The sequence below is a fragment of the Mauremys reevesii genome, linkage group 24, assembly GCF_016161935.1.
Source record: "Mauremys reevesii isolate NIE-2019 linkage group 24, ASM1616193v1, whole genome shotgun sequence".
Taxonomy (NCBI): Eukaryota; Metazoa; Chordata; order Testudines; family Geoemydidae; genus Mauremys; species Mauremys reevesii.
The window spans coordinates 2,930,155-2,999,568 of NC_052646.1; the positions used below are offsets into that span (position 1 = coordinate 2,930,155).

The 69,414-nt window shown below is 49.9% G+C and overlaps 4 protein-coding genes across 8 annotated transcripts in view; all 4 read right to left on the bottom strand.

The window, feature by feature from the left end:
• LOC120390488 (SLAM family member 9-like) overlaps positions 1 to 9,039 on the bottom strand; it is an 11,904-nt gene extending 2,865 nt beyond the window's left edge. Inside the window, exons 1-2 of the mRNA XM_039513199.1 lie at positions 8,991 to 9,039; positions 2,261 to 2,587 (exon numbers count right to left, since the gene is read on the bottom strand). Of these exons, the coding sequence (XP_039369133.1) occupies positions 2,261 to 2,587; positions 8,991 to 9,039 (376 nt within the window). The remainder of the gene's footprint in view (positions 1 to 2,260; positions 2,588 to 8,990) is intronic.
• Positions 9,040 to 22,115: 13,076 nt separating this feature from the next.
• On the bottom strand, positions 22,116 to 41,517 carry SLAMF1 (signaling lymphocytic activation molecule family member 1). 4 transcript variants are annotated; one of them, XM_039513525.1, is made up of 8 exons: positions 41,421 to 41,517; positions 34,664 to 34,996; positions 33,676 to 33,960; positions 30,608 to 30,706; positions 28,032 to 28,105; positions 25,666 to 25,758; positions 24,792 to 24,875; positions 22,116 to 24,243 (listed from the first exon to the last, which is right to left on the bottom strand). In XM_039513525.1, exons 1-8 carry the CDS (start codon positions 41,470 to 41,472, stop codon positions 23,983 to 23,985), a joined length of 1,281 nt encoding a protein of 426 aa, XP_039369459.1. In that variant the 5' UTR covers positions 41,473 to 41,517; the 3' UTR covers positions 22,116 to 23,982. The 4 variants fall into 4 exon arrangements, with proteins under 4 accessions (XP_039369459.1, XP_039369458.1, XP_039369461.1 ...); XM_039513524.1 differs by having other exon boundaries at positions 25,666 to 25,761; XM_039513527.1 differs by lacking the exon at positions 24,792 to 24,875.
• A 5,360-nt stretch (positions 41,518 to 46,877) lies between these two features.
• Positions 46,878 to 53,866, bottom strand: LOC120390022 (SLAM family member 5-like). 2 transcript variants are annotated; one of them, XM_039512230.1, is made up of 5 exons: positions 53,830 to 53,866; positions 51,221 to 51,342; positions 49,934 to 50,260; positions 48,179 to 48,436; positions 46,878 to 47,319 (listed from the first exon to the last, which is right to left on the bottom strand). In XM_039512230.1, exons 2-5 carry the CDS (start codon positions 51,267 to 51,269, stop codon positions 47,222 to 47,224), a joined length of 732 nt encoding a protein of 243 aa, XP_039368164.1. In that variant the 5' UTR covers positions 51,270 to 51,342; positions 53,830 to 53,866; the 3' UTR covers positions 46,878 to 47,221. The 2 variants fall into 2 exon arrangements, with proteins under 2 accessions (XP_039368164.1, XP_039368165.1); XM_039512231.1 differs by lacking the exon at positions 53,830 to 53,866 and adding an exon at positions 53,806 to 53,824.
• A 4,730-nt stretch (positions 53,867 to 58,596) lies between these two features.
• CD48 (CD48 molecule) lies at positions 58,597 to 67,280 on the bottom strand. The gene is made up of 3 exons (XM_039513200.1): positions 67,132 to 67,280; positions 60,607 to 60,930; positions 58,597 to 58,769 (listed from the first exon to the last, which is right to left on the bottom strand). Exons 1-3 carry the CDS (start codon positions 67,196 to 67,198, stop codon positions 58,597 to 58,599), a joined length of 564 nt encoding a protein of 187 aa, XP_039369134.1. The 5' UTR covers positions 67,199 to 67,280.
• Between the last annotated feature and the right edge of the window lie 2,134 nt (positions 67,281 to 69,414).

Genomic DNA, 69,414 nt, shown 5'->3' on the forward strand with positions numbered 1-69,414 from the left:
TGATGGGAACCAAAACAACTGGAGATTCTTACAAGCACGTGTCTGAAATCACCAGAACAGGAGAAAGCCAGGATCCCCTATCAAATAATCCTAAAAGTTTTGGAAATATTAAGTCCATCCATTACAGTCCATCCCTAGACTAGCAGAAGTGTGTTCCCTAGAGTATATTTTCCAACGCTTTGTCTAGTAGAGTTTAGCTATGTCCCAAGCTATGGTGCTTCCAACATTTCCTTGGGGAGATTGTTTCTCAGCCTTATACATCTGTATTATTGCTTTTATATTCATCTTAAAATAGCCATTGGTCATTTCATCTTGTTCATTTTCATCCCAATGATGCCTTATTCTATCACCCTATACAATTCCCTGCCTTAGGTGATGTTTACACTCTTCAGATTCATGTAGATGGTCAGCATGCCCCTGCATTAATTTTTGTAGTGTTGTAGTCGTGTCTGTCCTGGGATATGAGAGAGACAAAGTGGGCCTTCGAGCTACACCGAGCTCTTCTTCAGGTCAGGGAAACGTACTCAGTGTGTCACAGCTAAATATAAGATGTGTGAGTGTGTGTATGTGAGGGGGTTAACAGATCGCTTCACCGTGAATGGTCCCTTGAAATACGTGTTAACTACTTACACTGAACAATCTGTTCCGTCTTGTATTTAGCTGTGACTTTCTGACGGCTTCTCTACAGTTAAAACGCTGAAGCGATGCATCATTGTAGCACTTTAGTGAAGACACTACCTATGTCAACAGGAAGGTGTCTCCCATCGTAAGTACGCCACCTCCCTAAACTCCACTAAATTTCAACAGCCCCTTTACATTTGCTTTAGATTGTAATAACATTTTCAACTCTTCACAAGCCCCCCAGTCACCTTTTGTAAACTCCTTGTGGGTTGTGACCCACTGCTGGAGAAACACTGACCTAGACTAATTTGTTCTCTCCTCCTGGCATTTCCATGGCTAGGTGCAATTAATTAACATTCTTCTTTCAACCTAATCACTTACTCCTGCTTCTCTTGAAATCAGCGAGATCTCTGCACTCTTCTTCAGTGCAAGCAGGATCAGGTCCTAAAATTGCCCTAATTTGTGATAAGAGCTCCCCAACTTCCATCCCCACTTTACTGAGCATCACTCTCTCGTCTCATGTTCTGGATATTCTAAGTGGTGCCTCAGACTACTAAATGTTGAGTTTCCCGACTTTCTGTGTTAAACGGCCCCAATTCAGAAAATTATCCCTATCTAGGAAAAAAGGTAAACACATGCTTAACTTTAAGTATGTGTGTAATTGTTCCACTGCACTGGCTTCTAAGTTTACAATCTTTACGTTGCATTAATATCGTTTTTTTGCACTGAGTATTTTACTGGACTAAATTTATGGAATTGGCCTCTAATATTGCAGGTGTTAGTTTGCCTGCAAAGATTGGCTTCCATAATTTTGTTCCTACAACAAATTGCAGATGTAAATGAGGTAATTGGTTGTCCAGTTGCTGCCATTTGTGTATGCAGTTTGGGGCAGATGCAAGTATTTGTGGGTATGAATTTGTTCCTGCAAAATTGGAGTCCAGGCTGAGGGATAACTGAAAAATGGGTCCACCAAATCCCAACTAAATTTAAAGATAATCAGTATTTTATATCATAAGTTTCAGCAAGTTATAGAACATTTAAAAAATCTTTTATATTTTGACCGAGACCCTTGGATCCAACAGAGCTCTCCTTGGTACAAGACTTGGAGGGGAGGGTTGATGGTGGCTCTATGCTACCTTTATGCGGCTCATATCTAGAGTTGTATTGTCCCCAGCTCCAAGTAGGAGCAGCCTTAGGGCTGCTCCAACTTGTGCCAGCTGCAATGTTTGTTGAGAGGCTGTTTTGACAGCCAGGGATTGCTGGAGCACAAGAAAGATCTGGTCATGCTCTCTTTCCCCAACCATATCTTCTATACTGGGACAACGGACTGGAGGGAAGTTGGGAACAGAGCCTGCATAACAACCTTAAGATTTTCCTACACCGGAAACCCCGCAATCAACCAGATGAGGCAACTTTCCAACAGCTTTTTGTCGCTGCAGCAGTGTAATGTAGACAGAATGGAGACCAGGCTCTGTCCCTGTATTTCTAATAACATTCCTCCAATGTGCTTCAAACATATTCAAAATATACGACACACATGTTCTCCTAGGTACAAGTGCTCCATAAAGGTCTCTGAGTAGCATGGATTTGTTTTGAAGAATTTAAGACAAAATGGCTTAAATCTCCACCCGCAACTTACTGTACACGTGCAGGGCGAATCTCTGTAAGGTGGGTTCAGCGATTCCCTGTATGGTTATTTGTGCTGTGTATGTGCCCGTGTCCTCCTGGCTTAAGTCAGTGAGTTCCAGTGAGTGGCTCCCGTCAGGGACTCTCAGTCGCTCTGTGTAACGCTGATCTATCACATTGAGGGGGGCTTGTGGTGCCACAATTGCTATAGTTGTTTTTGCATTCCAGGCTATGCTGGTAACCAGGGTTCCTGTTGGAACCACAGGAGAGAAAGTGACCGACTCTCCCTGAATCCCGTTTAGCCTCACGGGCCCCGACTCTCCTCCGGAGGCTCCTGCAGCTGGGAAGACAGAAGAAAAGGAAATGGTAAGAACTAGCCTGAACAAACCCCTCCCCCGCCTCCTATCACAGATGGACCAAGTCTGTCTCCCCCTTGTCATAAACAAATAGTTAAGGGTTAACAAGCTCAGTAACCTGATGAACACCTGACCAGAGGACCAATCAAGGGACAAGATCATTTCAAATCTCTGTGGAGGGAAGCCTTTGTTTGGGTTGTCGTTCTCTCTTTGGATTTAAGAAAGGCCAGACATATTTTCCAGGCTCTCCAAGTTTCCTGAAGTATTTTCTTCTATTCAGTATAGTGAGTATTAGAAAGGTGGTTTAGTCTTATAATTAATTTCTACATTTGCAATTGTGTGTCTGCTGAAGAAATATCTTTATTTCTGTTTGCTGTTACTTTGATTATTCTGAGAAAGGACGGGGGGGGGGAGGGGGAAGCCTCTCCAGGTTTATAGCTAGATCCTGTATATTTTCCATCTTGGTGTTACAGAGATAGTGTACTTTCTTTCTTTCTTTTAATAAAATATTTTCTTTTTAGAACTTGATTGATTTCTTCCCTTGTTTGGATTTTCAGGGGAAGGGGAGGGGGGAAAAGTGAATCCCTCTTTGTTTGATTCAATGAGTTTGAATCAAGGTATCTCTCCTAAGGACTAGGAGAGGGGAGGGGGGAAGGAGGTGGGGGAAATAGGTTATTTCCCTTTGTGTTGAGACTCAAGGAGTTTGGATCTGTGTTCCCCAGGGAAAGTTGGGGGAACAGGGAGTGTGCCAGACACTAACAAACTGGCTGGTGGCAGCGTACCAGATCTAAACTAGGATTTTAGTTTAGAGGAGTCCATGCAGGTCCCCATCTTGTGGACGCTAAAGTTCAAAGTGGGGAATAAACCTATGACACCCCTGTTAAAACTTTAACAGTCAAAACCTCAAAACCCAAACAATTTTCCGCAACCAAAACCAGCAGGGCCGCCCAGAGGCTTCAGGGGGCCTGGGGCAAAGCAATTTTGGGGGCCCCTTCCATAAAAAAAAGTTGCAATACTATAGAATACTGTATTCTTGTGGGGGCTCCTGTGGGACCCGGGGCCTGAGGAAAATTGCCCCACTTGCCCCCCCCCCCCCGGGCGGCCCTGAAAAATAGATACTAAAAACTACCAAAACCCAAAACATTTTTTTCTAAAAACTGAAAATGTGTTGCTTTTCAGGTTTCTGATACAAAATCAGACATTCCTGAGGAAAGTGGACACTCTCTGCAGACAGTTTTGTTTAGCTAAAAATCCAATTTTCAACCAGCCATAAGCAAAAGTAAAGTTCAGTCTATGACCCAGCTCTCCAGACTGTCTGTAGCACAGCCAGCACTCAAGTGCTACTGCCAGAAATGTACCATACACAGAAAGCCTGATTGAGGGAGGTGAGGTCTAGGAAAGAGTGTGCATTGTACACCCAGAGCCAGAGAGTTCGGCTCATGGTAGCAGGGTCTGGTTAGGAATTGTGTGTGGGAGACAAGGCCCCGGTACAGACGAAGGGACATCATTTATGACATGGCCTAGCAGGTAGGGAGGCAAAGGGGTGTTCATAATCCAGCTATCATCCCTTCAGGAGAGACTTTCAAGGTAGGTAGGGGTGTGTGTGTGCCCTTTCACCCAAGTGGTTCACTAATATCTGGGGGCCTTATGGAGTTGTTTCCATTAAGATGAGAAATCAATGAGACAAAACAGGTCTATTCTTGGTGTAATCTCATTTATTTACCAAAAAAAAAAAAATCCAGTTTCTCTGAACTCAGTAGGAACAAAGAACAGCACATACTTCCTTGCTCAGAAATCTCCACATCCTCCCCTCCAGTGAGCGCTGTGTCCAAGAAGTTCCGTCTCTCTGCTTCCTTGAAGGGTTGTGCTCACAGTGACTTTCCCTGGCTTCCCCCACCCCCAACACGCATAGGCTGCAAACAATATCCTAGACCCTGCGTTTATAACCAGGGAAAAGCCTTGGCCCAGACACCTTAACTCTGGCCCGCACCCACCAGGCTGCCTACTGCCTTGGGTGGTAGCCTTCCACCCATTTTCACCACCAAAAGGAGCTTGATTGTTCCTTCTGCTGAGCCTGAAAGAGCACCTGGTACCCGTTGGCTTTAACAGGGTCCCTGATTGTCTTTGGCTTCACGACTCACCTGCTGGCAGCCACAAGCACCTTTCAGCAAACAGGTCAAGCAAGACCACCAGCCAGTGCCAGGGGATGAAAGATGGAGCCAAGTTTCGGCCCCTGTGCCCCCAAACCAAAGACATTATCCTCGGAAAGCAACAGCCTCAAAAGAGCCTCTCCCAAGTGCTCAACCGAGGATAGGATGACGACTTGTCTCAGTTTATAGGGACTGTCCCTGCTCTGAGGGACAGATGTCACATGCAAGCTCATTCTAGTGGAACTGGAGTTTAGTTTCAGTTCTGTTAGAACTGGCAGGGCAGTCAGCCACCTTTCTGGCTCCTCGCTCCTCCTGTGAGCCCAGCTGTGCCTACACTAACACCCAGTGCCTGTCTAGATGCCAGTTACTTCCCCCCAAATTGGGTGTGGTGCCATGCTATAGATAATGGCATGAAGAACTGTGCAACAGCAGAGCTATGCCAGCGAGGAGTGGGCTGGCAGAGAGGCAGGCACGTTTACACTCAGGGCCAACACAGCTAGCAAAAGGGGTGGGAAGGAAGTCACAGCATAAGTGGGGTTCAACAGAGGCAGCTGGGCAATACAGTCCTTTAGGTATGAGTGAGGGAACATTAAAGGGTTGGGAGATATGACAATGTGGGAATGCTCTTAATGTTTTCTCTGAATACTTGGTGTGTGCCTCAGTTTCCCCTGTGTGTTACTCAAGTATCTAGGTGCTGAGATAAGGGTGTGTCATCGTTGCAGAGACCCCTGCAACGATGGGTCTCTGCAATGATGACACACCCTTATCTCAGCACCTAGATACTTGAGTAACACACAAGTAACACACAAGATACACACAAGATATAGAGAGCAGGTGTGACTGCTGATTGGCTGCCTGGGCACAGAGAATGGCCAACACCCTGTATCCCAAAAACTGATGGCTGGAGCCCATCCTCTTCGAGAGTCAGGCGGAGGTGTTGGAGAACAAAGCGAGAGGTAGAGACCAGGTGACCTGTTTGCCCAGGAAAAAGAGAAAGCACAGAGGATGGGTAGCTGGGTGTGATAGAGGCTGGGTGGCTGGAACAAGTCAGTCTCCTGGTTTGGACTTGGGATGGGAGGGGAGGAATCCTGGGCTCTGGATCCCGCCCAAGATAGAATTTTCTGAACGCTCCTAGAGTCCTGTGATTAGGTAAAAATCCCAGCTTTTGGTTGTTGTTGTTGTTGTAAGTTTCTTGCCCTGGTGTTTACAAAGGAAAGCTTGAAAACAAGACCTGAGCTTTCCCTAAAGGTTCAGTATTGAGAAGGCAAAGAAAAAGAACTCAAAATCTGTTACTTTTTTTTGAAAATCTCCTGCTTTTTAAGCCAACCTCCTGATTTCGGGGGAGCCTGCCTGATGATTTTTCAATGCTTGTGGTTGGTTATGCTGTCTGCATGAGTGGCTTTCCGGACCTGAAAATGGCAGGGTTCATCGATGGTGTCCCAGTAACTCCACTGACCTTCATAGTTATGTAATGCTATGCGTGTGTCAGAGCAATCTGTGTCCGATCCACAGAGGATGTGAGTCTGTTATAGCCCCAGCTAGGGAGGGTTAGCTGTTTGGCTCATGCTGTAACATCCTTTTAGCTCTCGAGGTCCCTGGTATGTCAGCCAAGATGATGGGCATAGCTGTTACACCACAAACAAACAGTCCCAGCTGTCTGCACTGATTGTCCCCAGGGTCATGGCACACTGGGATCAGTACCCAGAACCTACTGGAGTTTGGTGCATCAGGACACTCCCAGTAACTAACAGCAGAGCTAGTTACATCTCCTCTTTCTTCTTTCTCCAGCTTCTCCCTCTTCCTATCTTATCCTCCCTCCAGTTTCTGTCTGGCTCTCACTTCTGTCTCTTAGTTTCTGTCCCCTCCTCTTCCTCTTCCTTCAGCATTGATTGTAATGTTGCTCTTGAGTGGATAGGGGCCTGCTGGATGTTTTTGGTCTTTGGCTCATGGCCACCCCCATCCTATGAACATTCACCACACACTTAGATTTAAACCATGGTAAAACTGAATGACTTTGTACCAATGTCTACCAAAAATTACATTGTGGCATTGGGAGAACCCCACCGAGGCATCCTGGGAGGTGAGGAAGATCCAGTTTGCCCACTCCCACCACCCTTCATTGCTCAGGTTACTTTGGGTATTTGAAAGGGTCCCAATAGGGACTTTGAGTTGTGAATCATGGGAAATGTCTGAGTGTTTTTTCAATCCCCATCTGGTTCTATGCTCTTGGAGAGGCAGGCTCAAAAACTCCCTTGTTCTGGCTGCTGGGCACAACTCTGGTTGCACAATGCAGCTGTGGACCCAGACCCTCTGGAGCTCCCCAGTGTACAGAGAACCCCCAAGCAACAAAGAGCCACATTACTTGCCATAAGTCACCTGCTGTCAGGCTCATCAGGTGATTCTTTGGGGGTTCTGTCTCACCATTTTTGAACATTTGGGGTTAGCAGTACTGGAAATGTGATTTGAAAGTTGCCAATGTCCTTTAACATTAAGGAAGAGGGAGACTAAGGAGGAACTTTGAGCCCTTCTCTTTTGATCACATGTTCAGTGAGAGGAAGGAGAACATCACTGTGATGACAAGCCTGATGCTGACTGATACATCTTGTTCCTGTTGCAAACCAGATATTTTTGCCATTAGACATTATGACCAATTTCCAGGCCTTGTAAACCTCCTTAGTAAAGTATATTTCTCAAGATGTTGATTCTTGGTTGTGTTGGGTGAGTGTTAGGCCTGGTCTGGCACTTAAAACAATGGTCAACACAGCTATGGCACTCAGGGGAGTGACAAATCACACCCCCAAACGCCATAGTTAAGCTGGCCTAACCCCTGGTGTAGACTCAGCTAGAGGCTGACAGAGGAATGTTTCCATCAACCTAGCTACCCCCTGCTTAGGGAGGTGGATTAGCTACACTGATGGAAAACCCCCTTCCATTTCTCTAGGAAGTGTTTACACCATAGGGATATCATATGCCAACATAGGTATGGCACTCTAGCTATGCCACTGGAGTGTAGAGCAGAGGTTCTCCGCCAGGGGTACATGAACACCTGGGGGTACACAGAGTTCTTCCAGGGGTTCATCAGCTCATCTAGCTATTTGCCTAGTTTTACATCAGGCTACATAAAAAGCACTAGCGAAGTCAGTACCAACTAAAATTTCATAGAGACAGTGTTTTGTTTATACTGCTTTACATACTATACACTGAATTGTAAGCACCATATTTATATTCCAATTGATGTATTTTATAATTATATGGTAAAAAGGAGAAAGTCAGCAATTTATCAGTATCAGTGAGCTGTGATACTGCTGTGTTTTTATATCTGATTTCGTAAGCAAGTTGTTTCTAAGTGAAATGAAACTTGGGGGTACACAAGACAAATCACACTCCTGAAGGGGTACAGTAGTCTGGAAAGGTTGAGAGCCACCTGTGTAGAGTACATCTACACTGCAGCTGGAGATGTAATTTCCAGCTCCATCAAGCTAGAATGTTAAAAATACCAGTGCGGCCGTAACAGCACAAGCGGTGGTACAGGCTAGCTGGCTGAATACGCACCTAGGGTCTCAAATGGGATAGTACTCAGGTGGCTAGCCCATGCTTCTGCCCATGCTACTGTGGCTACACTGCTATTTTTAGAATGCCAGCTCCATCAAAGCTAGCATGGGTAAGTCTATCCAAGTTGTAAATTACCCCTCCAGCTGCTATGCAGCTGTATCCTTAGTAGGGAGAGCAGAATGTAGCTGTAGCTGTTTGACAGTTACTCATAGCTTAGCTGGAAGTTTCCACTCAACCCCATAGCCGACTCCAGCAAGGGTAGTAATTTAAGTAAGCATCTATGGATCCCAGATAGTAGAAATGTTTTTGTTTGTTTGTTTTTTTCATTTCAGAATTCTGGAAGAAGGTTGACAAAACATGAAATACCCTCCTCTGATAATTCTCTCCCCCACCCTCCCTTGACAAAACAGCCTGGTCAAAATTTCCCCAAATTTCCACTTTTTTATTTTTTAAGGGATTTTGAAAAAGTTTTCATTTACTGACCCTCCCCTTTTTATTTGGACCAGCTCTGATATGAATTATGCAGCAGGCACAAGGTCAATTACTGCTGCTCCTTGCAGCCTTCATGGTCATCTAGTACAATACAGGAAAAAAGATTGCAACTGGAAACCATGGGTTTGAACAGGCCAACTCATTTCCTTTCTGTTGTCATTTTAAAAACTTTAAGGAGTGGTGTCTTATTTACCTGCAACTCCCTTCCCACTCTGGTCTATGACTTTGGAGAGGTGATTCATTTTGTTATCTCCTTTCTGTAGCGGGCTGTCTGGTATACCCACTGAGGGGCACTGAAAATTGTCTTTACAATTTCAAGCTCTCTCTTTATGTACAAGGGTATTAAGGGATTTCCTAGTTGTGCTTGCAGACTTGGGGCTGAGTAGGGAAGTGTGGGATCTGGAGCTTGTGTAGTCAGTCTGCAAAGAGGCAGCCTAAAGCAAGGTGGGGTGAGTAGTTGTGCCTCTCTACCTTGGAAAACAGCCTGCTTTGTCTCTCTCTGTTTTGGGGTCTTGTTATCGTTTTGGATTCCAAGAAACAGGTTGTGTTACATTGCAATCTTCCAGGTAGAGTATTTTATAGTTTTATCTAACTTCTTCGTGTGTAGCTGTGAATATAACACCTACTGCCCCTCAGTTTCAGGAAAAGCTCTTCTGGGGGGAGGGGAGTGGTGGTGGTTTGGAAGCCACACAGCAACAGAGGAAGCAAATAATAGTGGTTTCTGTTGCTGCCGTTAGCTACTTTGGAGGCCTCTGGGGCTTTCAACATACCAAAATGCCGTGTGATGGGAACTAGGGACACTTCACCAGCAGGGGATTGTTTTGCACATCTGCAACATACAAATAGCCAAATACTGTTTGGGTTTCCCCACACATACTTCCTTCAGTTTTGCTTCCAGGCAAAGATTTCATCAGTCTATTTACTGCTGTGCTAGAACCTCATCTCATGTGGGGTCTGATTCTCAGTTATACTCAGGCCAGGAACTGAACGCAGGTCTCCTGAGACAAGTGCATAAAGATCAGCCTTATTCAACTGGTCTCAGCTCAGCTAGTGGAGCAGAGGTTTTCTCTCCTAAATGCCATCCCCTGTCCATGCAGCCCTGATGGTTTTCAAATTTCATCTGTAGACCATTATTGAGTCATTCGAATATTGATGGTTGTTTCTTTTTGACAGTGGCATGACCATTTTTGCAACCTTCTGAACTATGAGATTATTTAACCAAGTGTAGGGAACTCATTAACCATCTCTCAAAATCCAGACTGAATTTGAATGGCCAAAATCTTAGATTAGGAGAGTTTTGCCAGTGTAGTTATACTGGTATAGTTATACCGGCAAAACCCTCTAGTGTGGATAAAGTTATATGCTTACATCAGTGTAGCTTATTCCAGTTCCCCAAAATGGCAGAAGCTCTACCAGTATAAGGACAGTGGCACCAGTATAACTGCATCCACAAAGGGGGTTTTACCAGCATAGTTATCTTGGCAAAAAAAAAACCACAACTCTAACCGATATAGCTATGCTGGCAAAACTTTTAAATGTAGATCAGGCCTAAATTCACACTCTAACTTAAATCAGTATAACTTTCCCATGTAGACAAGCTAACGTATCAAAAGGCACCTGCAGTTCATAATACAGAACCCCCTAAAATACAACAGAACAGACTCCTCCTGAACCAACGTGCTAAAAATATAGCAAAGTCTTCTGTAGACTGAAAGGCCTGGCTTTAAGATGGACTTGGTGCAGAGAGAATATGGATCTCCACGCCCAACGCATCACGGGCCCTACCTCAACTCCTTCAGTCTAGCCCAGGTCCACCCTTTCACCTGCATGTACCCCAGCCCTTGCAGTGAAGGGTCCAGAGGGGGTGGAGATGGGGGCAGACAGCCAAGGGAAGAGTAGCTCCCTGAGGGTGCCATGTTCCAGGGCACAGATGAAAATTGAGCCCGGGCAGCTTTTGTGGTCAAACCCATCACCTTAAATTCCACCCAGCAGCCACTGCGGGTCACAGAATATTGTACTTCAGAATGATTCCACACACCTGCCCTCTGCCAAATTTCCAGCCTCCCACCACTGTCACCTCCCCTCTTTACGAAAACCACACTCTCTTCCTCTAGTGTCTCACCTCTCACTGAGACACCCCCCACACCCAATTTCCACCCCCCTACTTAAACTCATCCTCAAAGTGGAGCCAATCACTCCTTCCGGCTTGCGTGTCTCACACCCACACAGCAGCATCTCTTCCCCCCCCCCCCCCCACCACCACACACACCATTTCAGGGGACGCAAGGGGCTAAAACAATTCAATATGAAGGTCAGTTCTCCCCCTATTCAACCCCTCTCACCCTCATCATGGCAGGGAACTGCGACAATCCACACTCTCCTCCTAGCTCCCCCTTCCAGAGGGGCTGGCAATTGTTAAACTAAATCAGCGGCCAAGATTGGAGCAAACCAGGGCTGCCCAGAGGATTCAGGGGACCTGGGGAAAAGCAATTTTGGGGGCCCCTTCCGTAAAAAAAAGTTACGAAACTATAGAATACTAGATTCTCATGGGGGCCCCTGCTGGGCCTGGGGCAAATTGCCCCACTTGCCCCCCCCCCCCTCCAGGCAGCCCTGGAGCAAATTGCCCTCCTAACGAGCCTTTTAGCATTCTCTCCCCTCTGCCAAATACAAACTGGAATGTAGGCCAGTTAGGACTGGACCAGGAGCCCATCTACCCTAGTATCCCGTCTCCAACAGTGGCCACCACCTCCTGCTACAGAGGAAGGTGGAACAAACCCTCTAGTAGGGGACAATGAAATAACTTGCCCCACAGGGAAAATTCCCTCCTGACTCTGTTAGTTATTCTTTTGCTACTCTAACTCCAGAGGTTCTTGTTATCCATATAAATATCCAATCTTTTCTGACCGCAGCTAAGCTCTTTGCTTCAGTGATATCATGTGGCAATGGGCCCCACAGGCTAATTATGTGTTGTACAAAAAAGTTATTTCAAAATGTAGTCATCCAAGTATCAAAATGTCTCGGCAGTTCACAATATAGACTCATAACTGCTGCCCAGAATAACAAGTTACAAGCCGTGTCCCCTGTCCAAGCATAAATAATTCCTTCATTAATTCCCCCTTGGTTTCTATATTGCTATTGCTTCTATTTTAGAAAAAGAGACTAGACCATGTAACGGAGTGACATGACCAATCCAGGATCCTGACTATCATTTTTGCTGTTAGAGACAAAAAGGCAACCTTTAAAATTTGGAAGTGAAAACTTAGGGAGGATAATAGTAGCAACTGGACATCTAACGTAATGAACGCCAGTGAAAACGAGGTAGGATCTGAGGCTAAAATAGGGAAAGAACAAATTAAAAGTTACTTAGACAACTTAGATGTCTTCAAGTCACCAGGGCTTGGTGAAATACATCCTAGAATACTCAAGGAGCTGACCAAGGAAGTATCTGAGCCATTAGCGATTATCTTTGTAAAGTCATGGAAGACAGGGGAGATTCCAGAGGACTGGAAAAGGGCAAATCTAGTGCCAATCTATAAAAAGGGGAATAAGGACAACCCTGGGAATTACAGACCAGTCATCTTAACTTCTGTACCCGGAAAGGTAATGGAGCAAATAATCAAGCAATCAATTTGAGAACACCTAGGCCAGGGGTAGGCAACCTATGTCATGCATGCCGAAGGCAGCACGTGAGTTGATTTTCAGCGGCACTCACACTTCTCGGGTCTTGGCCACTGGTCTGGAGGGCTCTGCATTTTAATTTAATTTTAAATGAAGCTTCTTAAACGTTTTGAAACCTTATTTACTTTACATACAACAATAGTTTAGTTACATATTTTAGACTTATAGAAAGAGACCTTCTAAAAATGTTAAAATGTATTACTGGCACGTGAAACCTTAAATTAGAGTGAATAAATGAAGACTCAGCACACCACTTCTGAAAGTTTGCCGACCCCTGACCTAGACGATAATAAGGTGATAAGTAAAGTCAACATGGATTTGTCAAGAACAAATCATGTCAAACCTGGAAGCAGTAGGTGTGGTATATCTTGACTTTAGTAAGGCGTTTGATACTGTCTCACGTGAAAGCAGCAAAGAATCCTGTGGCACCTTATAGACTAACAGACGTTAGTCTCACGTGACCTTCTCAAAGCAAGCTCAGGAAATACAGCCTAGATGGAGCCACCATGAGGTGAGTGCACAACTAGTTGGAAACCCGTTCCCAGAGTAATTATCAGTGGTTCACACTCAAGCTGGAAGGACATATAAAATGGGTTCCCACAGGGGATTGGTCCTGGGTCTCATTCTGTTCAATAATTTCATCAATGATTTAGATAAAGGCATAGAGAGAACACTTATAAAGTTTGCGGATGATACCCAGCTGGGAGGGATTGAAAGTGGTTTGGAGGATAGGATTAAAATTGAAAATGATCTGGAGAAATGGTCTGAAGTAAATACAATGAAATTCAATAAGGACAAATGCAAAGTGCTTCACTTAGGAGGGAACACTCAATTGAACACGTATTAAATGGGAAATGTCTACCTAGGAAGGAGTTCTGAGAAAAGGGAACTGAGGATCATAGTGGACCACAAGCTAAATATGAGTCAACAGTGTAATGCTGTTGTAAAAAAACACCGTTCTGGGCTGGGCTGTATTAGCGGGAGTGTTGTAAGCAAGACACGAGAAGTCATTCTTCTGCTTTCCTCCGCGCTGATTAGGTCTTAACTACAGTATTGTGTCCAGTTCTGGGCACCACATTTCAGGAAAGATGTGGACAAGTTGGAAAAAGTCCAGAGAAGAGCAACAAAAATGATGAAAGGTCTAGAAAACATGAATTATGAAAAAATTGTTTAATCTGGAGAAGAGAAGATTGGTGGGGGGGCCATGATAACAGTTTTCAAGTACATAAAAGGTTGTTACAAGGAGGAGGGAGAAAAGTTGGTCTCATTAACTTCTGAGGACAGGATAAGAAGCAATGGCCTTAAATTGCAGCCAGGCAGGTTTAGGTTGGACATTAGGAAAAACTTCCTAACTGTCAGGGTGGTTATTTTGGAATAAATTGCCCAGGAAGGTTGTAGAATCTCTGTCATTGGAGGTTTTTAATCTGTGGAACTCATTGCCATGGGATGCTATGAAGGCCAAAAGTATAACAGGGTTCAAAAAAGAAGTAAATAAATTCATAGAGGATAGGTTCATCACTACTTATTAGCCAAGAGTGTCAGGGACATAATCCCATGTTCAGGGCAACCTTAAACCTCTGATTGTCAGAAACTGGGAGGGGAAGAAAACAGCGAATCTCTCCAAAATTGCCCTGTTCTGTACATTCCCTCTGAAGCTCTGGTACTGGCCACTGTCTGAAACAGGATATTGGGCTAAATGGACCATGGTTTGACCCAGTGTGGCCTTTCTTATGTTCTTACAACCTATTATATTTTCTGGTTTTTTTCTCCTCTGCAGAAATGGCAGATCTCAGCTCCAATATAATTCACATGCACACCATCTTGATTCATTTAAGTCTTTGTATGTGCATTTCTTATCAATACAGCCATTAGCGTTTAGGGAAGATACCAGTTCAAGCACACTGCCTTAGCTTCTCTGAATAACGGTGGGCATGGAGAGTGGGGGGAAGCATAAAGGCAAACTTCCAAGATATGGGTATTAAAGTTCCTGCGGAAACAGCTGCTCCTTCTGACAAATCCCCTGTGGTTTGTCAGAGGGAATCCCTGTCTAACACACAGGGCTCAGAATGACTGGAATTTGCATCCTGAGGTCCATGGATTAAGAGAGTGGGCAGGCCTGGGGGCTGTGGGTCAACCAGGAGAGAATCAGTGGAGCTTTCTGTTGACTCCCTGTCTCTTGCTCCCTGGCCCCCTGGGAAGCCAACTCCCTAATTCCATGCCCCCAGCACTCCCCCTACCCCAGTTCCAAAGTGAAAAGTTTCCTCCAATCACCAGTTCATTTGAATTAACATGTAAACACAAGAGAAAATGGTGGAACCGGGTAAGGGGAGTAGGCTAGAGAGACAGGTGGGGACATGGAATCTGGGAGCTGGGCTGCTCATAGAGGCAAAGTACTGGATTCTGAAGTAGGACTGGGACAGGTGCACAATGGGGAGCCAGACAGGAGCTCTGATGTTCAGCACCACACCCCATTAATGTCCCCACACACACCCCACAACACCCCTGGAGTGGCTTAAATCTGGCTGGAGAATTCTGAACCCTTGGGATAGAATATTCTCCTAGGGAGATAATTGCTGTGTTGTATGCTGCATTCTAAAGGCTTCCTTCAGCCTCGGCCTTGGGGTATTCCATCTTCCACTGGAACATCCCAGAACTGTGGGCCCATCAGCAGCAGAGTTTGCTTTGGGCCAAGGTGGTACAGACCAGTGCTTTGTTCTGCCAAAGGGTCTGGAAGTGACTGGCACAACCACCAAAGTGGGAGACACACTAGCCAGGTAGGAGCAGGGGCGGCTCTACGATTTGCGCCACCCCGCGCGGCTCCAGTGGACCTCCTGCAGACGTGCCTGCGGAGGGTCCGCTGGTCCCGCGGCTCCGGTGGAGCATCCGCAGGCACGCCTGCGGGAGGTCCACCAGAGCCGCCTGCTGCCCTCCCACGGGACGCCGCCCCAAGCGCGCGCTTGGCGCGCTGGGGTCTGGAGCCGGCCCTGGGTAGGAGTAGCAGCTAGGGTGCTCAGGCGTGCATTAGTTTGGAACAATTTAAACTGCTAGTTACATTGCTGAACCAGTGGAGAATTAAACTTAACAAACAGTGATATGGGGAAATTGCATTTAGAGAATCAGCTTCTGAGTAACAGCAGTGTTTAGAATAACAGTTTGAAACAAACAGTAGCCTCTTAATTTTCAGAGTTAACACATAGGACTGAAGGGACCCAATTTTCTTCTCCTTCATGCCAGTGTTACTCTGAGGTAATTAACTGACTTAAGTGGAGTAGCTCCTGATTTACACTGGTGTGAGTGAGAGAAAAATCAGGCGTCTATTATTATTATCATCTAAAGTATAAATTCACAGTCAAAAATAGTAACCTCCATATTAAGTTACTTAAAAGATTAGTAGTCACTCACTTCCAGCTCTTTTATTAGGAGGGCGACAGACCTAGAACCAATTTTTAATATTTATTTTTGCAGTTTCAGAGTTTCCAGAACTAAAACATCTTACGGATGGAACGGCTGATTATGTTGGTTCCATAAATTACTGATAACAAATCACTGGTGGCACAATCCTTGCCAGGACTTTGTGTGGCTCTAATTATTGCACTACACATGGCATAAATTGCTCAAGGTGACGGACAGTAAGTCCATGCTGCCGGCTGCAGCCCCCGGTGCTTGGGGAATGATTGATGAGGATCGATGATGGCAGTACATAAAATAGGTATATGTAGACTTTGGGCTGGATCCACTGAATATCAGTGTAGTAAATGGAGACACATAAGCCTCAATCCTACACTATTAAAGTCAATGGGCTGCCTTCAAGGGAAACAGGATCATGTCCATTTGCAGGGCAGAGTGAATTAAACTTGAGACCCCCAATGCTGTCTTTGCTCTGTGGCAGGGACCGTCATGCTGCGAGCCTTCAGTCCAACACGTTTTACCAGTCCTACATTTGTCCAAACATATATGTCAAATAAATATAATTAAACATCACTTAAAAGCAAAACTTACCAGCTTCATGGCAAACGAGGACTGCAAACCCCCAAAACCAAGATAATCTCATTTTCTCCAGTTTGAGTTCAGTTTTTAGGCATGGTGCTCAATTATAATAACCGTCTTGCTTCCTCTTCAATTTCCTGTAAAAGTGGAGTAACATGTCACGGGGCTCTTTTGCTCTGCCTTCCCCCCCCCCTCCGCCCCCAAGGCATAAGCAGAAGGCCCTTTCCCCCGCAAAGAAGCAGGGGGATACCCCAGTATTTACACCTCAGCTGGGGCTTTTTATTTGCCTTCTGGTTTATTGAGTCTTTCACGGTCAGTTTTCAGATATTTCTCAGCAACCAGGAAGGCTGGGAACTTAATTTCTTTTTAAAATGAAAGCTGAGATTCTCGCATTGTCACCTGTCTCCAGGAGCTGGGGCTTTAAAAAAAACCCACCCAATATTCTGTGATAAAGTCACACGAATTGACGATACTGGGATGGATTCAGATATACCCTTGGGAAACTCGGATTAAGACATAGACGCAATAGGCACTTGCCTAGGGCCCCGCCCCTCATATTCATGTGATAGAGGCAGAATCTTTACTTCCATTACAAAAAAGCCTTTGAGAAAAACATGAAAACATCATCTGAGTATAACTGACATAGTTATGATGCCTGCCTGAATCTTCAGACAGCCTCCAGCAGAGGTAAGGGCAGTAGCCATCAGATTCAAGAGGAAACCATGGGGCTTTACCCATCACTGGTACAGACCTGGATCCAGACCTCCTCCATAATGGGGGAGTCCAGTGAGTTTGGAGGCTTGGATATCCTCACTGGCTCTGTGGGATTGGTTCGCTCCTGCTGAGGGGCTCAAATACATCCTAAGGATCCTCTCCCGTCCCACTTCTGGTGTTTTGGTTCCATGGGTCAGACTGGGATGGGGAATGATGGGCCTCTCCCAAGCAACATCCACTTATGGCAGCAGAATTTTTGTAAAATGGAGACAAATTCAGTCCGGAACTAAAGCGTATGTTTTTTACCAGTGCAAAGAATCAGTCTTTGGAACAATTTACCAAGGGATGTGATAGATTCTCCAGCCCTGGGAGTCTTTAAATTGAGACCACAAGTTATGGGCTTGATACAAGGAATCATCGGATGAGGGTCTCTGGCCAGGGTCGCCAGGTTTGTATATTTTTTGGTGGTGCCCAGAATAGGTCCAAGTCCTGTCCCTCCCTACCCCCCACCCCGCCTTGTATGCCGATATATATTTTAAAAATAATGTAAAAATGTCAGGGATCTGGGGTGGGGCTGGTGATGAGGGGTTTGGGATGTGGGAGGGGCTCAGGGATGAGGCAGAGTGTTGGGGGGTGTGGGGGGGATGAGGTCTCTGGCTGGGGGTGTGGGCTCTGGGGTGGGGCTGGGGATGAGGAGTTTGGGGTGCAGGCAGGTGGGGCTGGGGCCAGACAGGAGGACTCTCACCCGCCCTCCCTTCCCCCTGACAGCACACTCAGCTCTCACCACTGTCACTGCACATGCCTCCTGGACCCCTCAGGTCCAGGAAGCCCCCTCGCCTCCCCTGTGGTGGGTGCCGGGGGGGGGGGGGAGATGCCATCACATGTGCGCCTCCTCCCCTGCTGCTGCCCCTCACTGTAGCCTCCCTGGGGGTGGGGGATGGGGCTGCCCCTTGCCCAGCATAAGGCAGGAACAGTGACTGTGGGGGGGCAGGGGCTGTGCTGGTGGAGGGTCCCGCCAGGAAAGGAAAGGGGCCGAGGAGGAAGGGCAGAGGCAGGGTCAGCCTGCCCTGGCACTAGTGGATGGGGGGGGGGGGTGGCAGTTGATGCCGAGAGCCAACAGAGCGGGGTGCAGGGGATGGGGAGAGTGGCATGCAGGGGCAGCTGGCAGGGCTGGGGGAGAGAGAGAGACCTGGCCCCAAACATTGGTGGAGCCGGGCCCCTGGGCCCTGAATATTGCTGGAACCACAGGCACATATAACTCGCCACCCCTGTCTCTGGCCTGTGCTGTGCAAGAGGTCAGAACTTGTTGGCCAGAATAATCCCTCCTGGCATTAAAAACTATTAATCTAAAGAGGCAACCAAAGATTCCCTCAAAAGATCAGAACCTTTGGGTCAGCGCCAGCCTGTCTAGGATATAAAAGGGATATAACACGTGCAAATGATGGTTTGCAAACAGTGTGTTAGTGCCATGGTTTTTTTGAGGGGGGGGTGTTGTTTTTTTGGTGTGGGGGGTATTTTTTTAAAAATTCTTTGACTAAGGTTAAAGTGGGAAGGGATTAGCTAAAAGAAACAATAAAGGTAAGGAGAAGAGAGACAGGGAAGGGTGTATGAAAGGCAGGTGAAATGAGGCAGTGATGACTGGATGGAGGGGGAATGGCTTGGAGTAAACGGCCCAATCAGCACAGGGAAGAGAATGCCTGATGTGTGGTCTGTGTCCATCTGTCCCTGCTGCAGCATCTGCCCCACCTGCTTCTGTGTCTGATCCTGCTGGCTGGAGAGTTTCTCTGGTTCATCCTTGGAATCTCAGCAACAGTCAAGGCAGCTGCTCCCTGGGGGAAGGCCAACAGCGTTTGAACTGCTGCCATGTGCTGGGAGTTCATGCCACCAGCCAGGGGCGGCTCTAGAAATTACACCGCCCCAAGCAGGGCGGCGCGCTCGCCGCCCTTCCCCGGTCCCGCGGCCGGGGCAGAAGCGTTTGTGGCGGGTGCGCTGGTCCCGCGGCTCCAGTGGAGCATCCGCAGTCATGCCTGCGGGAGCTCCGTCCAAGCCGTGGGACCAGCGCACCTGCCGCAGTCATGCCTGCAGCAGGTCCGCTCGTCCCGGGGCTCCGGTGGACCTCCCGCAGGCATGACTGCGGAAGGTCCGCTGGAGCCAAATGCCGCCCTGCCAGCAAAATGCCGCCCCACGCACCTGCTTGGCGCGCTGGGGTCTGGAGCCGGCCCTGCCACCAGCAATGCACAGCTTTATATTGGGGCTGGGGCTCCGGGAGTCCCACCAGTGGAGCCTACCCCGGGCATCTGTTGACTCAGTCAAGCAGGCGCATGCCCTCCTTAGCTAGGGTTGAACAGCTGCTGGATCTTCAACAGCACAGAGTTTGTGTGCACCTGTAGTGCAGTTGATAGGGTGACCAGGTGTCCGGTTTTCAACCGGAACACTCGGTCGAAAAGGGACCCTGGCAGCTCCGGTCAGCACCACTGACCGGGCCATTAAAAGTCCAGTTGGCGTCGCTGCGGAGCTAAGGCAGGCTAGGCCATACCTCTCCTGACTCCACACTGCGCCCTGGAAGTAGCCGAAGGTCCAGCTCTTAGGTGGGGGGGGGCCACGGGGCTCCACACGCTGCTCCTGTCCTGAGCACTGGCTCCACACTCCCATTGGCTGGGAACCATGGCCAATGGGAGCTGTGGGGGCGGGGCCTGCAGGAGAGAGCAGCGCACAGAGCTGCCTGCTGCACCTCCGCCTAGGAGCTGGACCTGCTGGCCTCTTACTAAAACTCCGTGGGGGATTTTTGGTTGGCTAGCTCCCAGTCCCAAAAGAAAGGGGAAAGGTTGATGGGAAATCATGACCCTAAGACGGACAGTCCCCAGGGGCAATGGGGAGAGGCCAATGCACCAGGTCAGCCTGATTAACAGCGCGGGCAGGCTAATCAGGGAGTCAGGAGCAGACATGCCAAATCCATGAAAAAAACACAGAAATTTGGCTTATTTTTGGCTTAATTGGCTTGTGAGTTGCTTGTTGGCTCGTTTTTGGCTTGTTGCAGCTTGTTGCTTCTTTTTTTTAATCAGCTCCTGGCAAGCAGGGAAGAGAGTCAGGGGTGCACAGCGGGCCCACCACAGTCCCGGCCTGCACACCGGAGGTGGGGGGATTTAGTCACATAGAGTGTTGGGGTTCTTGGGACTGGCTTGTTTAGAAATGGGTTAGCTTGATTTTTCGCTTATTGTGAAAGTTGGGGTGCTTATTTACTGCGTGAAAGTTGGCAAGTGTGGTCAGGAGGCCAGGGGGCTCATCCCTCCGCACCCCGGAGTGGGGACACCCCAGCCCCTGCCCTGAGTGACCACGGACAAGGTTGGGGGGGGTCAAGCCTCTCCAGGAATCCCAGGCCCAGTTTTGTTGGGGTTATGAGGACTCTGCCGAATGGGAGCCCTTGAGGTCAGGCAGCCTCTGAGTAAAGGAAGTGGGAGTGAGGACTCAGATCCTTTTGCTAGCCCATCTCACTGGGGTAGTGTATAAGCCAGGAAAGTTCCCCACAATAGCAGGACCATCCCCCCGCTTACATAGGCGTGCTGACTAGTTCAACCCAGGACTAAGGAGGTGGGAGGTAACACTAAGCAGCACTAGCTCGGCTAGCCAGTCTGGGAGCAAATCATAAGGTCTATCTGTGTCCAGCCGCCTCTCCTTTTATATTCATTACAGCCCAGTCCCGTGGCTTCTCTAAGGGATGCTGCAGTGGCATGGGTTTCTCAGGCACAAACAGGAGTAACTAAGGAGCAAATCCTCTCTTGCAATCCTGCTGTACCTTTATAGCCCATTAACGCTGTCAATCTGCATGGCGCTCTGCAGAGACAAGGCACGATACATCCGCTGCGTCGGTGATTCCACCCTAGTGGGAGGATGGGTGATGTTTGACTCACTGCCCTCCCATCATGGAGTTCTGCTTCCCATGGGATATGTTGAATGTGCCAGACAGACCTTGCCCGCCCTGGCCAGCACTGCCCAGCCAGGGACCCGACAGCACAGAAGAGTTTGTGTTCGGCCTGGAATTGCAACAGGGCTAGATACAGGCCTGATCCGGTCTGGCAGGTTCCATGTTCCCGTGCCCATGTCATGAGCTACAGACCCTGTGGCCTGGCCTCAGTGTGATGAGCTCAGGGGCAGCCCCGTCTCTCTTTGACCCAATAATCCACCTCTGGCCTCATCCCTAATCCCAGGCCATCTCTGCATGCTGAGCTAATCCCAGGTGTGTTTTTTCCCAGATGCAGGTGGCTAGCAGGAGAAACAGGGAGGAAAGGTTTCACTCTTTCTAGCTCAAGAGACACCTCCCCGGCCTGGGAACCCCCTGGCCCATTAGAAGCAGAGTCTAAGGTGTCTGAGGTTATCTCGGTCTGCATGAGCAAGGACACCTCGCTCCCCACACGGAGGAGTGGAGGAGAGGTGTGACCTATGTGCAAAGAGCACCTATGACTCAACCCTCCCTGAGAAGGCGAGTGGCAGGTGCAGAACGGTGGGGATCAGTGGGAGCACGACACGGCGTGGTGGAGAACCTGGGGCCAGTGTGCAACTCTAGCCAACAGCAGGGGGTGAGTCTGACACAGGGTCTCGTTAGCACGAGGCTCATGCTTATTCCCACCTCCTCTCTGCAGAAGCACAAAGGGCATCACCTCTTTGCACCTTCCTAGCAGCAGGGAGCAGCCCCACAGCCCCAGCAGAAGAGCTGGCCACAGGTCAGTACTAAGAACAAAACTGAGCGCCGCTCTAACTTCAGCATTCTGGGTCTGCAGGCGCCGCTGCCTCCCTGGAGAAACGTGAGTCTGGAGAGAACAAGAACCTGCAGAGGGAAGAAGACCCAGGTGCAGAGGAGGATGCAAAAGACCGCGGCTGGAGCGGTCTCCGAGCGGGGAGGTTGGGTTTTCAGCAATTAAAACCTCAACTAATTTCTTTGGAGGATTTTATTGTCAGTGCATTATTATTTTTTTCTCCTTTCCTATAGCTGGCGCACACAGTCAGCTCATGCTGCACAAATAACATAAGTTGTCCTCTGAGGTTTCCAAAGCAATTTACAAACATTGATTCTCCCTCCATGCTGTATGTTGGTATCATGATGCCCATTTTACAGCTCAGAGGAAAAACTGAGCCACAGGGAGGCAAAGGGACTCACCTAAGGTCACATAGAGAGTTGGTGGCAGAGCTAAGACAAGACCCCAGGAAGCCGGCTGCTTAGTCACTGCACTCTGACTGCTAGACCATGTTGCCTCCCAAGTTAATGCAACAGGAGAACCTTTTAAAAACAGTCTGTGTCATTTATCAGACTATCCCTCCCCCTTCTCACAGGTCAGAGGGGTAAGTAGGTCAGGAATGAGTCTGCCCACGGTTGGGACATTTTCTGGGCTTGAGAGGGGCTGTCTATTCTCTGATGGTGAAATTCACCCCTGTGCAGAGGGCCGGCCCGAGGGCTCTGTGTAACTAGAGCCATGTGCAGGGTGGATGCACTGTTTAACGAGATTTCAAAATATGGCTTCATTCTGAATCGAAACGACAAATCGCAATTGCTTGGGGGCACTCAGAACATTTTGCTTTGATGCCATTTCATTCTGAGTTCAGCTTTTCTAAAAACCCCATAGTAGAACGCAAATACGTGAGATGCATTGTAATATCTGATGCAAAATTTAAAAATAATTCAGAACGAAAAGTCCTATCCCAATGAAGAACTGAAACGCTGTGTTCCAAAAACTGTCAGAATGGGACATTGCAACAGTACTGGAATTTCTCCTCCTGGTTTTCTTCTGAAATGAAATTCCAGCCAAAAGGTGACCTGACTTTGCACGGCGTGTTGATTTCAGTAGAACTGCACATTCCTATGGAAAACGGTTTTGTGGACATTTCTCCAATCAGCTCTATGTGCAAACCACAACTAAGGAATGTGCCACTCTGTCCCCATCTAGGGGTGGCTGGTCTGCATAGCAAGGCTGGTGAGCTTACAACAGAGCTGGGCGACTCATGCTTTGAGATCCAGGGTTCAAGCCCCACTGCGGACAGAGCCAGTATTACAAGTGGGGGCTTGTTTGGGGGAATTGAGCAGGGGGGATTTAAGATCAATCTGGAGTGTAGGCTTCATGTTGGACCTCAGTGCGGGGTGAATTTCACTATGCAGAAGCAGGGAGGGGAGAATTGATCCTGAGTGTGAAGCTGATTGAATCAAGATTAACCTGCCCAGAGGAGAATCCCCATGGAGCCTGCTCCTGCTCTGGGACTGAGAGGCAGGTCTAACATTTCTATCCTATCAGCAGTGGGGTGATAATACACAGGGACAGCATTCACATGGGCCAAATGCACAGAGGATGTAAATCTGTAGCTCCATTGCAGACCAGGGAGCTAGGCTGATTTACACCAGCTGAGGATCAGCCCCTTAGGATCCAGTTCGCTTTATTTTTCAAACCCTCCGTGGAACTTGCAATAGACAGATTCAGTGTCTCTGCTCCCCTCTAGTCCTCCAGCATCAGCCTCTTTCCGGAGCCATTGCACCATCTGGCTGCCAGTGGTGAGAGAACCTTCTCCTATGCAGCTCCGGTCACCGGGAGCAGCCTTTCTGTATCTCCCTCGGTCTCCTCGCCTAGCCAGTCTCACCTGCGATCCTCCCTCTTTTTCCTGTGCTTCTCCCTCGCTCCGTCCAACCTGGGGTTTTACACGGCCGCCCATCATGGTTGTCTTTGGGTGCCTCTCACGTAAAGTCAATAGCAAAGTCCCTCGTGGGTGTCTCGCCTCACTTGGATCCTTCCCCCCTGCTCTGCTGTTACAAACTCTGTGACTCTCGTTTACAGCCGCGGGTCTCGGTTTGGATGAGACACGTTGTGCCACCCGCTATTGCACGGTGGAGTTTTATCCCGTTTCTGTGGAGCCAAGTGGGATTTCGCGTGGACGTGGGTAAAAGTTCGGCCAGCTGGAGAGATGGGTTTCTGCTGCGGGCAGGGGAAAAGTCCGTCGGTGTCTCCAGAGCGGCTACAATTTTGCACATTCCCCGGGGATGTTGCAGGCATCACGATGTCATAAATGGTCGTCACCCCTGGATTTGGGGGCTGGGAAAGAAAACAGAGCAAGAGCAGACAGTGAGTGCGCAAACCAAGCAATGCACATGGATTGAGGTGCCGACAACCCCCCTGCAGCCCCATGGCTTCGGCTGCCACTTTCAGCATTAAAGGGAGCGGGAAGCAAAGCACCCACTGGCCCATCAGCCCGGGGAGCTGAGTTCAAGAATTGCCTGTCCTGTTCCCAGCCCTGCAGGAAGAAGGAGACTTGTAATATGCTGGCAGAGTGCGTGTGCATGTCAATGTGGTGGGCCACTGGAAGATAGCCTACTACTGCTGCCGTCTAATTCAAACTGGAGCAGGGCAGAGAAGGGCTGCCAGGGTGAGCCGGGGAGTGGAGGGCTGATCGTTCCAGAGAGGCTTGTTTAGCCTAGCCAAAGGCAGGCCGAGGGGGGAATCTCACTGCCCTCTGTGCATACAGCAGGGGAACTCCAGGGAGGGAGAAGAGCCATTGAACTTAAGGACAATATTGGCACCAGAACAAACGGGGATAAACCACCCAGGAGCAAACTGAGGCTGGAGGTGAGAAGATTTCTAACCATCAGAGGAGGGAGGTTCTGGGGCAGGCTCTCAGCAGCAGCCTCTTGTGCTTGGAATGGTTTGAAATGGTCCGGTGCCCCACCCTAGAGAGACAGACTTCAGGTCATTGCAAAACAACAGCTTACAGCATCTGTGTTTAATAACAGCCATTTTACGTAGTTTAACATGTAAAACAAAAACACAATACAGGAGAGTAAAATAGCATAGGCCAGTATCAATGTCAGCTAGGCTATAATGGGAATTCTCAGTGGGAAAAGTGTTTTGTTTATAGGCATAAAAATGGTTATCCAAGCTAATTTTGCTATATTAGTTAAAATATTTGCATAATAACCCAATTGGTTTGAGGATGGAATTTGATCCAGTTTAAGAATGAGATTCTGCGAGGGGGGTGGCTGAGAGAGCAGGGACAGGCCTCCGGGACCCAGGAGGTCCCCACTCATCCTACGTTACTATCTAAGAGCTCAGGCTCAGAGATTTGTGCTGTGGGGCTGGACGTTCAGGGATGAAAACCCGCTGGCACCGCATGCTGTGGGGCTGGTGTGCAAACAGCCAGCTCGGCTGCTGAAAATGCTTCCCGGGGCTTTGCCGGCGTTCCCAGGCCGGACGCGTCTAGAGCCAGTGAATGAGTCGGGCAAACGTCCCCAGACACGCTCCTCTGCACCTCCAGCAGCGCCGGCCCCATGGCACATGTACATCAGGAATAACTCCACTGAACCCAGTGGAGGATCGGGCCCAACCTCTTTTCTGTGACCCATCATCTGCTCCTACAGCGAAGGGCTGGATGCAATAGGAGTGAGGAGGGGATGGCTGATGCCAGCCAAGGGGAGGCATTAACTGCGGGGCTAGCAATGAAATGCACAAATTCCCTCTCACCTGAGCCGGGTCTGGAGGTAGCCCGGTGGCGGAAACGTAGATGGTGGTGCACTCAGAGCTCTTCACCACGAGAGGGGGGCGAGAGCTTTTCTGCTGCTGTGCAAAGAGAGAAAACTGTGAGCCCAACATCTTCAGCGGAAGGAACCCACCACTTCCTGCTCAGATGGGGAGAGCCACGTGTGCTAGCTGCAGTCCTCAGCCTCCTGGAGACCACGCTCAAAAGTGGGCCAGGAAACCACCTGTGACTGTGAGGGTCTTGGGAGAAATTCTCTCTGATGAAGCTGACATTACACTGAATTGCAGGCTAGACTCCCCCAGGCCAACATGCAGGCCAGCACGCCTCTCTGCACCACCACCAGCCAGCAGAACTGGCCAGATGTGCGGAGGGGCTGCATGCTCAGAGAGGGTCTCCCTGCTGCTCCAGCCCCAGTCTCTCCCAGCGGGACATGCAGAGAGCTCCCAGCTACGGCCCATTGCCTGCCAGTGCCTGGCCAGAGACCAAACTCATCTCGCTGGAGCGTGACTGCTGCGGGGTGCCAAGCCAGCTGCCCAGAGGCGAAATCCCACACAGTCCCTGACAACCTGCTTTAGCCACCTCAGCTTCTGCAACAAAAAAAACCCTGATTCTGATCTCGTAGTGCATCCTTTGGTCCCCGCTATGTATGGATTCAGTGATGAGCCTCTATCGACACCCAGTGGCCAAAAGTGTCTGGCTCGCAGGGCTGCCTGCCTTCTCCTTGAAATGACCTCCGCGGTGGACAGGCACCACTTCCAGTACGAAACTATGAGGTGGGTAGTTGCTCTCCATTCAGATCTGTGTCTGATGTTATCAGTATTTAGGCTGCAGCAGGCGAGATTCTCCTTATGGGGGGTCTTGGAAGCATTTTCGTTGACCACCCCTCAGCCCTGCGATCGCACCGGTGTGTCAGGCGCTGCACAGGGGTCGCTGAGGGCAGCATTTGGCCTGCAGAACCTTGGGTGATTTGCAAGAAGGGGAGAATTGCTTGCCCAGGGGGGAATGTAGCTGGGCTGGCTGCTAGGAAACCAGCACAAAACGTCCTCTTAGTGACTCAATCAGGGAGTCACTGAGAGGTGAGAAACATGGGGCTAGTTCTCAAGTCCCTCAGAGCTGCACGAACGTCCCTGTGCCCCATAAGGAATGTCTACACCCCACGCTATGGGCATTGACTCTGTGAGCCCCAGCCCCCTTTGCATCCACACACACATCCGTCTGACTCGGGTCAGTGTCGTGCAGTGCGGATAGGTTAGCAGGGCTGTGAACCCCGGGTCCAGCAACTGGAAGCCCAGGTTTATGACACATCCTGGATGCTCAGGCATGGGCTTGGAAACACAGAGTCCATAAGCCCGGCTTCCACAGAGCTGCAGTGCAGACACCCCTAGACGGTTCTCTAAAATTACCCCTGTGAAAACTCAGCTGGGGCCAGGCCATTTGGCTGCAGCTGCGCAAGGCGGAGTGGAATCCATCACACCCCCCGCATAGCTGCATCTGTCCCTGCTCGGCAGACAGGGCGTAACCTTCTTCAGGGCAGTAAAATGAGAAGACTCAGCGACTCACGACTCCGGCGCAGGTACAGGGAGCAGGAAGGAGCTAGGTTAGGGTTGTCAGTTTTGGTTGGATGGATTCCTGGAGATTTCATTGCTTGACCTCATCATAATTAAAGATGAATCTTTAATTCCTGGAGCCTTCAGGCCAAGCCTGGAGAGTTGGCAACCCTAAGCTAGGTGAACATCGTGAGTTTTCTGAATATAGCTGGACGCTAATGCAGTTTAAAATCAATTCCCCTTTGTGCAGAAACGCCTATACACAACTCAAACCCAAGCAAAGCAGGATGTAAGTGATACATGAGCTGTGTGGCCCTCTTCCCAGGCTCTAGACCCCAGCTGGCGCGGGGGCGGCCGGCAGGGGCTGGCGGCTCTGGGGCGCATGAGCTCGCTCCGCCATGCCCGCGGCAGCCTCGGCCGAGGCCGCGGACCTGCGCGCTGCCGCAGCGCGCTGCGCGGTCTTCCCGCTTTCCGGGCCGGCTCGCCCGAGCGCCGCAGGCAGGACCGGCGCGGTCGTTGCGGGCCCCGGTGGACCTGCCGGTGCCGCCGGGCGGACGGCGAAACCCGGAGCCGAGGAAGAGGGGGGGGAAGAGCGGGCGAGGCGCGCGGCGCTTAGGGGGGCAGCCTACTTTCTAGCGCCGCCCCTGCCCTCTTCCCAGGGTAAAATTCACCCACATGGTAGATGGGACTTTAACCTTCTAATGATTTAATTGATGTTGGTCCTGCTTGGAGCAGGGGGTGGGACTAGATACCTCCTGAGGTCCCTTCCAACCCTGATATTCTATTGGAAGGCCATGACTCACCTCCACCCTCTGGACTTGTGAGTAAATTGTGCAACTTTCCTTTTCCTCCTTCTGCTGCGAATGCTCTTCTTGGCCTGATTGGAAAAACAATTGCAAGGGTTGTTAGGGCAGGAGACACACAGATGTGGCCATGTCAGCCTTGCCATCTAGATCTGTAGAGATCCAGGCAAGGACCTGTCAGAATAGATCACAATGCCGGCAGTCTAAGCGTTCGTCAGCAGAATAAGGCCCTAATGAAATTCTGGCTTCCTCTAAGATAGCAGTTCCCAAGCTGTTGGACGTTCAGCCGCCTGAAACCAGCCACATCCCCCATCAACTCCACCGGGTGTTGTGAAAGGCTGACGGACCGGGCAGGTCAAAATTTTTCCATCCATATGGGTTTTTGACAGAAAAATTAAGGTTCTCGGCTAAACAAATTTTTTCATGAAAAGTGCCTGCTTTTGACAGAAAATTCCAATAGTTTGTCAAAATAGTGAAAAAAAATATTTAAGCCAAAAGTTGAAACACGTCTATTTAAAATGGCCTCATGGAAGTTGTGGTTCCGGATGATTTATGCTCCCATTCGTCTTCATGGGCTGAACTCTCTGGCTGGACTTAATTTCCCATGATGCACCTTGCCCAGGGATTCCTATGCTATATCTGCTCCCCTCATGAAGATGGGAGAGAGCCATGCATCATGGGACATGTAGTTCAACCAGGTGCCTGGCCTATAGAAGACAATGGGCACATGAGGTGCCCAAACTACAACTTCTAGATGGATCACCCATTGCCTGGCACTTTGTGCAGTCATTTGCTCCTATGCAAAGTGGGTGTGAAACACTATTTTTCTGATTTGCACTCACATCGCACTAATATAAGTGCCTGCACAAGGCGAAGCACAAGGGTGAATTAATTGCACCATGCCTTTCTATTTATCTAAGATGTACAGGAGATACCTATATCGAGCCTAGGATCCCTCGCGTCCCCTTGAAGTCATGAGAGGAGATCATATCACAAGAGCACATGATGAAGTATGTGAGTCAAATGATATTCGAGTGGTTACATTTTTTTTTTAACCTTCCTTCCTGCCTCCGTATGCTAGGTGGAAAATAAGACTTCTGTTCTCTTTAAAACTAAAATAAACTACTAGGTGGAGTTCCCTTGAAACTGAACGCACGGCTAGTCTGCTCAATACAGGTGAAATTTACCCATGTGCAGAGACGCAGCACAAAACCTACGCACGCAGGCATTTCCAGGCTGGGTCAGAGCCAGGGTTTAGTTAACCCACTCGCCTGTATCTGACAGTGGCCAAGCACCGGATGTTGAAGGCCAGGTCTGCGCTAGAACCTTTTGCTGGAGTAGTCATGTGGTTAGGGGTGAGATTTTTAATGATGTTTTAAAACCAGCAAAAGCCCTAGCATAGGCACAATTACACCAGCAAAAAAGTGCTTTTGTGGATCTGGCTTATTTTGTTTGGGGAGCCAGAATATGTCACACCAGCAAAAGCAATTTTTTTGCCGCATAAACTGCATCTACACTAGGAAGATTTGCCAGGATAGCTATATACCTTCAAAGCTTTTCCAGTGTAGGCCTGGCCACAATCTCTCCATGCCTCAGGTCCCCATGTGTAAAAAACCAGCACATCTCTACATCACATGGGTGCTGCGGGCATGACTGTATTAAAAATTGTGAGGGGCTCAGTTGCTGCAGTGATGGGGGCCAGGTGAGTACCTTAAAGAGACAAAACTCTGGATGTTCTCTTTATCTGGTGTATATGTCCAACCCCTCTTTGAATGCTGCTAAATGTTTGGCCTCAACGACATCTTGTGGCAATGAGTTCCACAGGCTAATGAAGGAGGATTTACATGGTGCAAGGACTGTGTGCTGGCCCTTTGCACAGGGATAAATTTCACCCTAAAGTCACATCTAAACACAAGTGTTGTACAGCTTTAACTATATTGGAGTATAGTGCTACAACTCCCCCCCACTAGAGTGGACGGAGTTATGCCAGTAGGAAAAGTGTTTATTCTTGTATAGGAAGGGGAATAAACTATACTAAGATACTAAGATACCTTTATACTAGTATCACTAGGGTTTTACTAGTATAAATGATTATAGCCATAACTGGAAGCGTTATGCCAGTACAAAAACTGGCATTGACTAGGACAAAGTCTTGGTCTACATTCAAGAGTTAGGTTGATGCGCAGCAGCTTATGTCAACCTAACTGTGGAAGTGTCCACGCTTAAATTTGGCTCCCGCTAATTTAACTGTTCTGCTGCGCCAACTTAACGCCACCTTCCCAAGCGGCGTGGAGTCACGGGCAATGTCATTTGGTCGAGGTGGTATCAGGTTAGACACTCCAGGCCTTACATCGACTGTTACCGGCTTTCACGGGCCGTCCCACAATGCCCCACGCTGACAGTGCAATCGATACAAGCGTTGCTGGTTGAGGACGTGCACGGCCGACACGAGGCACACGGTGTAGCCACGCACGAGCGCTGTAATGACTGCGGCGGCTCTATGCCGATGGAAGTTAGGTTTGCAGGGTGGACTTGGCCTAAGACCGTAACAAGTTCCCAATGCCTTGAAAACTTACCTCTGTGTCTCAGCCAGCATGCGATCCCTGCACCGAAGACCAGGACGCCCACAATGGCTATTGGCACGATGGATTCCAAGAGCTCATTCCTGAGCAAGCCTGGAAGGTGATTTACAAAGGAAAGAAGCTGCTCAGTAACTGGTCCCTGTTCTAAGGGGAGGTGATCGTTAACCAGGAGCGAGGGCTCATGCAGCTTTAAGATCACATTGCCGCTTCCTTTATCTCTTTAATCGCGGTCTATTATCTTTGGGTACAACAGACAGAAAACACAGGAAGTGCAGCATCAGCAGAAGGTACGGAAGGCCCCAATCCAGGCTTCGCTTGAAGTGTGTAAATAGCCGCATTGGGACTCTCTCTGGCAGAGTAAAGGCGACATAAAAACAGGAGTCAATAACAACCCCTTTCCGCGTGTATAGACTTCAGTGTATCTGAGCGTCAGACCGATTGTCTACACTAGGGCTCCTCATGTGCTTAAAGTTAAGCACGCTCATGTTTTGCTAGACCAGGGTAAAATTTTCAAAAGTGATTTAGGAGCCTAAGCGCAATTTTCAAAAGGGACAGATTATCAAAGGTATTCAAGCTCCTAACTCCCATTGGTTTCAAAGGACATTAGGAACCTAAATACCTTTGAGGGTCTGGGCCTTAAGAACCTAAATCTAATTGAAATTCAAAAGTCACTAGGGGCTGGATTTTTAAAGGTACTTATGCACCCAATGCCCATTGAAACCAATGAGAGTTGGGCACCTAAATACCTTTAAAAATCCAACCCTAAGTCTCTTGCTGTCCGTCAGCCTCACTGATGAGCCGGCAGCATAAGGGTTAATTAGTGATCCGAGTAGCGATGGTGAAGCAGGGAACTCAGTGGAGGAAGGAGGATGCTGGAGGGGGAACAGGGTGAGTTCTCCTCTGGGAGGAGCTGCCGGAGGCCAGGCTGAGGCACCCCCTGAGGTAGTGTAGGGGAGGGAGAAGGGGGGAATTGTGCTGGGGAGGAAGCCGTTCAGGAGAACCTCGGCCGGGGCCAAGAAGCCGAGTCCAGTCAGGACAGAACAGAGAGGTGGACATTGTTTGTTCGTGCACTTTAAGTTGGAGCTTCAGTAGCCCCGGGAGGGGCGCGAACTGTCACATGACTTGGCATTAGGGCCGGGCCCTTGACGACCCCGAGGGGAAGTCGAAAGAAGACACCGGCTGGAACTGGCCATTGCGGGGCCAAGGCAGTGGGAGGAGGACGGGAGAGGCGAAGTCCCTGTAACGCCGTGTCCAGGCACTAGGGGGCACCCTAGAGGTGAGAGCACCCGCTTACAAGCGCTCTTAAAATGTGGTCCTACAAGTGCCGAATTCTTACGCGTCCCAGTCAGGTGCCAAACGCCTGGAGCTGCTCCACCCATCGCTGCTTCGCTCTGGTTTTACAGAGGCCTGACTCCATTCCCACAGCCGGCTTGCCAAGCTCCCGCTGGTGTTACACTGCAGCGGGGTGACGCCACGGAGGCTGGACTACACCGAACGCTGCTCTCTCGTTATTAATAGCTATAGTTGGTATTGGGGGGTGTCTGGGAGCCCCCGTCATAGGCCAGGCCCCCATGGCGCTAGGCGCTGCACAAACACAGAGCAAAGGGACTGCCCCGCCCCCAAAGAGCTTCCAATCTACGGAGACCACAAGAGTCAACAGGTCAAAGCGCGGAGCACAAGGAACCAAGGAGACAATGCGGGTCTTAGTGCCAAACAACCGTGGATCTGATTCCCACTCACTCCAAGGTCCCTTTCCCAGGAGGCGTAAAGAGGCCTGGGGGTGAATGAGAATCAGGCATAGACTCCTTATTGTCTTTTTTTATGTCTATGCTGGTTCTGCTCCCAGCCCTGAGGCTCTAGTTACCTTTGCGGCAGGACTGTGATACGGTCTATGTTTGTAAAGGGCCTGGTCTGGCTAGTCACAAGGGGATGGTTTTCCCCCCTCCCCCACACAAGACAGCAAGGGGCAGGGTAGAAATCTGGGTCCGACTATGTTAATTCAAAGGAATGGAGCCTTAAGAGAAAAACATCCCAGGTTGAGGTTTAAATGTCTCATTAAAACACCCCATAAAAGTCCCCTGCGTCATAAAGGAGGTGACAGAAAAACCCCAATGAGAGAGAGACTCTGTCCCCCAGAGGCTAGTGGAGAGGAAGTTCCCACGGAGGATTTAATGTTGCAGTAGGTGTGATTTATAACCAACCCTGGGCTTTACTGTACGGTGGCCGGGGCTGCTGCATGATTAGCTCTGAAAACCAAGCGACCATGAAACCAGAGGTGGGATTTTTATTTACACTAAAGCTCCCACAGGGCAAAGAGGCCTTTAAAGTGGATGCAAATTACCATCACAGCCCCCGTTAAGGCTGCTTTATGCACCCGGAGTGGTGTAAAAAGACCCAGGTGTAAATCAGCCCTCGGCCCTCAGCCCCACGAGGAAACGGACCAGTGCCCGTGTCTGTCTAGACGTAAATAGTGAGTAGATAAGGTGCCAGCACATGGAATTCAGGAATATGAGGTGTAGTTTGGGGGCTTGTAAGACCCCTACAAATGGCTCCTTGCCCAGAGCTCTGAATGCCCGGGGCCCGCAATCTGGCTGCTGAAATGGGCCCTTTGAGCTAGTCCTGCTTTACACAGGCCCATGTGAGAGGAGAATCAGGCCCGTTGATTTCAATGGAGCTGTGCGGCTATGCACCAGCTGAGGATCTGGCCCGCTTAGGTACCAACGCTTCCTTCAGAGCCAGTCTCAATGCCCATGTCTGGGGTGGTGCCCGTGGGTTTAAGCCAGGTTGGCAGGGCCCGGGGCTCAGTTCTGAGCTCAGAGACACGGGCCCATCCCTGTCGCTGAGGGTGGAGATGGATCCAGAGCCTGCACAGAAGACCCAAAGCAAAGTAAAGATGTTGGGCCGAGGCCTGGCGCAGCTGATTTACGCCAGCTGGGGATCTGGCCCCTAGACCCAAACCCTGGTGCCGGCACAGCCAGCAGCCAAGCGGCCCTTGGCCCCGGAGGGCCCAGGCACTGCACAGTCAGAGGGGATTTGCCCCTCTCTCCTCCAGCCCCACTTACCGCCTGTCTTGTTGCTGCACTCCACCGAGGAGCTGAACCTGGTGGTTTGATGGTTGACTCTGTTCCTGGCGGTGCAGGAGCAAGAGACGCTGCCCTCCCCCGGGGTGAAGGAGAGGTGCAGGAAGCTGTCATTGTAGGGGTGCAGCTGGGAGGTGTTGCCCTCGCTGCAGTTCCAGCTGTAGGTCACGTTGTCCCCGCTGTTCACCACGCAGCTCAGGTTCATGCTGCAGCTCTCGTTCCCCAGGATCCTGCTGACTATCTGGATGTCGGGGACGGACACCCGCTCTGTAGGGAGAGAGGGGGAGGGGAGACGAATGGATTATCTGGGGAAGGATGGGACTGACAGCCCTGAGTGAAATGCCACCGGCCTGATGCGGCTCCTAGGCCTGCTCTGGGTCATCCCCTCTCCAGGGCATTTAGACGCCAGCAACATCGGCGCCATTTGACTGAGCAGGCAGTTCTAGCCGCTAAGGCCTCCCCTGGCTGCCGAGTTTGGTGCACCTCCATAGGTAGTGTTTTATGCAAATTATACCAGAGCTCATTTGCATATTTGTGAATAATTTGCATATACCCATGCATGTCAGATTATGCGCCCCGAGCAAGGCTTGCACAAAACGTGGGGACTCTCACTAGGGCGGCTGGGTGCTGGGGTGTCTCTAGCAGGTGGGGAGGAGGGCGGCTGGGTGCCAAAGGGCGTGTGAGCCGTTGGGTGCTGGAGGGTATGAACGGTGCTGAGGCTGCTGGAGTGGGTGAGTGCCAGGGTCTCTACAGCACCCCCTGCAGGGAGAGGCTGGGACTGGAATAGGCAGCAGCTCCTCCCACAGCCAGCGCGCTTGCCCCACTCCCGCCAGGACCCCCGAGGCTGGACTCACTGAAACCATGCACCATTTTCATCACGCCAATGGCCTTTTCTCCTAGCAACTGACCAGCCACCGAGCCAGACCAGCTATCGGGACCCAAACCTGCATACGAATACTGTGCTCGTTACCATATACTTCCAACTGGAACTGCAAAGACTGTTCCTCAGAGCGTTTGGTCACTGTGTATTCATAGTGCCCTGCGTCCGTTCTCATGGTTTCCAGTATTTCCAAGGAGAAGTTCTCGGGATGAAACTTGATCCGCTTCTCCATGTAATTGGTATAATTTTTTCCATCATAGCTAACTAGAAAGGTAGATGTCTTCGTGCCTCCATTCGATGCACTTCGTTTCCATCGAGCGTCGCTAAATTGCACAGTAAAATTCTGAAGTTCTGGCGTTATGTTCAGCAGCGTTGGGCCCCCCAGGCTTCCATAGACCGTTTTTTCCAACCCAGAGCTCATGCCTACAAGGAGCAATGAAACAGAGTTAGCGCAGACATGAGTTGATGTTTTACAGACGGCAACGTACACAGCATCGTCCACCCCAGGAGTTCAAAAATCACGAGTCAGACCTAAAAAACATCATGAGATGTTTAAAAAGTTATATATTCTGGAGCTCTTTTATTTGCCATCGGCTTGCTGAGCCTTTAGGGTTACAGTCAGGCTTCCTTTTTTAGCTTTTCTCCACAAAGAGGAGTGCTAGAAACTTACTTTCATTAGTTTTCCTAATGAAAGCGGAGATACTCACCTAATCACGTGACTCCGGGACCTGGGGTTTGAAGAAACCTCCCTCCCCCTCCACCAAAAAGGAGACTTGTGATAAAATTACAAGAGTTGGCAACAAGCCAGCAAAAGTTTGATGTTCAAACTCCACCAACTAGCAAGCCCTGTTCCATTACTAAGAGTGTGATTGTGTCTTGGGCTGCACTGCTGCTCTATAAGAACGGCCAGACTGGGTCAGACCAAAGGTGCATCTAGCCCAGTGTCCTGTCTGCCGACAGTGGCCAGTGCCAGGTGCTTCAGAGGGAATGAACAGAACAGGGAATCATCAAGTGATCCATCCCCTGTCGTCCATTCCCAGCTTCTGGCAAACACAGGCTAGGGACACCATCCCTGCCCAGCCTGGCTAATAGCCATTGATGGACCTACCCTCCAGGAACTTATCAAGCTCTTTTTTGAACCCAGTTCTAGTCTTGGCCTTCACAACATCCTCTGGCAAGGAGTTCCACAGGTTGACTGTGCACAAAGGGGAATAAGACAAGTGGGCAGGGAGGAGCGCAGTCTTGGCTCTGCCCCCAGCACACCATCCAGCACCGCACAGTTAGTGAGGGCCAGAGGCTGATGATGGCGCTGCTGGTGGAAGGGGGAAGCAGGGGTCTGCTCGCGCCTCTCTGAATTTCTCCCTTCCCTGCCCTGCTCCTGAGACGGAACCATTGCCGACACGTGGCAATGAATGGCTCTGGCGGTGGGAAGGCAGGGGGACAGTAGGCTGCTCAAAATCACAGTGTAGACAAGGGAGGCCCAGCTTGGGTATGTAGCGAGAATGTAGGGTACATACCCTAGGGTTCAGGCATGTCTTTATTCTACTTGCCTAAGCAGTGCCTCGCTGGCTGCACAGCTGTTTATACCCAGGCTAGAAGGCATGCAGTGTACGGACTCCACATGCCGCTGAAAGGAGCGTGCAGTGTAGTGCAGTGCGTGTAGACAGACCTTTCGATTTGTATTAACGAGAACGCTTGGCGGGCGGTCCAATGCTGGGAACACCCCAATATCCACCAGGGCCAAGAACACGCCAGCCCGTTCAGGCAAGACACAGAAAATGTTTTCAATGGATGTTCCGTCTCTATCTGAGTAGGTTAAAAACAGGAACACTTGCAACGTGCGTCTTTCTAAGAAATCTGCACCTGGTGTCACTCGGCTGTTCTCCATTGCAGTCAATGGCAGCCAGACCCCCAGCACGTGCCGTCTGGCCAGCGTTCCACTGATGTCAACCGCTCAGAGCCCAGCTATTGTAAGTTGATTAGCGCTGTGACACCGCTTGGCACCAGCTGAGGATCTGGCCCATGGTCACACTGAAATTAGCGGCAATGCTTGCCCGGCCAGGTCAGGGTGGCAGGGGCTGGCCCAGCTGGTAGACGCCTGGGCTGGTTCGCGTACCAAGAACCCCCCGCTCCCTTCGTAGGCTGACAGGAAACCCTCGAAAAATCAACACAAGCGAAAAAGTTTTCATTTTCAGCAACAGTTTTCTTCAAGTGCTTTTAGGTTGTGAGAACAAAAGGCAGCTCTTTGGTGATGTCCCTGCTGCTTTTACCAGTCCTCTGCTTAGCTGAGAGGCTAATTGCTAATCACACCAAGGCCCTGTCTACACGCACAGCTTGTACCGCTTTAATGATGGCAGGCTAGTTAAAGCGATACAATCCCCCAGTGTGAATGCAGTTAGACAGGTAGAAAGGTGCTCTGTAGGAATACAGAGAAGGGGAATACGTTTTACTCTTCCAAGGCACCTGTATAACTTACACCGGGATTGTACTGGTATAACTACCCCGGGTGGCACTGGACTAACTACATTGGTAGAATTAAAACTCACAGTCCTAAATGAAATAGCTAAACCGGTATAAAAACTGTGTTCGGAGTCGGACTAAGTCTCCATTGTAAAGCCGGAGCAGAGCGTGCAAAGAGACCCTGACTCAATGAAGCATCAAAGCGTCTTCGCTGATGAGTAGCGCTTGCCCTGTTTTGAAGGCATCCAGAGCAGACGTTCGAAACCTGCCAGGGTTCTGGGGTGGCCTTTAAGCGCAGGATGCAAAGGGGAAGGCCTTTGCTTGACTCAAAGCAATTCCGAGACAGACTCCAAGCTGGGGTGACAGTCCCTGGCACCATGAGGCTTAGCTAGATTACTGTGCTTTTTTCTGGGAACTGTGGGCTCAGGAAGGGGGTGACAAATTAGAATGAGTTCAGAGGGAAAAAATGACTGTTGCAAGGGTTATCTATGAATAGCTGATGAAAGGTTAATAAATGAGAAGCCAGTTATTTCACTAAATGACCTGTTGGGATGGCTGATTACACAGCCCAGCCTGCTAGAATACCTTCAGCTGATGTGCTTAGGCCCATGTAGAACAATGGTTTCCAACCTTTTTTTTCATTTGCGAACCCCTAAAACATTTCAAATGGGGATGTGGATCCCACTGGAAATCTTAGACATAGTCTACGGACCCCAGGGGTCCTCAGACCATAGCTTGGAAACCACTCATCTATAGCACGTGTCTGTAACATGCCTGCATCATCGATTGGTTCATTCACCCTAAATGGAACCTTAGTATGAGGGGCTGCAGGCATTCACCAGGGAGACAGCTCACTGCCTGTGAGTATTTGACAGGAGGGGAATTGTTCGGGGTGGAACAAGGAGCAATGCCCAGGAGGAATGAGCTGAAATTGTGAAATTTGGATGGCGTCTCCCGGGGAAATCTCCTTCGAGCGAGGTCTGTTAGATTGTGGGGTCAGGCGGGAGACCCATCGCTTGAATCCCTTAAAACTAGTCTGGGCTCAGTTCTCGAGAAGGGAGCGCTGCGAAACGTTTGCAATGAAATCTCACAGCGGATGGAATTCAGCAGTGAGCGGCCGATGGAACGGAGCTGTTAGCAAGAGATGGGCAGGGAGGAAAAGATGATTTTGTGTTTGAGGCTCTAGGCTGCACACCAAGAAACCCACATGCAATTCCTGCTTCTGCTGTACACTCCCTGCTTGGCCTTAGGCAAAGCCCTGGCCCTCAGTTTCCCCAGCTAAGATTTTCAAAATGACTCATGATTTTGGGTACCCAACTTTAGAAATAAGGCTGAGATTTCTAACAGGGAGGGCGATTAACCATTGGAACAAAGTGCCGAGGGAAGCAGTGGTTCCTCCGTCTCTTGACGTCTCAGATGAAGACTGGAGGCCTTTCTGGCAGAAATGCTTTAGCCAAACACCAGTTATTGGGCTCAGTACAGGGGTCAGAGGGTGAAACTGAGTGACCTGTGGGACTGGAGGATCTAATGGTCTCTTCTGGCCTTTTAAAATCCATGAAACGTGAGGCAGCTCAGAGGGACTGCCTTGTCAGAGTGCCCAGCACCTGCCTTCTGAAAGCCAAGTGCCTTCCAAGTGTCTCACGTTGGGAACCCAAAAGGCCTGTTGGCAAATGTCAGGCCCCCATCTGTGAGCGGAGGATCATAAAACTTCTCCTTCACTCCGAGCTGCTGTCAGGCTGAACGCTCGTTAGGTGCTCAGACAATGGACTGATCCGCGCTATGGAAAAACACAGCTAATAAAAACAATTTTAAACCTTTGTGTGTGTGTGCATGTGTGTGTGTGTATGTGTGTGTGTGTGTGTGCATGTGCGTGTGACACAGATACATAGATTGGGGTCAGTGAAAAATGCCCAGGACTGTCCATTTCTCCTGGAGAGAACTTTGTGAAGGCTTCAGCCCTCCGTAGTGGGGAGAAATCCCTGAGAGCCCTTTTCCCCCCATTACCTGGGGTACAATGATTCACGTTCACCTGGCCTCTTGCTTACCGACGCTTTGTTTTTGTAGGAAACATTAGTAGTGAGGGATGCCAGCTCATCATTGACTGGGTTGTTGTTGTCAGTTAAACTGGAAGCAAAAACAACTAATTTTCCTGCCCGCTCTTTCCTATGAATTATTTCCATGAGAGGAGGGGGTTTGCCCCACACAGAAAAACAACAAAGGGGGGTTCTCCCGCCCAGCCAGCAGATCCCCATCCGGCCTCGTTTGCAAGCACACAGTTGTACAGTTTCAGTAAATACCACAAACCATCACAAAATAGGCAACCTAGCATGTAGCTGTGTGTTCCCAGGATGTGGCAGGAATAGACAACGTGCTTGGTTTTCATTTATGCTGGTAGCAGAGTGTAAATGAGAACCAGGCCCTAGAATGGTGTGTTGTGATTAGGATCTTAATAGCGACTGATGGAAAAGCCCTGTTAGATCATCTCGAAAATCCCTCTGCCACAGCAGAGTTCCCAGCCAGAGGGCACATCCAGCATGGAGCAGGCTTCTCATCTGAACTCTGACAACAGGCAAAACCGAGTAAGACAGAATCCAGGTTAAAACCCAGCTCGAGTCCAGGACCAGCAGCATTCCAAAGGATGAGATCAGAGACAGGCAATGAGTCTAAAACAGCTCTCATGCCATGTGGGACTTTTTTGGTATGCTCCCAGCACAGAAAAACCCAAGGGGAAGTTACAGCATGTATTCGCCTGGTATGGAGCCAGTTTTGAACCAGCCAAACCAATGAGAAATTCCAAACGGAGGCTGTCTCGTGGTCTTCTCCTTTTCTTTAACTCATTTCGTTTTGCCCCATATTTCAGCACATTCAGTAGACGGTGTCTTGCGCATTGTTAATGTTTCCTAGTGGTTCGAACAGGCGCGTGGGAGTCTGGACTCCTGGGTTCTAGATCTGGCTCTGAACTAGTGCCTAGGTTACCGGTTAGAGCAGAGGACTGGGAGTCAGGGGTCCTGTGTCCATCTCTGCTGCTGCCTGGGTGTGTAATTATGGGCAATCTGTCAGCCTTCCTGGTCCGCCCCTTCTGTGGATGGAGATACTATCACTGGCCGCCCTCCCAAGGAGTTTGAGCCGCTCTGTCATTAATGCCTCAAAAGGGTTTCCATGAATGGAAGGGGTTAGGGATGTGCAAAGCATCCTCACTAAACCCTAACAACAGAGTTACAGAGAGAGAATCGACTTCAGCTCCGGTTCCCGTTGCTTTGTTTGACGTGAGGCACGTCCTTGTTGTCCTGCATGTACTTTGCTTTTTAAATAATCTTCAAATAATAGGAAAGATTTTTTAATCTTCACCTTTGACAGTTGTTACCCCGGCCCTGAATGACAGGAAAATCCTAATAGGACCCCAGGAGTCTTGACTCCCATTCCCCCTGTTCTAACCACTAGCCACACGTCCCCTGCAAACTGGGAACAGATCCCAGCAGTGCTGACTTCCAATCTAACCACTAGACACACGCTCCCTTTAGCAAGACACGGCACATGCATCCCTGGGCAGATAGTAGCCAGTAGAGCCATCTCCAGAGCCCTGAAAAGAATAGAATCTTCTCTGCATAGAGATCCGAGATCACAAACACCTGCAGAATTAGGGTAATTTCATCTGTCCCACCAGGATCACCCTGGCCAGTGCATGCCGGCTCCCTACAAGCTGTTCCAAGGAGGTTTTGACACAATCCATTTCTAGAACCTCGAGCCATCTAGTTTTAAGTGATGTAAACTTTGGGGCTGATCCTCCCCATTCAACAGCCTGACCGACAGAGCTCACCGTTTGTAAACTTCACCTGACAGCCAGCCTCCGTCTTCCCCAGTGCTACTTTCACCCCATTCCTCCTAGGCATCCATTCATTGTTATTATTTATTGTGGTAGCATCTCGGACCCCCAGTCACAGACCAGGACTCTCTGCGAATCACAGTAAGTGACAGATTCTCTAAATAGTTCTATTGAAGTCAACGGGACTAGTTGTGAAATAAGGCACTACACACCCTGAGCAAGGGGGGCAGAGAGAGGTACCGAATGCTTTGTTACGAATTATTCACCCAGCTCTAATATACATTGTAAAATGATTCCTGGCTGCACATATACAGATCAATCTCTCTATATTGGGTCTCATCTCCCTTCACAGTCCTGTGAGCCGCCACATATTAAAACAATATGATCTAGACACCCTCTTCAGAAAGCTGTTCCTCTTTTTAAAGCAGATTTGTATTCTGGCTATAAAGCACAGCTGCATCTGTCTCATACATGATAAAAGCAATTGTCACATATAGCTCTGAACAGCATACACTCGCAAATCAACTTGCCCCAAGCCTTGTAACCATAGGAAAACATACATACCCCCAGCACAGCAAAAAGAAATGATCAGCAAAATGCATTCACTGCAGTCCATCTCTCAACGCATGGAACTTTGCTCGCAGTGGACTTAGTATTTAAAGGTCTGCTGACACCACATACAGTAAAACCAGGTGTATTCAAATAAGACGCAAGCCCGTGGAACCACGCATGTTTCCTGTTTTTAGTCTGCTGTGTCTTTCCTTTTTTCTTGGGGTGGAAAGTATTCAAAGTGCTCAGAGTCACACTGCTTAATGCTTTAGTGCACAGCTCTCCAGCAGCTCACAGGTAAATAGACTGTGATGTCGATCGATATCTAGATAGCTGGAGAGTTAATACAAAACAAAAATATTACTAATTACTAACTTACTAATGTTAAGTAACAGCCAAGAAAAACTCACCCAATTCAGTTCCTGAAATGCAAAGAAATGACCAGTAGGACTGGGAGGCTCCCTTTCCCTTATCATGAATAGTGCTGCCAGCTCACAGACAATAGAAGCACAACCCCTATTCCTCTCACTCCCACTGTAACACAAACCATCAACCATCAACCTCACACTTTCGCAGACACATCGCATCCCATGAACATAAAGAGTGACCCGTGTAAACCGCACATGTCAAGAGAGCAGCAGCCAAACCCCATCAATCAGGCCCCACAATATCATGAGACTGGCTTATAAATCAGGAGATTTTTGTAAAAACAAAAATAACCGCCATTCGGGTCTTTTTCTTTGCCTTTTGCTTCGGCACTGCTAGTCACTTGATTCATGTTTTCAAGATTTTCTCTGCAACCACAAGGCTAGAAACTTACTTTAAAAAAAATGAAAACTCAGATTTTAGGAGCTCTAAGGTAAGCCCCAAATAGAGGTCAGAGTTAAGGGTTTACAGTCTAGTCTGGTCAGGACCCACAAGGGCATTGTGCCTTCTTGCTAGGTGGGCTGCTGCGGCCTTTCCTCCTCCTATTGCCACACAAGCCAGGATTGAGCCCCTCAGCTTTGCTTAAGCCCACGCAGAACGAACATGTGAAAAGCCAGCCTGCAGGAATTCACTTAGTGGCAGCTGTGCAAAGGGCGCGCCAGCCTGAGACCATCTGCTGTATGCACTACAGTCTCTGAGCACTACGCTAGTTTTACCTGCAAATAGCATCACAGTGCCTGTCTGAAGCAGGGCCCTGCTATTAGCTCCATTTTACAGGCTGAGAACTGAGGCCCAGTTGGTAAATGACTTGCCCAAGGTCACGCAAAGTGTCTGTAGCAAAGCAGGAATTGAAACCACATCTTTCACATGCTAGCATAATCTGGGCATATTTGATCTAATCAATTTCCTACCAGCGCAGTGATCTCAAGCATCGGCAGCTGTCACAGTTCAGGGTAACTGCACCTGTATTCCTCGTCTGAAGTCCAATGGGCAGCATGATGGTAGATGAAATTTGGTGGTGACGCGTTAAAGGCAATCTGCCTTAGAAGGAGTAATTGGAACCGCTCGTCTTCACCTCTACTAAACATTAAAATTAAGGCTCTACGTCATTTGCGGTATTGTGGAAATTGTGGGTCCTGCACTATTAGGCTTCTGCTGCAATTTTGTCAGCTGGGAAGCTGAGAGCGGGAGCCCCCGGCCACCAGACACCCAGACTCCCGCTGTCAACCCCGTGCGTTAATGACTGTAATCTAGTTGCACCAAACTGTCTGGTTATCAAAAAAATTAGCAGGCCTAAGATAATACGTGAGTGTTTATATTGTTCCAGCAAATATTTCTTAAACAAATAGGTCTTCTCTGGCTTTTCCAAACGACCGCAATGAATAAAGGGCCGTTATTACTTTTCCACATCTTGTCCGCAATTCAGCCGCGATTATTTGACAATCATCCCGCAATTCAAGTAGGGCCTTAATATTATAATTATATAGTGCCTAGGCGCCCCACTCGAGGACCAGGACCCATAGCACCAGCTACGATACAAACATAGAACAGGGCTGTCGTATTGCTTTAGATGGACCAAAGTGTCAGAGGTGTTAACATGACCCTGAAACTGTCCAGCAGTAAACAAGGTTCGGGGTTTGGTATAGAGAGATCTCAGCTTGCTTAGTACCACGGCAAACACCCCATTAAACCTCCTTTTAACGCGTTATTAAAGAGAGGGGCAAGAAAGAAAAAGCGGCAGAATTTGAAATTTAAGATATTAAGTATAGTTTTTACTTTAGCAAGATTTCTTGTTCCCATTCCCTGTTTCAGTTTTAGAAGGAAAACCTGCGTTGACAGTATTAAAGCTGCTGTTAACTGTCCTTTGGGGGAAAAAGAGAAGTTAGCTGAGCTGAGCTGGATCTGTCGTTGTTCCTGGTAGTGTTAAAGGCTGTGCCCATTTCCTAGAAGGCAAAACAAGACAAACGCACGCAAATGGGGGAGGGGGAAAGAAAAGCAAAGATAGAAAATGCAGCTTCTGCCTTTGGTGTTGAAGCTCACATGCAACCTCACAGCTGGCAAAACACTGACACAGTACGTGGACTGGAAGATATTGGGAACTTTCACTCTCTTTCATGCTACCAGGACAGAGGATGTTCCATTAAACTGAAAGGCAACTCACTTAAAGCTGATGAAAGGAAATACTTTTTGATGCAATGCATAGTTCACCTGCGGAACTCCTTGCCACAGTATATTGTGACCAAGAGTTTAACAGGATTAATAAATAGATTAGACATGCATATGGATAAAGAGAATATCCACCATTACATTAGACTGGATAATCTTTTAGAAAGGAGCTATACCCTCATGCTTCAGGGCATAAACTCACCTCTAACACTAGAGATTAGGAAAGAGTGTTCGCTTGGGGTAAGCTATTCCATAACTGACCACTAGGGGGTAGCTTGCACCTTCCTCTGAAGCAGCTGAGATACTGGAAGCACCACTGCCTGTCCCCACCGCGGTAGCAAAGCTTTCGGTTTGTGCGGGAGATGTCAGAGCAAATGGCTGAAGAGCAAACCAAGCTAGTGGAAAGGACAGAGTTCCCAGAACTAACTGTAGCTCAGCCCACGCTTCAGGGAATCCAGTCATTGCCACGGAAAGCTATTTATAAAAAGACATTCCCCAGCCACGGATCTGACCGAGAAGGAAACAACAACAAACTTGTACGTGACACAATGGGCAGGCTGCATTTGTCAGGCGCTGCTGCTGACCCCTCCTGGCCCCGCTGTGCCTCGGAGGAGAATTTTAGCAGTCGAGATAGCAGGGAGGGGAACTGCAGCTGAAGAAAAAGCAATGGGGAGTCCTTGTGGCACCATAGAGACTAACAAAGGTATTTGGGCATAAGCTTTCGTGGGCTAAAACCCACTTCATCAGATGCATGGAGTGGAAAATATAGTAACAGGTACATATACACAGTACATGAAAAGATGGGAGTTGCCCTATCAAGTAGGAGGTCACTCTAAAGAAACTCAGAAAGTCAGTGGAAGAAACTCCCTGACCCTTGATCCTGGAAGCCCCCTGTGCCAGGAGTAAGCTGGCACCGCTCCACTGAAGTTGGTGGAGCCACACTGGTTTATATCAGCGGCCAGGCTGACCCTCAGTAAACAGTGGCACTTTTCTTCTCCAGAGGGCGGGGTCACGTGAGAGTCGGGTGGTGGGGGGTATAATTATATGTGCTCACTCATCCTTAGATTTAGGGGACTGATCCCATTTTGCCAGTCATTCGCTCGCAGGATGTTACTGGACCTTGGCATCGTCTCCTGGGCCTGCTGACTAGTGTAGCCTGCTGTGTGCGATGTCGCTGTAGCTCTGTTGGGCCTGGGAGCTTAAATTCATAACTTCACTAGACACGAAAAGGACACTGGAGTTATGGCTTCTGACAACAATCTGTAGCCACTAACCCCCCTTTGTCCTGTGGCTGCAGAGGGGTTAACGTCCCATTTCACCTCGAAGGGTCTCTTGCAACATGTTAACTCCTCACGCTAAACAATCTTGTAGGTAGCGGTGATACTCCGAGCACCTTTCCCAGCCCTGAGAAGAGCCGTGTGTCACTTGAGAGCTTGCACCTTGCACCACAGAAGTTGGTCCAATCAAAGATAGGCCCTCACCCCCCTTGTGTCTCTAACACATTGTTGTAAGCACTTGGGGGCATGGACTGGCTTTTTGTTCTGTGTTCGTACAGCACCTGACGCATTGGGGTCTTGGCGCCGATGTGTTACCACATCAGAGAGGATTAATCATCGTAACGGCACCATGACAGCATGAGGGGATGAGGTTTTTATGCAGTTTTGACTCTCTAAGGGGAGACAAGGAAGAGACTCTATGAAGTCCACCATGGACCTTGCCATTGTGATTAATTCAAATCCAGCCAGCGCGGAGCACGGTAGCTGTGAAGCGAGCACAGCGCTGGCTTTGGCATGGGTAATGCCAACCCAGCACAGAACCTGGGTACATATGCTGCGTCCTGACCTGCTCCGAAGCCCACCCTGCTCTGTCCTCACTGCTAGCGTAACCCGCGCTAGCTGGTTCAGGCTAACCCGTGCACAGCTTTGGCTGTATGGATGTACCTGCAGCGTTTAGCCGTTCAGTGCTGCTGTTCTTTTCACTATGTACCTCCAGGAGTGGGGACGGGCGACTCGAACTAGTTCAGACGCAGGAAGCCACATACCCCAGGGTGAAGCTCATTGTCTCCTAGAGCCCAAGCTGAGCTTCTGAGAAGGCCAGGTAAGAAAGAAATCCCGTGGCTGTTCCACGTGTCAGTCCAGAGTGTAAAAGCCAAGCTAAAGGATTCCCTATCTTCTGCACTTAGGAAGGTCCTTCCTCCACTCCCCATTATTAACAATTTGGGCAGCAAGGAAGCTGCCACCAGTGCTACCAACTCTCCAGATTTTGTCCTGTTTTCTGCAAGCCCGGCTCCCGGATGAAGGTGGCTTCCTGAGAATCTCGGCTTTCATTTAAAAAAAGGATCTAGCCCCCCGTGGTTGCAGAGAAAGGCTTGAAAGCGAGAACCCTAAAGCTGAAAAACACAGAAGGCAAAGAAAAAAAACCCCAACACTGAGTATTATGTGTTTCGCAAAGCAGGAGTTCTGGATGGGCTGGTTCCTGAGTTCTGAATGTGGGGGATTGGTAACACCACTGCCCCCATCTCACTGGCTTTCTTCCCCCTCCCACCCAGATAAATGTGCTGAGAACTCAAATGCAGAAATGAGTGAGAGAGGAAGCTGGCAGTTAAATGGGGAGGGGTTTCCTGCCCACCAGCTTGCTCCACACCACAGCAGTCACCAACCACGGGCATAGTACAATGGTGAATCAAGCCCCTGGGGTGCAAGCCGGGGGAGGATCAGGCCCATTGATCTGCAGAGGGGTCTTTATTGGCTGAAGATCTTGGGGGGATAGAGTCTCATTTTCACTAAGGCCCCTTTACTCCTCTCCGAGCATAAATTACAGCAACACCCAGAGCCTTGGCATAACTGGGAAAAAAGCCCCACTTCTTTATGAGCCCATCAGTAATTTCAGGCCTGACTGGGAAGTGCATTTTATTGGTAAAAAGGAGTCAACACAATGAGCAAATAATCACACTATTGGCTGGATCGCAGGTGTGATGCTTCATGCCCATAAGGCGGAGATGTTAGGAGATTATCACCTTCTGCCTGCAGATGGGAAAGGCCTCGGCATCCTCTCTTGCTGCTTGTAATCTACAGCAGCTTTTTAAAAAGCCACAGTAATAAGTTCTGCAGCGGCAGCTCTTGGCGTCCAGCTGCAGGTTAGAAGGGCTGCAGTTCAGGCAACTTACAGCAAGGGTTGGCGGCATTTGGATGCAGTCGGCGTTATTCGACGGCAGCGTGTGGGCCTTATTTTAGAATATCGGTCATGCTGAAGAGGAGTCCAAAGAACACGAAGAAGCACGTTGCCTTCAGCACTTGGAAGATGGATGCTGGTGAGCCACTTTCTGTCGAAACAGACAAATGCAACATGAATATTTGCCTCTGCAATGAGCAGCTCTAGGTCTCTGGGGTTATTGTCTGCCTACGAAAGCAGCTATTCGCTCCTATTCCCCATTGCCCTGAATAGTACTTGTTCTTTGCTTTGCGGGAATGCCCAGGACCCCGTGGTGCAAGGTGCTGTACAAACACCAAACAAGGTGACAGTCTCTGCCCCAGACAGCTCACAACCCGGTGCAGGCATTTACACCAGCGCAATGGGGTACAAAATGCTAGTAAATGAGAAAGGGCCAGACGCTCCACTGGTGTAAGTGGCGGGGCAAGAGGCAGGGCACGGGAGTGGCAGACCGTCTCTCTCTCCAGGCTGGACAGACGACACTAGACAAGCTTTGCTGAGACAGCTCTACTGGTATAGCTAGTGCAGCAGAGCCACCTACTGAGGACAGTTTATAGCAGCACACGGAGATCTTTTGTCAGTACAGTTAGGCCACCTCCCTGAACGACACAGGCCAGATCAGCAAAAAGGACTCGTTTGTCGGCACAGCTGCACCTACATGGGGATTTTGGCTGGCCCAGCTCTGTCAGTCAGGGGCACGGACCAGCACCTCTGTGCCAACAAAACTGCAATGAAGACCTGCCCCATGCCCACAGGTCAGGGTTTGAAGGGCTTGGGCCATTGCCATGGTTCTATAAGGATAGGGGCCTGCAACTAGGATTAGGTGGGGCCGAGGCACGCGGCGGGCTCTCTGCACGGAGGTGAATTTCACGCAGCGGGATCGTAACCCACACAGCCCTGCCATGGCCACGCTGACCCCAGGACCCCAGGCCTTTCAGGTTGCTCCTAGAGATGCTTAGATAGGACGTTACCGCAATAGTCTTCTATGGAGATGGTTTTTGAGCCCTGGCTGACGGGGTTCCTGGCCAGGCAGGTGTGGACCAGGTCTTTAGCTCTTGGCCGGCTCAAGATGCGCAGGGTGGGTCCTTCCTTGACCTGGATGATCCTCCTGCGGGTGTACGTCCAGATGAAGGTGGCGCTTTCCGCTCCCTCGGCGACAGAGCAGTTTAGCAGGAGGTTGCAGGTTCCATTCAGAATGGCAACGGCAACATCTGGGACTGGGATTTTCTCTGCGTGTCGGAGGGAACACGAAACGGGAAAGGGAGCAGTGAGGATTCCCTGCGCTGCACGTAGCTTTGATCCCCTCTGTGCAATCCCAGGTCATTTCCACAGGTTCCCAGCCCTCTCATCTCTTTACATAGCATATACGCAGGGTTATTCTGGAAGAACACCTCTGGCTGGGGTCCTCTGCAGGACTGAACCCATCCTTCTGCATCTGAAAGTCTAAACTACATGAATTAAAGGACCAGGTCATTAAGATATGAGTCTCCTACTGCAACCGACGTTTCTACATATGATATAGCCACTAACTGGAGACAATGAATTACTCTTTGTTAATGGAGGTCACACATCGGGCTGATCAGAAAATGTGTGTGTCAGGGGTGGGGGGGTTCCACATGGAATATTCTGTTTTTGATTAAAATTGAAAACTGAAATATTTCAATTCTGAAATATAGCTGTGGGAGTTGTAGTTCAGGTGCGTCCTATCCCCATTCTCCTCTACAGGCCAGGCTTCCTAGTCAGACAACATTTCCCATGATGCAACATGGTCTCACCTTAGAGAAGGGAGGCCATGCAAGTTGGTAGTGCATCATGGGAGACAGAGTTTGGCCAGGGAGCCTAGCCTGTGGAGGCCATCAAACGACAGCTCCCATGAGGCACCATGGCAGGACAGCCGAATCAAAATGCTTTGTTTCCAGGTGAAAATAAAAAAATGTTCAGTTTTTGGATGGTGAGTTTTCCAACAGATACTTTAGGCAAATAAAATCCATTTATTCAACAACTCAGTTTTCCCTCAAAAAACAGTTTGCACAGAAAATTTTCACCCAGCTGCCACACGGCCAGGAACGTTTGCCCTGAGATTCAAAGGTCCAAGCAGTGGAGACCCACATATGCAGCATGGAACCACGCCCCAAATGGGCTTTGGTGATCCTGCTGCCATGTGATTTTTGCCCTAGATTTCAATAGGAGGGGTAGACCCATAATTTGCCAAGCTCTTTCACGATGACAAGGGTTACACATGGACGTGTCTAAGGGGCTAGATGTTATGTACAAATATTTTTATGGGGAATCTCGTTAAAAACATATATTTATGTTGAAATAAACACCTACCCACAGGGCGGTTATATCCACATTTGAGCTGCAGAAGATGAGAAATTAGCATGAGCCCCTCATTAAAACTGAGCGCTGGAATGCCATGCACGCATTAAAGAGCTTCAAAGGAGCTGACTAGCTCCCTGCTGACCCTTGGAGGAAACTGGCCTGAGAGGTCTTTGTTTAAGGAAAGCTCTTGAAAGAGACACAATTTGAATTTAAGGGAGTTTGATTTTCCTTTCCCTCGCTCTGGTCTGATTTCCAGAGATGCTCAGCAGCTGCATCTCCTCTTGAAATCCAGGGGAGCCACGGGATTTCAGCACCTTTGAAAAGCAGGAGCAACTCCACAGACCAATAGCTCAACGGTTAGCTGGAGCAAACGACCCCCAGCAGCCCCCCCGCCCCACACTCACTGTATACGCGCAGCAGGTATTCCGTCACGGTGGTGGTGAACTCGGTGTTTATCTGCGCTCTGTATATGCCCCTGTCCAGCATGCTCAGGTTGCTAATCACCAGAGAATAGGTCTGGTCCAAGACCCTCAACCGCCCTATGTAGCGTTTATCCAGCACTTTAACTGCAGCTGGTTTCCCTTTCCTGGGGGTAAACGTGGCGAGGGTTGTGACTGAATTCCAGACGATCGTCTCCACGGGCACCCATGGGGGAACTTTGAACGGGAAAACTACCGACCCTCCCACCATCCCAGTCAGCTGGATCGCCTGGGATTTGGTGGTGCGTGCATCTAGAAACACAGAAAGAAAGAGAGAGGTTAGGAACCTGATGGAGTGGAGTTCTTTAAAGTGAGATTGATTTCTGAGTCTGATGAGCTATTTCATGCAGCTCGATATTATCTATCTATCTATCCATCCATCCATCCATCCCCATGCATGCCTCTCTATCCACAGACACGTTCCTCCACCTATCTATGGATTGAGGGAAACTGGGAGTTTCCATTCGCTGGGAAACAACAATATTTCAACATTCATTCTCCATCCCACATCAAGATGAAAAGCCAACATTTCAAAGTTATTTTACAGAATGGAAATCCTGGAATATTTCAGTTTGGAAGCATCGAAGGGTTTAGTTTCAGCAGTGTGGACTGAAAACATCTGACATTCCTGCATGTATCATTTCGGTTTGTTAAACTGACCCAAAATGCTTTGTTTCAAATCAGTTCAATACTGATCTGTATTTTCCCACTGAGGCACATTGACTCTTCGAAGCTGTAACTTGGGAGCTGGATGTCTATGGGCTGGGCTGGGCTCCCTCTCCCATCATGTACTGAGAGTCATGGGATCCCATGGTGCACCACACAGCTTGGTAAGAGGGGAGCCTATATTGCTTTATGGGACATGTAGTCCTCCAGGGAGCCCAGCCCAGAGGCGAGAATTGAGGCCCAAACTACAACTCCCATGAGGCAATGGACTGACAGGGAAATGCTATTTTAACATTTTGTTGAACTGATTCGAAATTAAACATTTTGGGTCAATTCAACAGAACAAAATATTTTGATTTGGGTCAAAATGACCAGAAAATTTTTTCCCCTCAATTTTCAATTGGAAAAGGTGGAATATTTCAACAAAATTAAAGAATTCCCATAGAAAGTTTTGATTTTGCAGAAATTGTTTCTTCATTCCAATGGAAAATTCTCAACCATATATATATATATACACATATATACACACACACACACACTTTTTACCTGTGATAATGAGGCACGTGAGCAGCCAACATAGTCCCAGGATCACCATCCTAACACCAAATCAGTAGCTTCTCCTAGACATTCCCAGAGAGTCCTAGGAGGACATCTCAGGAGGGGCCGCTCTGTGGGAAAGAGGAAAGCGAGGTGAGCCTCTGGGAGCCGAGCTGTTCACAGAAGAAGGCCGGAGGGTTGGATTTCCTCAGCAGCACCCAAATAAAGTGGGCCAAAGTGGCTGCTGCTGGGTGCGCTTGGAGAAATCTGGTACTTACATACACAAGGCTGCATTTGGTCTTCTAATCATGACCCTAATACCCTGAGCTCTGACCAGGGGCCCAGGCTGAGTGTGTCTGTAATGGGGGCTGGCAGCTGTGACTTATCAAGACACAGGAGGTCATGGAAGGACTTCACAAACTTTTCTGATCCAGCTACGTCAGTCCTAGTATCTGATTCTCCTCTCATTCACACCAGCATAAATCCAGAGGAACGCAATTAAAGCCAATTACATTACTTCTCCCAGGGCAGAATGTCTCACTTTTACCACCTGTGCCTCATTTTTCTAAACTAACGGGGAAGAGGACACATAAAACCGAGGTCCCTTTGGGTCATTAGAAACCCAGTGGCCATTTTTGTATGGTTTAGCCCTGCTGCCAAAGTCCAACATGGGTGAGTTGCTGGGATGGGACAGACTGTTATGGACCAGGCCGTAAGTGACCTGGCCTAGGAGTCAGAGCAGCAGTCAGGTCTAGTGGGCAGAGCAGGCAACCAGGTTGGGGAAAGAAGCCAAGGGTCAGCATCAGAAGCAACTATCAGTTGACCAGAGTCAGAGCCAAGGTCAGATACCAAATGGCAGAACCAAGGGGCAAGACAATCAGGGTCAGAAGTTGGAGGCCGGGGTCAGAGCCAGGCTGGTAACTGGAGGCATAAGGGCAGGAAATGGAGAAGAGGCAAGGACTGAACATGGAGCAGGAGCAGGAGCACGAGCAGGGTGGAAACAAGAGAAGGCAAAAGCAAAACAGGAAGCAGGTTGGGTGCAGCCACAACAGGAAGCCACATTATTGCTCAGACAAACTTCCTGTTCTTCCTTCTGGCTTAAATAGTGTGGTTGGACCAATCAGTGGAGTCGGACGATCCTCCAATCAGGGCTCCCGTGGGTGGAGTCTTGGCTGAGGCTATAGTCCTACCAGCTTGTGGGCACTCTAGGTTTTCAGCTGACACTGGGTGCGGGGGCCAGGCTGCAGCAGCAGCTGTCAGGACTCCCAGGCCTGGGTTCAAGACCTGGCACATCATACTGAGCTGGAAGTTTGGCTCTGGAAGCTCCTGAGTTCGGATTAGGCCTGGCCCATCTCTAGTGTCGTGGTTTTCAAAGTGCTGCATGAGCACTACCCAGCACTCCAGGGAGCTGCTTGTCATTATCCCAGAGAGAGGAAGTGTCTTGTCCACACAGCAAGTCCATCTGGACAGCCTAGACCAGCACACCACTTTGCCTTAGGCTAGGACCGTGGCCAACCCTAGAGAAGCCTCTCTCCAGGGCAGATGAGACAGGAGGAAAAGGGGGGACCTGAGCTCAGGGCCCCCCCTAAACTTCTCTAATGTCTGTGTAAATGAGGCCAAATAAGAGGGGGGGGCCTGTACCAGGGCCCCAGATTTCTCACCACTGGCCTGCGTCTCGCAGATGTTGCCGTCTTGTGGATCACTTTGGGGGAGGGGGGAACTAGCCCCTAAATACCCACCTTCACATTCTGTCTCGGCTACTTACCTGGCCGCCCGTCACCCCAGGACCAGAGCATTTCCCAGCCGCTAACAGTTACCCTAACCCTCCCCCCTCCTATGAGGCAGGGGAGTGCTGCTATCCCCAAGGTACAGGTGGGGAAACTGAGGCACCAATCAATTCAGAGCATTGCCCGGGGTCACACAGGGAGTGTCTGGTAGAGCTGGACACTGGACCCAGAGTCGCTGGCTAGTGTCCTAGCCACTGGGCCATGCTTTGAGTTAGCCATTGAGTAATATCCTTGTGATACCTATGTTACCACCCCCCCACACACACACTGGTCCCTTCTCCCTCCTCCCTCCTCTTCTGACCCCTCCTTCCCCCACTCAATCCTCCTCCCCCCTTCATCCTTATATAGCCCCGTTGCAGCTCCACCCCCAACCCCCAGCCCTGTTCCCCTGCCCCCCCCCTCACTGTCTCCCCTTTGCAGTCCCATCCCCACAGCATCCCAAGCCCTGGCTGTCCTGCCCACACAGACAAACTGCCCCCTGGACCTCCCCAATAGGGGGCAGGGACGAGCTGCTGCCAGCCACGCACAGGGCAGGAGGGGAGCAAAGTGGCATTAGCTGGTTTCCTTTTCCTCCCGTCTGTCCTCTGCAATGGGAGGGGGGCAGCCTGGAGGATGGGGGTGCAGGAGAGCGATGGATGGAGCAGGGGGAGGAGATAGGTAGGGACCAGGTGCTCCCAGTGGCCAGGAGCCAGCACCCAGCACAGCGCCCCCTGGTGGCCCCTTCCCAAACCCGCAGGAACTGGCTGGTGCCCAAGGTGTGAAATGCCTGAGGGCAAACCAGCATTCTGAGGGTTAATAGGGTCAAACCTGTCCCCCAGGATGAGCAGTTACCATGGCAGTCAGCATCCAGGTATGTCTCACCTGTAACAGGTGACTGAACCATCTCTTCGGGGGGGGGGGGGAGGAAGAGGAGAGGAATCTATTAACACCCCCCCCCAACACAGACACAATTTCAGTTCACATTTGTGCACACTCATGTCTAGTGATGTATCCTTGTGAGGCTGGTGATTATTTTTATGGCTCGTTTGTACAACCGTGTTATAGAACAGCTCCCCCCACGTCCCCTCCCTTTGCAAGGCTAATGGAACATTCCAACAGCTTCCTTCCTCCCCACCAACTTCAAAGAGGCTGCACCCCGATTTAACCCCTTCCCTGCCAGAGGGAAAGAAGGAGAAAGAAAAAAAATCACCTTGCAAGTGGAGTCTAAGCATCAGTCTGCATCCAGGAAGGACCAGCAGTGGAGGGCCACTGCCATTAAATATGTAAACACATAGGGAAGGAGCAGGACAAAGAGGTTTGGAGTGCAACTGATTGAGAAAATTCAGAACAACAAAGACAGGAGTGTGTATGTGAGGCAAATCAAAGAAAAAAATCAAATGAAACTTATCACCCGATCTGAACTGTTTTGTTTTATTTGGAGTGTTTTTTTAAAAAATATTTTAAAGAGTTTTTAAAATAAACCGGAGGGAAATTCCACAACATCCATCGGAAGACTTTTCTGAGTTTCTTTATTCTTGAGCAAGAATTCACCAAAATCAACCAGAATTCCTGAATTGTTTTGGTCAGCCCAAAGCTGCATTTTTGGTCAAATAAAAGTTATTTGCCTGAAGTATTTCACCCTGCTCAGCACTCAAAAGCCTGCAAATGGTCTGGCTGGTGATGTCCATGCAACCTTAACTCTGCCCCCTAGTCCGTCTGCTTTAGTTTAATTAGTTAGATGATTGCATGCTATTATTTCTGCAGCATTGTCTGCCATTCAGGAGGACTTGCTGTTATCTTATTCGTGATTCTTTGGAGGACTCTCAGGTCATTATGAAAATGCTTGTTAATCCTGAAAGATTCTCAGCCTTTTACTGTAAATGGTTAGTCACCTAAAATGACATCCCAGATACTTCTCTAAGACAGTTTCAGGTACCTAACCCGAGAGCAAAAATGATACCATGGCTCCTAGCAACCAGTTAACCGTCAATCAGAAATAGCGGGAACTGAACAGTTCCTGAAAATTGCTCATTGAAACCAGCTATTGAACATTTGCATCCAACAAGCAGACTCCCATGCTGAGGGCAATAGGTAAAGATCTGCTAACCAATAAAAAGGGTCTCAATTCACAATCAGTGTTATTGTTAGTATGATAACCGTGTGAGAGGCCACAAGGATGCCCAGGGCCCTGTTGTGCTAGGTGCTATAACCAGACTGTCCCCGACCTGCAGAGTTTACATGAACCAGACAAAGTTAGGAGGGGAAACTGAGGCACCAAGAGGCACCGTGACTTGCCCAAGGTAGGTCAGTGGCAGAGCTGAGACTAGAACCCTGGATTCTAATTCAGTGCCTGATCCAGCTATGTGCAGTAGGTAGGCAGGGCTCCCACCTTAGGCACCTACATGCTCCATTGCTTCTCTCCTAACTTTCTTGAGCAGAGGAAAAATGATCCAACTAGATCAGTGCCTCCCTTTTTATAACCTTCCAGTCTCCTCTGCCAGGTGACTCCCTTGTCACCCTCAATAGGTGTCTTCACTGCCAGGCAACCTCACCCCGGCTAACCTAGTTTTCCTAGTTTGGAGCCAGTCCGTTGTCGAGAGTGATCACATTTCAATGGGCGAGCACTTAAGTTAAATGACCCCCTACTGTTAGGCCGCTGCCCCTACCCTGTCCTGTTCCGACATGGAGTTGAAAGGACAACAGAGACGCCAAAAGGCTGCACATTCCATATGGAGTTTGCAGCTTGGTAAAGGTACATACAGCGAGTTCGTAATGTCGCACCAAAGTCATAAATTAGAGAGATTTCCCCAAAGTATCACAGCAACAAGCAAGCAGCGTGAGCTGTGGGCTAAGCTGCCAATGTCACCGTGGGGCCATGAGTATTTGTTTGTTTCCTACTCACTCTGTCTTTCATGCTTCTGCCGCTTTTGTTACTGTCACGGGGTGTGACTGCCCGGCAGCATCACCCACTTCTGGCTAAGTGTGGCATTCCCTGCCTCAGTTTCCCTGCTCCGGAACCCAGTAACTCCACTTCAGGCTGCTTGACTCAATAATACTCTCCAGGGGGTGAGTTTACTAATAAAAGCGGGTGCCAAAAAGTCCAGAACAAACATCTTTAATAAAGCAGAGGTTCTCCTGGCATTTGGGGTTGCTCTGAACCCCACCCCCTGTGCCCTGGTCCCAGCCAGGGCTACCCCTCCTCCATCTCTCCTTGTGGCAGGAACCCCCACCCTCCTCTGGAGCAGGTTAATTCAGGCAGTTGTTACCTCTCTTCTTAAAACAGGAGTCTGCAGCTCTCCCGTTGGTCCCCTTCTCCCAGCTCATCCCCGGTTGGGAAGAGAGGGGAGCTTCCTTGCCCTGACCTCTCTGCAGGCTTCCCAGCTTTTCTTTCTCCCAGGACGGTTTCCTCTCTCCCAGCTCCCTCATAATTTGTCACAGGTGAGGCAATTTCCCGGACAAACCCTGCTGAATACAGGTTAACCTTCTTGAATTAAGTTTACGTATCGCTGAGAGCCAGGGACAAGGCTGCGTGAGAGACAAGGCGAGGGAGGTAATCTCCTTTATTGGGCCCACGGGGCTCGGGGAAGGGGCGGGGCCGGGGCGGGGATTTGGGGAAGGGGTTGGAATGGGGCAGGGCAGGGCTGAGGGGGGCGAGTACCCAATAGCACCAGGGAAAGTTGGCTCCAATGAGTGGGCCCACCTCAGTCCCAGACTGCACGCCCAGGGGATCTAGTCCCATAGAGTGTTGGGGTTCTTAGGGACTGGCTTGTTTTGAAATGGGATTAGCTGGATTTTTGGCTAATTGTGAAAGTCGGGGGGCTTCTTTACCATGTGAAAGTTGGCAACTGTGCCCACAACCGGGAGCGGCTGCGCTTTTAAACTGGATTCTCCGGAGCCCAACGAACAAAGGAAGGACTTTAGAATAAATAGCCTGAATTTAAACTGATTTAGGGCCTTTCTTCTTATCCAGTAAACAGCCAGGATCCTCCCCCCCACATCTGCAGAGGTGAGTCTATTATAGCACCCAAGTAGTGGGCCTTGTCTCCACAACGTCATCTTCCCCTCAGTTCTCTAAGTCCCTGGTTCAATCCCCAGTGTGTTGCAAGATGGTGGATGGCTGTCGAACGCGGCTATTTCTGGTGTTCATTTTGGTCTTGTGTGTTTCACCAGGCGGAGGCAATCGAGGGGTTAGTTGCATTCCCTTGGCTCCCCAGCCCTAGACCCAGTTATGGATGAGGAGGAGAAATCCAAACGCCAGGATGGAATCAGCCGTCTGCCGAGCCAGGGACAAGGGCACGGCTGAGTTCTTCTCTGAAACAAGACAAGAGCCTGTTATTTATAGGGTGCAATGGCTATTTATTAACAATAATACACACGGGCTGCCTCGCCCCTGCCATGGAAAACCCACAGGAGGGGGTAGCCTGTGGGGCCAAGGCTGAGGAGGGGTCGAAGGAGAGGGGAGCAGTGAAACACAGGGAAAGCAGCCCTGTCCCAGGCCTGAGCGCTCCACCCCCTGTGTCCCACAGTGGGTGCAGAGAGCCCCCCTGCTGCTTCAATCACCCAGGATGACATTTCTCGCCTCCCTGTGCAGAATGAGCCAACGAGACACCCCCAAACCCCAGAGGATCCCCCAGTTATCGACACAGGCTCCCAGAACCTCACTGCTGGCTCTGGAACCCAGTGTCCAGTTGCAATGGCACCGTCCTTGTGGCTAATCCTCTGGGATCCCCCTGGAACACAGAGTCTGCACTGCGCCTTCCCCCACCGACCTCCCCTGCTGCATCACTTTGTACCTTGTGCTGACGCAGACACCACCACACCCTGCCCTGGTGCTTCTAATGGACCCTACTTGTTCGGGCCATCGCCAGGGACTGTCCCAGCGACCTCTAGCTCCAAAGCACAGGCCTCGACCCCCTGAGCACTCAGCCCATCACCCGAACAACTGCCCATCACAGCAGCAGCAGGCGGCTCTCCTGTGTCACAGGCACACACAGCCCTTCCAACCCTGTGCAGCATCACACCGCGTGGCCAGGATCTGTCATCCAACATGCGGCACCCTCAGCAGCATGGCGCTCCCAACCTAGCACCACGGTGGCTGCAGCTTCACCGCAACTCACAGCCCAGGGCAGGTCAGCAGAAGGCTGCTCTGGGGTCCCCCGTGGGGGGAAAATACACACTGGGGACCAGCGAACGAGATTCTCCCTCAAGAGTCACCAAACCCACGGCTGCCCTGCTTCAATTGAGCCGTAACCCGAGCAGCTGCATAGCTGGGCTCCACAGCCAGATAGATGCGGCAAGAGAAACGAAAGCAAAGTGAACATTACCAAATACCATCCCATGAGCAAGGGCTTCTATAATTGCTGATGGGATTGCTGATGATGCATTTGTAAGACATCACTTTCTGACTTTAACGCAACATCCAGTACAGGGCTGGCTCCAGGTTTTTTGCTGCCCCAAGCAAAAAAAAAAAAGGGGTGGGGTGGGTGGAGTACCACCACCAAAGTTAAAAAAAAAAAAAAGCCAGAGTGCCGCCACCCCTTGAAAAGAGCCACCCCCAAAGGGCTAGAGTGCCGCCCCTTGAAAAGAGCCGCCCCAAACACATGCTTGGAACACTGGTGCCTAGAGCCAGCCCTGGTCCAGTGTGCTGCTATTTTCGCCCACTAAATCCTTTTCATCCCTGTACCAGCGGTAGGTCACTTGGGTGGCAGCCACAATGCACTCCAGGGTGACATTGCACCATCCATCTTCGTTGACCCTGGTAGTGATGTTCACACTGGGCTTAGGGATGGGATCTGGAAATAGAGAAAAGAGAAATTCAACGACAGGCCAAACCCTGACAGATCTAACTACGGGCCAGATCCTCAAGTGATGTAAACTGATGGTGCTCCAATGAAACTTATTTATACCAGCTGGGGATGTTGCCTATATAGATTTTATACAGAGGGTCTATGAACTAGACAAATTCAGACTGCAAATAAGGCATAAAATTTTAACGGTGAGAATAATTGACCATTGGAACAATTTACCGAGGGGGGCAGTGCATTCTCCATCACTGCCCATTTTAAAATCAAGATGGGACGTTGTTCTAGAAGACCAGCTCTAGGGATTGTTTTGGGGCAGGTCTCTGGCCTGTGTGTTATCCAGGAGGTCAGGCTAGATGACCACAATGGTTCCTTCTGGCCTTGGAAGCTATGAATGATGCTCATCTAGTCTGACTTCCTGTGTAATGCAGATCAGACAATTTCACCCAATTGCGCCTGCTTCTAACCCATTGACTTGTGGCTGGATGAGAGTGTATCGTTTAGAAAGGGGGTCCAACCATGATGTGAAGCCCTCAAGTGATGGAGAATCCACTGTATGCCTTGGTGAGCTGCATCAGTGGTTCATTTCCATCCCCGTTAAACGCAAATACGAAATCAGATGAAACTTTCTTCTAACTTTAACTTTCAGCCAGTGGATCTTGTTCTACCTTTATCTGCTAGATTGATAAGAGAGGGCTCTTCAGAGATCTTCTCTGTGTGTTGGTACTGCTTTAAGAGTGAGTTACCTTTTAACTTTCCCTTTCATAAGCTAACTAGAATAAGCTCATTCAAAAGTTTCCCATTGGAGAGCCTGTTTTCCAGATGTCATCGTTTTCCTTCAGCATTTTGGGGGTCATGAAATGCAGCCCTCGTTTGGATCACAGACATTAGATGAACAATACCAAATTCCCTGTGTATCCCCCCGATCCTGTCTACCCACCACCTCACCTAGCAGAGTGCATGTGACCCTGGGCTCGGTCTGGGTGCTTAGCCTCCATCACCCCAGCACCTCTCAGGACTCAGTGACCATATCCTCACGCCCTGAAGCACAGAGAGACCCCTGGCCAAGGCCTGAAGCCAAGGTTTTTAAACGTGCCTAGTGACTGTGTGTCCCTCAATTCTGGATCCCCTGTGAGAGCCCAATTTTCAGAGCCCAGATGCTCAGCACTTTCTGAAAATCAGGTCCCTTTAAAGTGTGCCCAGAAAATGGGGGATCCCAAATCCTTAGTCATTTTTGGCAACACTGGCCTAAGTGACTAAACCAAATCTCCTGGGTGCCAGTCCAGTGCTTTGGCTACAAGACCATCCTTCCTGGCCCTTACCAGCTTAGCCTGGGGGGTTATGAACTCCTTTCTTTTATAGAGCCTCTCCCTCCCCCAGAGGCCTTCCTGGCGCTCACTAGCTGGTCTCCCTGCTTTCTGACGTGTGTGTGACTGTTCCTCCAAGAGGTCTGGGTGGCTCCATTACCCCACCTTCTCCCAGCAGAGCCGCAATCTGCTTTTGCCTCTGTTCCCATTTGATCCGTCGTGGGAGGTCCCAAAACAGGAACATCATTCAGGTTGGTACCTGACCCCTCCCCTTAAAGCCCCAGCCACAAAGATTCCAGATAGAGCAGCTCCGGCGATGGCGCGTTGGACCCAGAACCTGAGCTGAGGACCTGGCCCATTTCCTAGGAACCTCTTTATCCCATCCAGGCTGTTACCTGCTCCTTCCGCTGCCTTGTGGGCATTTCGGGGTGGGAGAGAGGAGGGTGCATTATCAGAGCCTTTCTAGCTCCCTGAACCTCACCATCCCTGACCCTTGTGCAAAGAGGCTGCTCCCCACTCACCGTACACGTCCAGTTGGAATAATTCATTTGTCTCCTGGCTTTGGCTGTCTTCCACTTGCATCCGGTAGGTGCCGCTGTCTTGCTTCTCCAGCTGCTTAATTTCCAAGGTGTGATTCTTGTAGTAACGCAGTTTAGAACGAAAATAGTCATTGGGATAAGACTCTGTTGTCTGAGTCCGTTTTTTAATCAGGATCTTTTGGGTGTCGTTAAACCGCCAGGTGATCTGCTTGTATTCTTTTGGGACTGGCCGTTTGGGGTTTAGATACACTGTGCCATGGACAATCCCATTCACCCGACTGCGCAGCACCTCTGTGGCCTCGTAAGCTGTCAACAGACAAAAATCAGGGTTGCAATGGGAAGCAAAGGAACAAGCATTAATTACTCTTAGTTAGTTGTTGGGTGAAGCTAGCGCAAATGCCCCTTGCAGTGCCTCAGTTCCCCCCTGTAAAATGGGGATAATGCCATTCACTCTTTTTTGTGAAGGACTCTGCGCTCTTGTGACAATCAGGTTCCAGACTGGCCCCCCTCCCCCCAGGGGAGAACAGAAGATTTAGGCTTCCCAAAATGAGCAATGGAATCAACCGATCGCATGCTGTATTGTTCTACAATGGTGTTCCTTGAGTCTGGTTTGACCACAGTCTGTACACATAGCGCATAATGACCATCAAGTTCAGACTATCACAAGCTGTCACTAAAGCCCTTACTCAGTACACTCCCATAGTACAACAATACACCATACAATCCGTTGGTTCAGTGGCTCCTTTTTGGGGCCTAACCTTCTGTTCTTCCCCTGGGGGTGTCCGGACCCAGTATCACAGATCTACAGCCGCAAAGAGCCCTCGCTCTAGGGATTGTTATGTTGTGGATCCTTAGCAAAATGGCACCTTGATTGAGGGCCACTAGGTCTGAGATTTGTACTTAAAAAGCTTCTCGACCATTTATTTCCTAACAACAATATAATACGCACAAGGGCCTGCGGTGTCCAGGGGGGCCTGGAGCAAGCAGAGCATTGTGACTTTGGTGTCACCGAGGACAAACGTATACGAGATTGTCTAGAACATTGGTGGAAATTAGAATTAACGCCTGAGCTCACTGTGGGCCTGGGGGGTCCAACCTGCACAGAGGTGTGAGCCAGCACAAATGCAAGTGACCCACGAAGGGAGAAGTGAAAGGAAGAGCAAGAAGAAGCAAAGAAAATGTTGGCGAGGAGGGGGAGAAACGCCATTTAGAGAACAGACCACTAAAGGAAACGGAGATCCCCGGGGCAGGTGTCGCGGGGGAGACGCAGGCCAAATGAGGTCTCCCAGCTACATGAAGGGACACTGACTGCCTGTCCCTCAAAGCACAAAGACCAGGGAGACTGGCACGAGGGGGATGCCCATTTCTGGGGGTCGCTGCCCCAAACCAGCATTCGAGAGCAGGCGTGGGCTGTTCATCTCCAGGGGCAGGATTTTGCCATGCTTCTTTCTTATGTTGAAATTATTGGGATTACTTCAGCAGCGAGGTCCTAGAAATATCCGCTGGGGAGCAGGGATTAAACAGCAAATGTAGTTTCCACAAAAATGACGTTTTCCATGGGAAAAATGTTGATTTGGGCTGAACTATTTCTTTGGCGCACAGGAAAACCCAAACGGATGTTTCGCCCTTCATCGGTGGGCACCTGGGCTAGTGCAGAACCTCATGCCCCGTTCTCCTCCAGCCTACATCTCCCATGATGCACAGCAGCCGCTCATCCAGAGGGGAATCCCCACAAAGTGCTACTGCGGCAATGAAGCAGCAAGGAAGGGACAGGATAGTCTTCCTGCCAGGGGAGATTTAACTGATGCACCAATATTTTCCTCATGTGCTCTAGCAGGTGGATCCTGCCCAGTTTGGCTACACCCTGGCAGCACTGTCACCGACTCACTGACTTTGGGCAAGTCACTGCCTCAGTCTGTGCCTCAGTTTCCCCCTCTGTATAACGAGTCCCAGCGAATTCCCAGAGCACTGTGGTAAGGTTCAGTTGAGGTCGGCATTCTTTGCTCCTTGGTACGTAAAGTTGCAAAATATTGTTTTTATTTCCAGTGTGGGCTTAGATTGCACCCATTTTTATTTTCTCTCCTGCCCCTAATTTGGTCTCTGGGGTCCTAATCAATAACCAACATAGGATGGTCTCACCCTTCACATTTCCTGTTCCACCCACCCACCCCATCTAGAAATCGCCCAGTATTAGCAGGAGAGGCTGCTTTATGCTGAGCCACTTCCTGCCCCATCATTTCCTGTTTCCAGAGGCCATTTCGTCTTTTGAGGGAGCTGGGTTTTTTTTAATAACGAAAAGAGCATTTTCATGAGTGGCACATGCAGGTCTGGATTAACCTTTTGTGGGCCCAGCGCCAAACATATTATGGGCCCCCATGGAGCATGGCGCGGGGAGGTCGGTCCCCAGAGCGAGGGGCCAGCCAGAGGCAATGGGGCCTGGCATGACAGGGGCGGCCCCACTCTGCTCAGCTCAGTGCAGGGCACTAGTTACAAACCGGCAGTTGCCAGACGCACAGTGGCCTGCCCGGCCCTGTGCTGCCAGCATGTCCCTTCCCCTCGGGGGGTTGGGCCCATGCCACACCACACAGCCGCCTCACCCAACACCCCCCCCAACTCCCTATGCCCAGCGTCCCCCGGGACTTCTATGCACAGTAGACCACCACACAGACCCTCCACCAGAAATGCACAGTGGCCTGCACAGCACCACCCCTCCCCAGCACCCCCTCCCCAGCCGCACCACTATTGCCCAGTGCACGTCCCCACAGCCCACCACCACAACTACACAGCACCCCACTCAGACCCCCCCACTGCGCATCCCAACACACAGACCTCCCCCATGAGACCCCCCACTGGCCAGCAGCCCCCCCACACACACCTCCAGAGACCCACTCCCTCACACCCTGCCCTCAGGCCACACTCTCCGGCCCTGCTGGAAGGTGATTGCGTCTGCCAGGCTGAGCTGGCAGCATGGCTGGGGCCAGTCCAGTGCCAGGGTGAGGAATCACTCCAGCCTCCTGGGAATGGCGCGATTAGCCAGGCCAGGGTCTGCCCCTAACCTGGCCAGACTCCCTCAGGACCCACTTGCCTGGAGATAGGGTGATCACACGTCCCCGTTCAGCCAGGGCAGTTCCCTTTTTAAGCTCTGTCCCGGCCAGCCTGACTTTTTGACAAAAACGGGCATTTATCCCGTTTGCTCTTGCCAGCTGATCAGTTGGTGAGAGCCAATGAACAAATGCCCAGTTTACCAAAAGAGTCCTGTGCGCCCCCCTAGCAGGGCATGGAGGAATGTGTGTGGGGGGGGGTGATGCGAGGAGTCAGGCAGCAGGGCTTGGGGGCGTTAGGGGCCAGCCCCAGCACCTAGCAGCGGCATGCGGAGCTCGAGGGGGTCAGCCCCTGGCTGTGGGGGAGACGGAGTTAGAGTTAGTGCCCCCCCCCCAGCCCTGTGTTCAGCTTCATTTTGGGGGCATCTCCTTGGGACCCCAGCCAAGAAAAAGAACATTCTTCCTTATCTTGCCCCCGCCTGTTTTTCATTCTTTTTTTCTTCCTCCTCCTCCTATAAGTAATAGCAAGTACATGAAAATAAAGTGAGGTACCTTGGTTGTTTTTGTAGTCTAACTTATTTTTCCACAGACCACTTGAAAATCGCTGGGGGTCTCGGCGGACCACTCAATGATCTTTCCAAATATTGTTTGTACCGTTAGCTAACTATTGTAAAGCGCTTTGGATAAGAGCCCTTTATTAAAAAAAATGTAAAAAAATGTTGGGGTGTGGGGTCTGGCCAGGACTTTGGGTGCGGGAGGGGGCTCAGGGCTGGGGGTACAGGGTCTGGGAGGGAGTTAGGGTGCAGCAGCGGGCTGGGGATTGGGGTGCAGGGTCTCGCCAGGAGTTAGGGTGAGGGAGGGGGCTCAGGGTTAGTGCAGGAGGTTGGGGTGTGGAACATTTTCCTGGGGCAGCTCCTGTTTGGTGCAAGGGGTGCATGTGGGAACGTGGGGGTGCTGGTGCAGAAGTCAGAAAATGTGGGGGGGCTGGGTATGTGTAGGGGGAGCACCCCCACCACCCCAGCCCACACCCCCAGCCCCCTGCTCTGAGCGGCTCATGGCAGGAGGTCTTCTATACCTGGCTGTCCTGCTAGGAGAAGTCACTTCCCTTCTCCCTGCCTCAGTTTTTCCCAGTGTGAAATGGGAACAACAATACCAAGCACACTGAGATCCAAAAAGCACACTGCGATCCATGGGTGAGAAGAGCTAGGGGTGACTGTTTTTATTTTTGCTCTTTGTCTGGGTCAAGCAAAACGCCCTACACGTGACTGCTGCTGACTCTGGGGGAAGTTCAGCTCCTTTTACCACATTATGGTCTCTTGATTCGCTGTATGTGCTTCACCGTTGCTGCTGTGTTGTAAGCTGCTGCGTGATGATGAGACAGTGGTTTTTTGCTGTTTCAACTCAGCCTACTAAGCTGGGTCACCTTCTCCTGTACACAGAACTACCATAAATGGCCATTACTAAGGGAGTGGCGAGAGCCATAGAGCAGGAGTGGGCAAACTACAGCCCGCAGGCCGCTTCTGGCCCATTAGACGTATTTATCTGGCCCTCGAGTTCTTGGCAGGGAGTGGGGTCAGGGGCTTGCACTGCTCTGCCTGGTGGGGTTCCCGCCGGGGGGGGGGGTTGGGGGCTTGCCCCACTCCTCCACCCTGGTGCTCCCCAGCCCCCGACTCACAATTTCCTTGATGAGCACCATCTTCCAGCACGCAGAGCCAAACTGCACAGGCATGACTTCACCTCACCCCATGTGGCAGCCCCCCCATACAGCAGCGTGCCCAGTCCCCTCCTGGTCTCCTACGGCCCCACTCTCGAGAGCCTCAAAATCGCCCAGGGGCCTCACCCATCCCAGCTACGGTGAATCCGCCCATGGCAGAGCCTAATACGGCCGCCGTGGTGTCATTGCTGGCAAGGCCCCTAGGAGTCCCCAGTACTGCTCCTGTAGAGCCCCCCCCTCACCCCACACCCCATGAGTCCGCCCTCTCCGCACCTTGGTACCATCCCTTATAGAGGCCCCCCCCAATGCGACAACCCATAGAGTCCTCCTCCCGCACCGGGCATTCATGGCCCACCATACAATTTCCATATCCAGATGTGGCCCTGAGGCCAGAAATTTCCTGACCCCTGCCATAGTTACGTAATGGATGACATGAGGCTTAGTAAATACACCACCCATTACACCGGCGTTGAAGGCACTGAAATACCTCTAAAAAGTTGGGACTTTCAACTCCTCCCACCGCTGCTGCTGCCGCCATATTGCCAACCCCATGCCCCCCAAACTCACGAAGGAGTTCCCTCACACGTGAGATTGTCTTTTTTAAAATATTAATTTGGGGGTCTTTTTAATGTGCCTGCTGAGTTTTGAACGTTTATGGATCATGTTTTCAAGCTTTTCTCCACAACCCCAAGGGCTAGAAACTTAGCTTTCTTTTTTTTTAGAAAAATACCAAGACTCACAAGAAACTCACAAGAGTTGATGACAACATAATCTCTATTTCAGAGTAAGTAGAGCAAAACCTCTGTCTGAGTCCCCTGATCACTTCTGTAACGGTGTACACAGGAGGAAAAAACACCCTTTCTGACCAGAAGTGTGGGGTTTGATGGCCCTAATTTCAGTGTGTGCAGGAACAAATGTTGTCAATGATAAAAAATGACGAGTTTCTAGATCCTTGGAGACTCAAATACTCTAGAAGCTTTCTCTGGAGCTTTCCAGTCTGTGAGCTGGGGTTAGTTTTTTGATGCAAGGGCATGGTTCTGACTGACTTCCGTGAACAAAGACGAGACAGGGCAAGGAGTTCCAGCACCCCAGCTAAATACAGTTAATGAGTTCTAACAATCTCTCTGCAGCTTTGATGCAGAGACTCGTGCGAGCCCCTTGGCTTCAGTCTCTGTGATGAAAAAAATGGGCTTTCATTTAAAAAACAAACAAAATAAAAAATAAGTTTCTAAGCCTGTTCTTGTGCTGAGCCTGAAAACTGTAACTTGGAAGGAACAAGGCAGCCGTGCTCCACTTATAAAGAAATGTCGGAAAAACACTGGATCAGAATTTCAATTTTGGATGAGAATTTTTGATGGGAAGTTTTTGAAAAGTCCCAACTCATTTTACCTTCCCTTTGATTGTCACCATCTTAGTCACTTCTACTGCAAGAAGCTAAAGGGAGCCGACAAGCTATCCTTTCGCCCACCTCCAGCCCTCCACGATAAAACTTACCTAGCACAAGGCAGGGGAGTTTGAGAAAGGATCAAATCACTACACACACGCGCACACACAGCCCAAATCTGCAACCCAGATCCAAAATGGGCGGAGAGGTTTGGGAGCAACAGCTCCGCAAAAGGACTTACATTAGAAAGACACCTGCCCATTGCGAAGAAGCAGCCTTAGAGCCATAAAGAGAAGTGCCAGGACAGCTGGAAGAGGAATGTGAAGCAAGCGCCTTTTTCAAGAGAAAACACAAAATGTTTGTCTTACCTTGTAAGTTGCTGAGCACCACCAGGCATGCAAAAGTTGTAACAGCTGCCGCCATCTTCCCCAGCATGGTGAGAAAGCGTAATGCACAGGTGTGGCCGGATTCTCAACGGATCTAAAGAGTAGTCGAACTTCCCTTTTTGCAGCATGTAACAATTTGTCAAAAAACCACTTCCTCTGAGCCAAGATGCAGTCAACAGTGTATGAATACAGCATTTTAGGCATAGGCGGTTGCACAGAATCTAGCACAATAGACCCCCAATCTGTAGTTGCTACTGTAATTACGATAACGACCAGACCTCTGGCTTAAATCCCCACTCTTGACAAAAGCCCTGTAGGGGCTTGTCTACACTACAGGACTATTTCGAATCTACTTAAGTCGAATTTGTGGATTCGACCTTAATAAGTCGAATTTGTGTATCCATACTAAATACACAAATTCGAACTTCTGAGTCCACATTCACGGGGCCAGCTTCGACTTTGGAAGCGGTGCACTGTGGGAAGCTATCCCACAGTTCCCGCACTCCCCGCTGCCCATTGGAATTGTGGGATTTCCCCCCAATGCATGCTGGGGGGAAAAATGTGTCGTCATTGAACCGTCAATCATGCCCTCCCTGTCTTCCTTGAAAGCGCCGGCGGGAAATCTGTTCGCGCCCTTGTCTGGTCGGTTACAGCGCGGACGCCACAGCACTGCGAGCATGGAGCCCGCTGCGATCATCGCTGCACTTATGGCCGTTGTCAACTCCTCGCACGTTATCGTACACCTCGTCCACAGTCAGATGCTGAGAAACCGGGCGAGGAGGCTCCGGCAGCACGGTGAGGAGAGTGGCGCAGACCTCTCAGAAAGCAGGGTACGCCGGGCAGTGGAGATCATGGTTGCAATGGGTCACGTTCATGGTGTGGAACGGCGATTCTGGGCCCGGGAAACAAGCACAGACTGGTGGGACCGCATAGTGCTGCAGGTCTGGGATGACACAGAGTGGCTGCGAAACTTCAGGATGCGTAAGGGCACTTTCCTTGAACTGTGTGACTTGCTGTCCCCTGCCCTGAAGCGCCAGGACACACGGTCTACCATGCACAATAGTAACAGTACACTAATTCCACTAATTAGATGCAGCACTTCCACAACGACATCACCCTGAGGCGTGTCAGGAGGACTCAGAGAGAGCGGATGCTCACAGAAGCCCTGCACAGACCAGGACCATACGCTGCCATGCTCGTCGAGGCGATGGTCCCCCTCTACCTGAGGATGGCCTGGCGCGGAAGAGTGTGCTTCAACGGAGCACCCAACAAGGCACCTCTACCACGGAACCTCCTGCTGAGGCTTTTCCAGCTGCTCTCTGAGAGCTTTTTTGAACTGTCCCCAGAGGACTATTGCTCCATTCCTATCTGTGTAGACCTGCTGTTTGTATAGTTTCATATTTAAAAAATTTTATATACTATTTCTATTTTTATATATATCCCTGTTTCTTAAAAAAATAAATGTTTCCCTGTTTGTAGCACTTACCGCCTGATCCTTCCCCTGATTCCGAGTCCTGGTTAACGGGCGGGGAGGGTTGGTAGGGGATCTCTGTGAGGGTGATGAAGAGATCCTGGCTGTCAGGGAAAGCGGGAGTGGGTTCGATGTCGCCTGCGCCGTCCTCCAAAGACCCTTCCTCATCTTCCCCATCAGCGAACAGGGAGGAGGAACTGTCCCGGTACACTATTCCGTCCTCGGAGTCCACCGTCACTGGTGGGGCACTGGTGGCAGACCCACCTAGAATGGCATGCAGTGCCTCGTAGAGGCGGCATGTCTGGGGCTGGGCTCCGGAGCGTCCGTTTGCCGCTCTGACTTTTTGATACCCTTGTCTTAGGTCCTTCACTTTCACGCGGCACTGCATCGCATCCCGGCTGTATCCTTTCTCTTTCATGGCTTTAGAGACCTTCTCGAAGGTCTTCGCGTTCCGCTTGTTGGAGCGCAGCTCCGAGAGCACAGACTCCTCGCCCCACACAGCGATCAGATCCTGGACTTCCCGGTCAGTCCATGCTGGGGACCTCTTTCTATTCTGGGATTGCCCTCCCCATCAAGTGTCCCATCTCCGGCCGTTGGAGATATTTGCTTCTACCTTTCTCAGATCGGCCATATGCCATTGTGGGCAGTCCCATCATCCCACCCCCTCCATAAACTTCTCAAACTTCTTGGTCTTGAAGCCAGTTAGGTTTTCTGCCCCCACTGCTCCCTTTGGGATGCTGTTCCAGAATCTCACTCCTCAGGTAGGTAGAAACCTTCGCTTCATTTCAAGTCTA

Excerpts from the sequence above, each read along its gene's own strand:
- SLAMF1 (XM_039513524.1), bottom strand. The coding sequence starts at position 41,472 with ATGGACTGCAGTGAATGCATTTTGCTGATCATTTCTTTTTGCTGTGCT. Across the intron at positions 33,961-34,663 it reads GTTCCAGTTGGAAGTATATG|AGCGGGTGTCCGTCCCCGAC; the intron begins GTAACGAGCACA and ends CTCTCCCTACAG. Across the intron at positions 24,244-24,791 it reads AGAACCTCCCTCCTCTGATG|CCCCCAAATCCAGGGGTGAC; the intron begins GTTAGAAATCTT and ends TTTCTTTCCCAG.
- LOC120390022 (XM_039512230.1), bottom strand. The coding sequence starts at position 51,269 with ATGGTGATCCTGGGACTATGTTGGCTGCTCACGTGCCTCATTATCACA. Across the intron at positions 50,261-51,220 it reads CACGTGCCTCATTATCACAG|ATGCACGCACCACCAAATCC; the intron begins GTAAAAAGTGTG and ends CTGTGTTTCTAG. Across the intron at positions 48,437-49,933 it reads ATACCTGCTGCGCGTATACA|AGAAAATCCCAGTCCCAGAT; the intron begins GTGAGTGTGGGG and ends TCCGACACGCAG.
- CD48 (XM_039513200.1), bottom strand. The coding sequence starts at position 67,198 with ATGCTGGGGAAGATGGCGGCAGCTGTTACAACTTTTGCATGCCTGGTG. Across the intron at positions 60,931-67,131 it reads GGTGCTCAGCAACTTACAAG|CTTACGAGGCCACAGAGGTG; the intron begins GTAAGACAAACA and ends GTCTGTTGACAG. Across the intron at positions 58,770-60,606 it reads ATTCCAACTGGACGTGTACG|ATCCCATCCCTAAGCCCAGT; the intron begins GTGAGTGGGGAG and ends CTCTATTTCCAG.